The sequence below is a fragment of the Mizuhopecten yessoensis genome, unplaced genomic scaffold, assembly GCF_002113885.1.
Source record: "Mizuhopecten yessoensis strain PY_sf001 unplaced genomic scaffold, ASM211388v2 scaffold3575, whole genome shotgun sequence".
Lineage (NCBI taxonomy): Eukaryota > Metazoa > Mollusca > Bivalvia > Pectinida > Pectinidae > Mizuhopecten > Mizuhopecten yessoensis.
In genome coordinates, this window is record NW_018405113.1 from 169211 (window position 1) to 241299 (window position 72089).

At 35.9% G+C, this 72089-nt stretch overlaps 4 protein-coding genes across 8 annotated transcripts in view; 2 read left to right on the top strand and 2 right to left on the bottom strand.

The window, feature by feature from the left end:
• Positions 1-10266: 10266 nt before the first annotated feature.
• Positions 10267-11642, bottom strand: LOC110447662 (oligodendrocyte transcription factor 2-like). Its single transcript, XM_021493510.1, has one exon. The coding sequence runs from the start codon at positions 11613-11615 to the stop codon at positions 10902-10904; it is 714 nt and encodes a 237-aa protein (XP_021349185.1). The 5' UTR covers positions 11616-11642; the 3' UTR covers positions 10267-10901.
• A 7998-nt stretch (positions 11643-19640) lies between these two features.
• Positions 19641-44332, top strand: LOC110447700 (cytoplasmic tRNA 2-thiolation protein 1-like). The gene is made up of 15 exons (XM_021493548.1): positions 19641-19728; positions 31664-31787; positions 32180-32298; positions 33198-33254; positions 35124-35181; positions 35708-35785; positions 36013-36054; positions 36278-36327; positions 37194-37258; positions 40057-40122; positions 40991-41049; positions 41320-41379; positions 42790-42877; positions 43534-43570; positions 44147-44332. Exons 1-15 carry the CDS (start codon positions 19672-19674, stop codon positions 44294-44296), a joined length of 1110 nt encoding a protein of 369 aa, XP_021349223.1. The 5' UTR covers positions 19641-19671; the 3' UTR covers positions 44297-44332.
• A 1815-nt stretch (positions 44333-46147) lies between these two features.
• Positions 46148-56994, bottom strand: LOC110447701. Of its 3 annotated transcripts, none has more exons than XM_021493551.1 (7): positions 56909-56994; positions 54328-54468; positions 53527-53640; positions 52480-52628; positions 51452-51537; positions 50469-50591; positions 46148-49767 (listed from the first exon to the last, which is right to left on the bottom strand). In XM_021493551.1, the coding sequence occupies exons 2-7, from the start codon at positions 54385-54387 to the stop codon at positions 48587-48589; spliced, it is 1713 nt and encodes a 570-aa protein (XP_021349226.1). In that variant the 5' UTR covers positions 54388-54468; positions 56909-56994; the 3' UTR covers positions 46148-48586. The 3 variants fall into 3 exon arrangements, with proteins under 3 accessions (XP_021349226.1, XP_021349225.1, XP_021349227.1); XM_021493550.1 differs by having other exon boundaries at positions 56821-56969; XM_021493552.1 differs by having other exon boundaries at positions 56893-56954.
• A 3616-nt stretch (positions 56995-60610) lies between these two features.
• LOC110447702 overlaps positions 60611-72089 on the top strand; it is an 11521-nt gene continuing 42 nt past the window's right edge. Inside the window, exons 1-11 of one of the 3 annotated variants that reach the window (XM_021493553.1) lie at positions 60611-60873; positions 63341-63463; positions 64330-64478; positions 64685-66567; positions 66904-67003; positions 67298-68239; positions 68590-68727; positions 69506-69577; positions 69799-69878; positions 70609-70632; positions 71988-72089. The exon at positions 71988-72089 is cut by the window's right edge and continues 42 nt beyond it. In XM_021493553.1, the coding sequence (XP_021349228.1) occupies positions 60824-60873; positions 63341-63463; positions 64330-64478; positions 64685-66567; positions 66904-67003; positions 67298-68239; positions 68590-68727; positions 69506-69577; positions 69799-69878; positions 70609-70632; positions 71988-72089 (3663 nt within the window). In that variant the 5' untranslated portion in view covers positions 60611-60823. Of the gene's footprint in view, positions 60874-63340; positions 63464-64329; positions 64479-64684; positions 66568-66903; positions 67004-67297; positions 68240-68589; positions 68728-69505; positions 69578-69798; positions 69879-70526; positions 70561-70608; positions 70633-71987 lie in introns of all 3 variants that reach the window. The other 2 variants (XM_021493555.1, XM_021493554.1) reach the window with 2 other exon arrangements.

Below are 72089 nucleotides of genomic sequence, written 5' to 3' on the forward strand. Positions count from 1 at the left end.
AACCTCTAACCTCACCTCTTGACCCCGTCATATCCTCACAGTTCTTCCTCGATTCGTTATTTATGGTCAGTTTGTCAGATACCAATGATTATCTCTTAAACTGTGGCCAGTATATGGTCCGGTTCCTCAGCCACTATCATAGAGCGAGTGGCTCTGGTCAGCTGTAATAATTTGATAACAATTACCATGATCGTCATACCACTTCTAGGCCATAAATAGAAAGTGGTTGGTATTCATCCACTTGCAGTTAAGGAAGATAACAGGCCTAATTGGGGACAGAATATGACACGCATCATGGACTCTTCCACACTCATGTTGTTATCTCCTCTCTAATTACTCACTAGAGAAGTTGTCTTTTTTCCAGAAGATGAATCCGTGATTAATTCATGATGAATTCTTCAAATCGACAATCTCTTGAACCTCCCCATAAACATCTTCTGTCACACCTGTGAGCCCAGCCCTAATATCAAGTGGCTTTCACACCAGTTACAAACGCGTGTGACATCTAGATCGTCAAGGATTATTTATTTTTTTACTTCTAATACAACATAACGAATTTTATTATTATTATTAAAACATTTTTTTTAAACAAAACAGTAAAACAGTAACACAATATTTAAATTGAAGCAAGGTTGTACATATATATTTTTGTGGTCAGATATGTATTTTGCTATTTTGAAATTGAACTTTCATGAAAACGTCTGTTCGCGTTTGGACTTCAAATGCCTGACTATTTTTGAGGATTTGAGTTCATGAAATGAGTGCCATAAATTTTAATTTGAAATGTTTTCCCCCGTGAATTATATGTCGTAGAAATAGCTCTAAAAATTGTATGAGGTAAGAAAATAAAATAAAAGCTCTGCATAAGTAATTTTACCTTATTTAACACACGACACTGCGTAACAGTATCGAGAAGATGTAATCAAAATACAGAATACTCTGAGTTTTAAATAATCAAGTGTAAAGAGGCGGAAAAAACGTTCACGAAAAATGTCTGACTCGCAACAAATAAATGACATAGATGGTATTTAAGACAAATATATGGAATTAGTTGGAGTTGATTGATATGTGAAATGGAAACATGTTCTTGCTTTATTAAATGATATTTTTGACCATCGTGATAGTCTCTATAGACAAAACCTGATTCACAGAATAGATTAATTAAGCTACGAGAAATAAGCGTGATTCAGACCGCACTGTGTTTTGTTCTCACAGTCTGCAAAACATATTCATAATTACTTTAAAAAAGGAGTTTTTTAACGGTATATCAATGTGTAATATTCATATAAAAATGGCAACATAGTAAAAGTGTATAGCATTTGAAGAATGTTCTGTGTGGTTTAAGTGTCCCGATCATTAGATAATAGTGGTCTGTACTACCGGGGTGGATCAGTTTACCATTACCACAATCTACAGTAGATTATATCCCTTTCTTCCCCGATACCCCGAAGGCCCCCCACCTGGTCCTTGCCGTTCCTTGTTAGACTTGCGTTCTTCTCAAGTACACTCTCATCAATATACATGAAAGATAACCCATCTTCCGTTAGTTTGACAACTTCATCTTCCAACACTCTAATAAAGATTGAGTTTGTGTGTGAGATAAACGCTCCAGAAGGTTACAATACCGATATGACCTTGCCCATTAACCCCGCCATACTTCAAATATGACTGCTACCATCCCTAACAAACATGTACCTTTGTAGTTGGGCGTGATTGTCCACAAGATCATATGAAGTAAGGAATGCTCAACCAGCGTTTACACCCGGGGTGGCGCATTTTATGGCTTAGTATAATGAAACATTTAATTTAACCTACCTCAATCGCATTAGTTTTCCGTATTTCAGCTGGTATCTTTCTGGTGCGAGGGATATTCCTGTCGTCTGTAAATGTAACAAAAGATCATAGGTTTGAAAAAAAATAAAAAAAATAATAATTTACATTCTTTTAGTCTATTTCAAATTATTTTTCTCACTTATATACTTTTAGACTTTATGAGTTTGCTGAATTACACGGAAAGTATGAATGAATTATGTAAGTCAGTATTTTACTTGTATGATACATTGTACGGTTAAGTGTCTTAGAGTAACTTCATAAAGTACGTAAGTTGTTATATGCATGATGTATATGATTGCTTTTATATAACTTTCATAAACTGCCATTCGTTTGTCCGTATATGTTTTGGGAAATAAGCACTGGATTTATATCGTTTGTTCTTGACATTGAGTTAGTTCTTTTAGAATCAAGACATCTTTGAAACTTTCATGTTCAATTCTATGCGTTCAACGACTAATGAAATCATGTAACGTATAAGTAATAAGTGCGTTTTTCTGCACTCATTACTAGTGATGTCTAATAATGGGAACTGTCTAAAATAAAAACGCGTTATTGTTGAAATGTCACTTGATTAGAATTGAGACGATGAATTAATCGATAAAGATACCAAGGAATATCGCCTACATAAATTTGTTTGGTTGATAATAAAAGTCAAACTACGTAAATTATTACTGCAACATTGGCCATTTCGTACAGTTAGAACTTTTCTGTGGTATTAGAGTAAAAAGAATGACATCCAATTTCAAAAGTGTTCCGAAACATTTGTAGATATATAAGCAACTACTCCAGAACCTAGTTTGACTATCACTATTCCATGGACAGATCTGTTCATGGAATGAACTTGATATTAGGGCTGGGCTCACAGGTGTGACAGAAGATGTTTATGGGGAGGTTCAAGAGATTGTCGATTTGAAGAATTCATCATGAATTAATCACGGATTCATCTTCTGGAAAAAAGACAGATCTGTTCTGTTTATCAAGTCCCACTATGATATTTAGTATCTTCCATGATCAGTTAAAGACTTGGTAGTAGTGTCTTAAATAGTTAGTGAAGCATATAATGACATAATATATAATAATAAATGATGTAACCCTTCCGGGACACTTGGTCTTACCTTCGGTTCTTATGAGGCAATATGGTGTCGTATTTTATATTAAAGTACCATCCGTTACTGATGTTTTGTTAACGTATAGACTGCCTGTTCAAATCTTGTCCTTGCGCTTTTTCTCGATGAATAATATGCCAGAGGATACTAATAGTAAGTCTTTGATTTTAAAGAAAACATCATTTACCTGAAAGAGACATATCAAGCGAGATATGCCGGATGGAATTGGATCACATTGAACATTAATTTGATTGACTAAGCTTAAATATACCCCTTTATAAAACGTCTGTGCTGGACAGGAAATACGAAAATATTAAAGGAAATATAATACTATTACTCACTTCCGTCGTAACACAGCCTCGGCGATCTCTGTCCGCCTCTCCACAATAATGACATATCATGTTCACTGGGCTACGTATGTGTTATCACATTACATAGTCAACAAAATCCGAAGATAAAGAGATTGAACAGAAACTCTATTACAATATAAAATAAAACGTCTTTACATAGGAGTTAGTGAATTATAATATCGTGTTCTATCAATACTGTTTTTATAATGACGAGGTACTGTGTTTATGTGACAGGTATTAGTCACCTTGACCATTGTCTGCTTTTTAAACGATTGATGTTTATCCCAAGGCTATAAGGCACGAGACAAGTATTGTGGAGCGTATTCAAGCAAAACTGGTGATATATTTGTAAGCTTTACTACATATCGGTATCAAAATGCTAAAAATGTACAGAGTAATTTACGTTGTTACATAGATAAACTAGATCCAAACTTTTTTCTCAAGTGATGATTCTTCCATCCAGAAGAATACTTATTCGAAATACTCCTTTATTTTAAAATGAAAATAAACGGGGGAAAAAAATCTAACGTAATACTGGTCTAAAATAAACATTGAATACAGAATGGTTTTCATCTTTTAATTTGAATAAGTGTCCAGTCTGAGATTTTCGATTTACATTATAAGTCTGATTACAGGTTTATCAATATTGTGGACCTACTTAAGCTTTCCACGAATCTCCGTCTCGTGTACGTTTGACTTTGTTAAAGGTACAATACTTTGACCGCAACCACGTGAGATAATAACACATATGACCTTCCTTCCCAAACCATTGACCAAATATCATTTACCAAGTGTCAAATATTTCCACTGGTTTTGCAAGGAAAGCACTTTAATGTCATACTTACCATGGTCAGTCAGCAATGGATGTATGTATATTTGTCTACATGAAAAATCTAGTCGGTTCATTGTATTGAATCATCTGACGATTGTTTGGTGTGATACAACCATTATGTACAGCTTCAGCAGTAAAAAGTGTTAAAATATCGACTATGACGTAACAATTATATGACAGCATATGGTGACATTTTTGTTGTTTTCTACTTAACTTTGTGACAATGTGTTATTGTAAAAAAATTGCAAACATCGCATAACAATCATCAATGAGACAAAGGTTGTTAGAGGAAAGAGGTTGAAATCATGATTTTTGGATTATTTGAACCGTGCAAAAAAGCTTTAAATACCCCATATGTCTTCGTCCTTTTAAGTAGTTCTTTTTAATACATAGAACAACACAAAAATAATAACAATCATGTATAAAACTTAAAAAACCTGAAATAAAAGACAAATCAAATTTGACTTTTCCAAACATTTGAAATAGGATTTCAATTCATACTTCGCTCACCTTTGGTAGGAAATACAAAATGTAAATAGTTACAATGACAAGTTTCAAAATATAAAACTTTACATAGAACCTTAATATTAATAAAGGCGTTTTAACATCAGGTTTGTCTTGATTTGTAAGGTTTTAACGCTTATCAATTATTGATTTATTTGATTGACAGCTTTTCTCTGTATGTTTCGTCTGTCTCCTTCTTTCTGTCGTCTGTCTATCTCCCTCGCTAATTGTACGCTGAAAGTACTACTAGAGTAATATCTTTGTTTCTTAGAGTACAATCAAGTAGTATCCTCACACCGTGTAAAATGTCGAACCAGATGATGGAGAGACAAGGGGATGATTTTAGTCTGTTCACGCCTCCATGATGGATCTGATGTTGTCATGAAGACTTAACACTAAGGCCCAACTGTCCACTGTCTCTGTAATTTTCCCGTTTCCTCACATCTATCCATCTTGGCCCCGGCTCCTCCCCGTCTTTGGTCTTTGAAATTTAAGTTCTCACAGACATTTCCCAACGGAGCCAAGGTAGATTATATATTCTCTTACTGTGAGTCCGCAAGGGTAGGGGCATGCGCAGTGGAACCTCGTCATCTGTCCCTAGAATGACGAGTGTCCCTCCCATCTATATCCCCACAACAGATCTAATATGTCCCCCTCTTTGTGCAAAGACATGGGGCGGTAAACGTGGTCGATTAAAGCACGCTACTTATCTTTCGCTGTAGACTAGTCTGCAACACTCAATACTGCTAATTTACAAATCCCTACATGACCAGCGGTTATCGATGCAAAAATATAAAGGAATTGTCAAAGAAAATTGTCAAATTTTCGGCTACCCTCAAGCTCTGTAAAGCTCTTGAAACGAGGTCTATTGTGATTAAAGTATCGCGAACATCCCATTGTTGGAGCGACACTCAAAGCCCCTGCTCCGGTGGCACTGAAACGCGTTATTGTATCAGCTAGTGTGATATTGAAAACGTTCCAATGAAGGTAATAAAAAGATGTTTGGTAAGGGTTCTTCATCATGTCGCCTTGGGCATAGAGCATGATTCCCCTCCCCGCTGGTCCAAATGCATTGCCGCTGTTGTTGAGTAAACCTCTTGAATTCTGAAAGCTATTCCAAGCCCGCAACCGTACCCTTCACATCTGGATCGGGACTAACACCAAACCTGTATTGTTTTCAACCTTCTTATCCATTAATAATACCAGCAAATTAAACAAACACCCAGAACTCTCGTTTGCCTTAAAGCCCTTTTGTACCATTTGGGGTTATTTCATTAGTTTCCATAATTAGCCCCACAGAAACAAACCGCACACATTTCATTTCAATTAGACCTTGTGTAATTCAGTTCTTTTCGCCAAGTGAATTGCATCTAATTGTTCCCTCTGTGACAAAAAGTAGTTAAGATTGCGGTTTCCAAATTTGTTCTTGGTTTTCAATTTAGTTTTTTGGGGTTGCTAAATACGTCAGAAATATTTGAAAGTTGAATTAGTCCTTTTTAGTCTTTAACTTTCGATATATTCAGTGTATTCTCAACATTAACTTTAAGTGAAAGTGTTATCAATGTTGAAAAATATGGTCATTGTATTTTCTTAAATTCTTTTGTTCAAATGTATTTTTAAACATATTGCTTTGTATCATTTGAAAGGCATGAATTAATTAAAAAGATGCGTCTTGCTCTCCAATAAATTACATAACCAGAGTATTATAGGAGTATGGGTTTCAGTACAAACATACCAAATGCGTCTGAGGTCGTTGATGACTGGTGCATTCTGTTAGATTTAGATTTAGATTAAGATTTAACATAATGACGACTGCCCCAAATTATACAGGAGCGCTTACCCTTCTGGGGCACCCGGTTTCATCCCTGGTTTTTGTTAGGTTTCGTGGAGCATTCTATATTTTAGTGTCCCCCTTTTCCAGTTATTATCTCTCGTTTAGCTTAGATATTTGATATCTGAATTTGCCGTCTGTACGTTTTTCAGTCTTTATGAATGACTAGAATATGAACGTAATGAATAAATGCATATTCATCTCTTGCATATTATTTGATCAGTAAAGACTTACTGTAATGTAATATAATTGATGTAGAATTAAACATTATCTGTAAAAAAATGTTTCTAGTTTTGTCCTGATATATATTCATTTGATGACTTTTTGTATTGGTACATGATGATGGTTATATTTTGACCTGGTTAAATTGAGTTACACTTCGGTGTAAATCCTGTTGTTCTTTATTTCAGTCTTCATCACTAAGTATATACTTATTTGATTATGATACTTTATACTGCATTTATTAAATCTTAGTTTTAGGACATATTCGGAACGTTGGTTTATTAAGTACGTTTCCACTATTAATTACATACTATTAAATGTCTGTCATATGAAGTACATTCAATAGTATCATGTTTGTATGTATATTGTATACACTTGTCGAAATCAAACCTTGTTCACTCAGAAACTTCTAAATAGTGTTTCTAGTCCTCATGTAATGAATTTTATAATAATAATTATTGGGTGAAGTATACCTTAATAGCTATTTAGTGAGGTTTAACATTGATAAGTTTTAATCACGTTTACATTAATACCTTTAATGAAGTTTTCACGGACTACTATTTAGTTAAGTTTACATCGATAACTATTTAAGAAGTTTACGTTGATAACTATTTAGTTAAATTTACATCGATAACTATTTAGTTAAGTTTACGTTGATAACTATTTAGTTAAATTTACATCGATAACTATTTAAGAAGTTTACGTTGATAAGTTTTAGTGGAGTTTACATTGATCACCATTGAGTGAAGTTTACATTGATAACTACTTAATGAACTTTACCTTGACAATTAAATTAGTGAAGGTTACATTGATGGCTATTTAATGAAGTTTACACGGACAACTATTTAGTTAAGTTTACATCGACAAATATTCAAGAAGTTTACGTTGATAAATATTTACTGAAGTTTACATCGATAACTATTTAATGAACTTTACCTTGACAATTAAATTAGTGAAGTTTACATTGATAACAACTTAATGAACTTTACCTTGACAATTAAATTAGTGAAGTTTACATTGATGGCTATTTCATGAAGCTTACGTTGATAACTATTTAATGAAGTTTACACGGACAACTATTTAGTTAAGTTTACATCGACAACTATTTAAGAAGGTTACGTTAATAACTATTTAGTTAAATTTACATTGACAACTATTTAAGAAGTTTACGTTGATAATTAAATTAGTGAAGTTTACATTAATAAGTTTTAATGACGTTTACATTAATATCTTTAATTAGTTTACATTGATCACCATTTAGTGAAGTTTACATTGATAACTACTTGATGAACTTTACCTTTACAATTAAATTATTGAAGTTTACATTGATGACTATTTCATGAAGCTTACGTTGATAACTAGTTAAGGAAGTTTACAAGGACAACTATTTAGTTAAGTTTACATCGACAAAAATTCAAGAAGTTTACGTTGATAAATATTTAGTGAAGTTTACATCTATTCAGTGAATTTACAATTATAATTATTTAATGAAGTTTACATTGGTATCTATTTAGTAAAGTATAAATTGATAAATATTTTGTAAAATTTACATTGATAACTATTTAGTGAATTAACTTTGATAACTATTTAATGAAATTTACCATGCTAGCTTTTAAGTTAAGTTAACTTTTATACTATTTAGAGAAATTTACATTAGTATTTATTTAGTGAATTGTACATTGATAAATATTTACTATCGTTAACATCGATAACTAGTCAGTGCATCGTGGTTTTAGCCAGTATATGCAAAGACGATCTGTTTAAGACTTTGTAATCAATCTTTATCAGGTTTTATAATGTAAAAATCTATCAAACCTAAGCGTGAATATTCCCATTTCCGTCTGACCAGTTCAAAAGTATGGTTTCCGGGAGTAATGAATTAATAAATATATTCATTCCGTTGAATATCCTGAAAATACTTATCAGTATCAACTATGTCCTTTATTTAATCAACTATGATGAAATATATAGACTTTTCAGGCAGAAAATGTGTAACTTCTTTTATATAACCTTTCTTTAAAGTGAACAGCAACAACAAAAACTATCAGTCATAGATCTGCGATACTCATGAATACTCTATTTGTAAAAACACAGACTATGCAGATTCGTTAATGTAACAGCCTTTTCATGGTAAACAATATATTTAAAAAGCGATAATCAAACTAAAGGAAAACTGAAATGCGTAAAGATTTCTATTAAATTGTATAAAGATTTGTATTAAAATGCGTTTATTCTGACATTTCTGGAAGAACGTTAAGTGGAAGTTCTGTTTATGGAAGAACTGAATTGAACTTGGACCAAATCCAAAGAACATCCGGAAAGCTGTATGGTGAACGACTGTAACGATCAGTCTAGTGATTATTTTTTCCACTCGGGTGATTCAGTATACTTGAAACTGACGACAAGTCAGCACACCTTCAATAAGTGCATAAATACGACGAATATTATTTGAAGGCAGCAGGACGAGTAAGTGATGATAAATTATATCACTATCGTTTTACACTTCTGTTTTTGTTTTCATTTTATGTATGAAAACATAAAACTGATTTTTAAACATCGCAAGGAATAATTTTGAAATTGTTTTAAAATTGTTAGTATGTACTCTATGAAAATTCGTAAACAAGTGAAAATGTACATTAACATTTAAATAAGACAAAATGAGTTTCATAATGATTTTGTCTATATCAATGATATTGTAATCAATTATATTTTCTGCAAATGGTTGCCCTTTACACGAAGCAGCGTGTTTATGTGTATTTAAAAGGCTTCATTATATAAATTAATTTTCATACCTAATATTTAAACAAACTGCTTCAGTAAAAGAAACTGCTATAATAAAAGTCTTTCTCGAAATGTGAAATTTCGTTGTTAATATAAAAAATTAACAACGAAATTTCGCAGCTCAACACAAATATAACATGTTAAATTTGTTATAAAAATTATGATTAAACCAACTGAAATTTCCAGTAAAATGTTGCTTAGAATTTGAGACAAAATATCAAGATTACATTTCAACTTGTATTGAAATAGGTAACATATCCAAGCCATTTAAGAGGTAATGTTATCATTCCGTTATATTAGTGTTTGGTGTGAAACGATTTATTTTTGTATTTTTTGCCATTTAAGCACTTACGCGTTGTAGAGTAATTACCGTGCAAATCGTATTGATGAAACAAAAAGTTAAGATGAACTCGGTAGGCTACGTGTTCCGTCTCACGCAGTCTTCTATCTTGGTAATATTTTAAAGTATAAAAGCATTTTTTCATAAAAGTTTACCAATTCACAAAATGGATGTTAACAGTTCACGAGCGATACATAAATCGTTTCATGATATATGATAAATGTTTCATTGCACATTGGGTGTAAATATAGAAAAAAACTTTTGGTCGATTTGATTTAATATAGTAGCTCATTTTAGACACGGTAAATTTGTTAATATAAAATATTAAAAAACACATATGACGTCAATAATAATAATAAATATTATTAAACAATGCTAAATATCTTAAAACTACATTGCATTTAATTACACTTCGGATGAAGCATTCCTGTAATAATACACATAAAACAATAAATTGGATTTGTTTATCATGAAGTTTATTTAACATATATCACTTCACCAATAGATTATTGCGTACGTGATCATAAGGTTTCACAAAAATAATTTTATAACAGTAGACAAATATATACAAGGTTGAAACGTTCACGTCAAATAGTTCATTCATAAAAAATATACTGAAAAAGATAATACACGTTTGATATTTAACACATTCTTTGGTTATGAACACAAATCTCCACTTGATTCGGATACGGTATTTAAATTGAATGGAAACTGAGGAATTGTTTGTTCGAGGTGTCTCGTTCTTGTAACTTTTTAAAAGTTAGTCATACACCTGTGTCAATGGAATGGGCGTGTTGTCTAAACCACAAAGGTATCAAGCCGGTCGTCGTACACACGTCTAACTGCGACATATACACTAATAGGAATGGTCACTAAGGGGCCTGATGTAGGACCTCTGTATCACGCAAGGCACTTGTCTGTTACGAAGTAGTAGGCACCCATTCCTATAACTGTCCTTGAGACACAGATTACAAGTATCCGTCCTTTATCCATTGCTGCAGTTCAATAGCCATCAATATCGTTTTATCACTGGAAGATATAGTCTTTTGTTGTCATACAAGTGTCACTGATGTTTCCGGTCTTTCCGTGTTACACTGTTGTATCATTTCCTATACATCGTTGAATTAGCCATAGAACTGGGGTATTTAGCTGCTAAAGTCGAGTAAGACACTCGCATCGAGTCTATCATACAATGGCTGCACGCGCACGGCACGGGCCAACGATTGGAAAACATATGCCTGTCGTGAGGTAGGACGGATGGCATAGATACGGCAGCCTCCTTGGATGTTGTCGGTTCAATGTCGTGCGGATGAACGGACGACATGCCAGGCGGAGACAACGACGGCAGAGCGTGCAGGGATGGCACGCTCGAGGGGTGTGGCGCGTGGGAAGAATGCACGTGAGCTGGTGGTGCTCGAGCTCGCTGACTTCCAGGATGAACTTGGTAGATGTCGCTGACTAACTTTTTCATCTCGTCCAAAGAGCTGTTCAACATTAAAATGTAATTTTTGGCCAATAACAAAGTTGCGATTTTCGAAAGCTTCCGTACTGATGGACCATTTGCATATGGCATCACCTCTCGAAGTCCATCTAATGCAGAATTGAGATCATGCATACGGCGTCTTTCTCGAGAGTTGATCTTTAGTCTTAATTCCTGCAATTCAGTTTCGTTCATACATTTTGCCTGTAGAAGTTTTCGTTTGTTGTTAAGATCTCTAAAGTACTCCTCCTCTGATGCTGTAGACATGGCATAATTCTGTTCTCTCGATACTTCATCGTCTGAAGATAGACCTGGACTTCGGGCGTGATATTCCATTTCTAGTTGTGGCGACACATCCGTACGTTTCTCCATCGGTCTTACACTCGCTACAGTGCTTAGTACTTGAGGTTTCAATATGTGTATGGGCACCCGACCAATTTGTCCACTACTTTGTACGACGTGTCTTTAAGAACTGTTTCTTTTTCATGGGAACCAATCACCCGTTTTAGAAGGATGCAAGAAAGAGTGTAAGGCCTTGTCTGAGTCTGGTTGTGGGCGGGACCTCGTGGTCCGTCGTTACGGCTAATGGCCAGCCCACGTCTCCTCAGCAAGGCGCCCCGCCGTTCCCTCCTTGTTTGCATATTTTTCAAAATAAACGATTTCTATTGCATGTAAAGTAAGGCATTGTGTGTGATAATCTGTACGGGGTATTGTCGCATGTTGTTCTTTATTGTAATGACCCAAAACAGCAAGCACAATTGGGTACACTGTGTCATCCAGAATAGTGTTCACGTGTAAACCATTTTATCCATGCTTATACAGATATCTTGCATCGTAAAAATATAATTTATCACACATTTTATCAAAATTAACAACCTAAAAGTGATGTCTCAATATAAAAAAAGGCTTAAAATCTAATTTCACATCATAGGCAAGTTTGGATGAGAAAACTATAATGAAACCTAAAATCTGTGTCGAATCTTAAATACATGGTGTTTATGGAAAGATATACACAACGTCATAAAAATACGGAAAATTGTGTTTCTGTATAAACATTGCTATCATAATAGTGACGTTACAATCGTAACTGCTGAAACGTGTACAGATGGTAGTGTGTAAAACAAGAAGTAAAACATAGTTCTTACTCATTTTGTGCTCAAAAACTTGTAAAAGAAAAAAAATCGAAGACAAGTTAGTCTATGATGCCATAAACGTTTTGATATCATATATTTTCAATGATATTAATTATATTTGGTATATGTGCACTCATCCTGCTGACTTTTCGCATTAGCCAAAGAGAGATAGTATTTTTTTATTTTTTTTTTGCTCTCTTTTTTTTGGGGGGGGGGGGGGGGGGGATACGTCAAGATAACGGAAATAAGAATTCTCGTATTAACAAAATCGATGAAATATTTTAGCAAAATGTTCTTTGTCTACTTTTCACATGATGATAAAATAATTTGACTGACACGAGATCACATATGTTATTCCGGACATTTCTCCAAACCTAGTATAAAAACATGAAAATGAACTGTTAGATTTGTCGAGGCCGTAGGAGCTAGGTATGCCGTCACTTTGGTGAGAACTACAGTTGAGGCTGACACCTGTCTCTTGCGCCTCCAAGTCACAGGCTGTATAATAGGTATTAGCAGGTATAAAACAGTGGGACACTGGTCGTGGGGCCTCGGTCCACGCCATTCCATGTTGTAATATAATACTGAACACCCTGTGAAGGCAATCAACGTTTAATTACATTTCTATGCACCCGAACATTTTCTTTTTAAATTCGTATAATTTCAGAAAGGGACACATACTAATATTTTATGCCATGAATGTTTTTGATTTCTTGAACAATAGTGTGGTCAAGTGTATGTTTGTCCACTGTCTCCGAAGCCCGTCTCCTGGCGACAGACCCTCCCTGACCACGCCCACCTCAAGGCGGGAAAATGGCGGAGGCAGGCAAATCAATTACACGTGAACAGAAATCAGGCCTGGCCGTATTTGTGTGGAGCGGAGGGGGAGGGACGCTCGCGTGATAAAGTTCTCTTCTGTCATCAACATCAGCATTAAATGCAAATGTTGATATTATTTATTTCATCAGAAATGATTCTGGGTCCCAGAGCACATAAGTCAGGAATTAGATGGTTTTATAGACCAGATCGAGTGATTTCCAGCACATACATCTGATATCTGATGCTCAGGTTGTCCCAGAAAATTAATTCAAATTATAGCTTTAGAAAAGTTAATTTTCTGTGGTGAAAGAACAATTTTTTTAAGTTCAAAATTTCCCACATAGATTATTTTTAGTTGGACATTTATTTTGATAGAAAACAAAACATTTCACTTAGGTTTGGTAAGAGTAAATGTATGCCTTTTTTTAACCTGATGGAATTAAAACCCAAAAACTCAAAATTAGTATCAATTAAACAACAAAACATATTGAAACATTGATCACTTTTGCATTGCATGTATTTTAAGAAAATAGTGCGCACTAACACCAATGTCAGATGAAAAGAAACAAAATATTAGAAAGAAAAAAAAAATCTATATTTTTCTTTGTTTTATAAATTATATATCCGATGCATTATTAATGCATTTTCCGAATTGCACTTATTCTCAAAACTGGTTTAAAATTAAGAATACGGACTATTCATAGCTATATCGAAATCTTATGCGGATTTAATAAAAAAAAAAATGAAAAAAAAAAGAGAAAATCTTAATCTGAACGAAAGACACTCGTGTTTCACCTTTAACATTTAGTAATAAATACAGGATCTCAAAAATGAATTACAATGTTCCATACAACTGTTTTGTCCTTCTAGGACACATTGGTAAAACAGAAGCTTCTCAATAAAAAAAATCCCAGAACCTTCTCAATAAAAAAAAAGAAAAATATTAAATTATTATTGAACCCGCATAAAATTTCGACATAGCTACGAAAAGTCCATAGTCTTAATTTTAAATCAGTTTTGAGAATAAGTGCAATTCGGAAAATTCATTAATGCTGGATCGGATATATAATTTATAAAACACACGAATATCATAAAAGTATCAAATATTTGTTAAATGTTAATGAAAGAACAACAAAGTCAAATTCAATTTGGGTAAAACTGACGTCTGAAGATGTTTTTTTCGAGAAAAGAATCAGGGTCTGATACCGTGAGTTACCAAGAGGAATAACAAACTATTTCATGCTTGTTTATATCGAATGCGGCCTTTCTTACATAAATGTAAACAATGAGTACGTGAAATCCCTTCTTTATATGAATTTCAAAATGTAACGGTTTACTGGTTGATTTCAAATTAACAATGAGTAAAGTGTCAATATGTTGAACCGCGTCACTACATAACAGAGAAAACAGTGATAATACATAGATATATCTACTCACCTTCCCCAGTGTGTGTTTGTAGTCCCCTTTTTCTACAGTTATTGTTGTCATTTCGCATAATCTGTATGCAAACATATAAATACATCAATATTCTTCGATAAGGAAATTTGGTGGTGGAATTACAAGATATTCATTTTCCACTTTGGAGTAATATGATATTATATTACGTCTACAATAGATAATTGTTCGTAATATTTCGTGTTTATATGCAAAGGAATCCATTAAATACTTTATTATTCATAATAAACGAAAATTTTAATAAAATTCCAATCATCATTTTTACTTTTATTTTCAGTGCATTTGTCATAATGATCAATTATAATTTATTAAGTACCATTATTAATTTTCTTGTTTTGTTTGAATATAACAAGATATTTGTTTTACAGATATAGTACTTGGGTTGCCGATATTAATGTATATTACTGTAAGTATGCAAAAAAGAAGAGTTTCATAACGGTGAACTATTTCCTGAAAAGCTTATGCATAAACTACAGCTATACAAATCACTTGTGTTTACTCACGACATAAGCCAGGTACGGCCGAGATATACCATCGCCGGGAAGACGTCCAAGCGGGAACACAGACTTGGGAGCTGGAAAAAAACATGAAACTGGCTTCCAGAAACCAACATTCACATAGGTATGTATTACTGCAGCACGCCAACATAAAACAAACCCAATCACTCGTATTGTTTTGTTCAGCTCAGTTTCTTTATTTCCGAGAACCATCCGACTCATAGGTTAAATGTCAAACAATTGCATAATGTAATACATGTTCAAGAGATTATTATACAAATTTAAATTGATAAAGTGGAGAGTGAGCTTACAAAGTACACAAGTAGTTTACCATATCAGACATTGATTTCCTTACGTTTTCTTGTAACACAATATAAATACTTTCCTAGGTTACATATTTCTTTTACATGATTAGTACTCAATGATTTCGTTAACTTAAAAACATTAGGACTTCTGTGATAGAATCTCTTGATATATTTACATCTCGGGTATTGATATAATGGACATTTTAGGATGAAGTGAAATTCATCTTCTATATCACCAGAAACACAGCGAGTACATGATCTATTCTGTCGAACAAAATTGTTCCGTCTACCCACTTCATATTTAAATTATGAGACGACAATCTAAATCATGTAATAAGGCGTTTGTACTTAGGTTCTATAGATTAACATAAGTAAAATTGAAGTCAAAAATTATTAACAAGGTGCTGGTATAAATAACCTTTAGATGACCTTGATACATTTGCTATCATCTGCTGTCTACAATTATCTAAAAGTCTTTGTTCTATAGTCTTAAAAGCAACATTTACAAGTAAATTGTTCAAACAACGCCCTGCAGGTAGGGCGTAAGAATTGTACCTGCTGCCCCCAATGGCATGATCGTAAGAGGCGACTAAATTTGGGACCTTATCTCTTCTCTCCTTTCTAAATAACTTTCTTCTTCCTAATGTCTCCCTTGACAATGCCTCACTTTTGGCCATTTGTTGAGCGTTCGCCCCTGTGAGGAAGGCTTTGGGTTCTGTCCTTTGGCCGAGACATACCAGTCTTTAAAAATGGTAGTTTCTACTCCTGCTTAACGCTCAGCAAATTAGGAGTGGGACGACTGGTTCGCCCATTGTCAGTATAATGTGACCGGGTGGGGCGTCCTGCTGGGTGTCTTCGGCAGTATGTTTCAGTGAGGTAGCACTATAAAGTCGGCATCAGTTCCGCGCTATCACAAGGAGACAAACACGAACATATCGCAGCCTCCTAAAACACACACACATACACTACACGCATGCATCTTGCACACAGGGGAGGCCGTCCTTAAATGACCTTAGCTGTTAATAGGACGTTAAAAAAAATCAAACAAACAAGTTTTCAAACATATATTCCAAACCAAGACTATAGACAACTCATGCTTAATATTAACTATCCAGTCATCATTTACATTAACACATTCATCATAACATGATTTTAACATACAATTGTCACTCTGTTTCGCCTTATGTCAGTATCTAAAAAATCCTTAATTTTCCTTGTACTATTTGAGGGAGTCTACCTAGCTCACTACAAACCAAATCATTGGAAGTGTTTTTCCGAACTCCTAACAACTTCATACAAAAATGGAGAAGTACTTTTTCTACAACGGGTGATTTGTGAAAACCCCATATCTCGGAAGCATAACACAAAATACTATTCACGTTCTAGTCAAAAACAGAGCACTGGGTTTCAATATCTGAGCAATGATTATGTAATGTTGACATTAAGGGAAACAGAGCTTTCGTGTTTTAAGAAATGTACCATTGTAGTTGAAAAGCATGCCTAGATATTTGAATTCGTCTACTATCTCTAACTGTTGATCGTTATCATACCACACTTCGTTATTTTTAAGTCTCCCGCCAGTTCTAAAGACAACTATTCTAGATTTGTCAAAATTAACTTCTACGCTCCATTTCTTTGTTTAATCATTTGAACAATTCACCATTAACTGCAAACCTTCATGTGTTTTGGACATCAAAACGCTATCGTCGGCGTACATAAGTAGAAACTATTAATCAGTTGCAGTTCAAGGCTTGGACAATTATTGTTTATAAAGTTAATTTCAAAATCATTTACGTACAAAGAAAAGAAAATCGGAGACAGAGCTTCTCCCTGTAAAAGACCGGAATTATTACAGAAATGCTCACTAAAAAACTCCATTAAACTTAACACATGACTTAACATTACGATATAAAGAAGTCAATATTTGTAGAAATTTACCTCGGATTCCAATATTAATAAGTTTGTGTTTACTCACGACATAAGCCAGCACGGCCGAGATATACCATCGCCGGAATGACGTCATAGAGCTGGGGGGAAAACCGGAAACTGGCTTCCAGAAACCAGCATTCCCATAGGTATGTATTACAGCACGCCAACATAAGACAAACCCAATCACTCATGTTTTTTGGAAAACCCTCTTTCCCCTTTATTTCATAACATTTTCTTCAGGTTGGTAAGTATAGATTATATATTTTTTACCAAGAAGGTAGGAAATTTACCAGATCAGAAAGGAAGCAGTCGGAGTCCCAGATGAATAATCGGCAATTATTGCATGGCACAGACCATGCCACACAGAAAATCATGTGATTGACTGGGATAACTCCAAAGTTTTGGACAGATAGAGCAATCTGTTCAAGCGGCAGATAAAGGAAGCCATCTGGATACGCCGCAGTGGGCCAGTTCTAAATCGAGACGAGGGGGCTCAAAGGCTGTCGCACATCTACGACCAAGTATTAAACAAAGTGTAGATGAATCGAGTCATTTCGGTACATATATAACAACTATTGTACATACGCGTACAGCGTAGCCGAATCGACATCAATTTTGTGGACAACTCGTACACATTTTACACCTTTGTGTGCATACGCTTCACTGGTCATTTGTCTGATGAAAGTGACAGTGTACATATCGTACTAGTCATCGAAACGTCACATAGAAAATTTTATTGGTTGTGTAAAAAGAACTTTTCATAATCCTCTTTCCCCTTTTTTATGAATTATCATATATCATATGATTACTCCATTAGTTTATATCATTAAATTACATAATGTATAAAGACGGATTAAATGTAGTGAATAATAATGTTCCTACAAAAATAAAAGATATTAGATGACATACATATATATATTATCACATACAAAGATGTCATATATTTACGTTCTTGTATCATCAACTATCGGGTGCTTTTATATTGTTTAATACAAGTGTTTATCCTACTCATGTATAATAGAATGTAAAAATTGTAGAGATTTCTTTATAATGACTTTCCCCAAATATGGTGCGTAATAATATATATATACAACATTTGATATAGCGCCCAATCTAGCTAACATAAGCTACTCTAAATAGAGAATTATACATGCCTTTTTCCATATCACACCCAGTATCAACCCGAGCCTGCAATATCAGCCCAAAGACCGAAGGCCCGAGGGCTGATATTGGTCGAGGGTTTTTGGTCGACGCTATATCAAATGTTTTTTATTCTGTTTATTACATATGATTTATTTTTATTTTTGAAATATTGAAAAACGAATTTTTCCCAAAAGGGGTGTGATATGGGTTTTGCGGGCTGATACGGGTTTTGGGGTGTGATACGGCGGGGCTGATACGGGTTTTGCGGTGTGATACGGCGAGGGCTGATATGGGTTAGAGCCATTGGGTCGTATCGCACATACAAAAACCCCGTATTTATTAGTAAGTATGTAATAAAGCGCTTTACATTACATAGATATACAAGTAATACAATAATCATTTACATTAATTCAATACAATTTTATGAGGAATTCGCAGGAGCTAACTACTAGGCTAACTATAAGGCGCTAACTATCAGGCGCCATGCCACCTGGCTAATATCTCACAATAACTTTTGTTTCGTTTTTGCATCAGCAACACTTGCCTGCCTACAATGTATCATCATACATATAAAACATTGCATGACATAAAAGGAACAACGAATAGAATTTTCAAAAAAACGCCATTTTAATGAATTTCATGTATGTCAATTTCATTAATTATAGCACAGAAACAGGACATCAGACGATCAGAGACGTATATTACATTATATTATACGTCTCTGAGACGTTGATATACCTAGAAGAGGCTTTTGTTAAGAACTTACCCACGTTGGATTACTGCAAATTCCTTTAGATTTTCAGTAATTTATACGTGCTGTTAAATCACACTTCCTTTTGCAATTTATACAAATCTAACGTGTTCAATATTTATAGTGAGAATGATTTAAAAAATGTTCTATGATTCAGTTTATTTCCGAAACATGATGTGGTATGTCTTGGATCAACCGTTCCAACCACATAAATGAAAGCATTTGCCGTCCAACCTACAGGAACTACACAACATTTGATTGGTCGATACGTTCGTGTGTGACCAATCACATTGTTGCTTCTAACTGTAGCTGTGTAAAAACAATATTACATGTGCTTCCGGTTAAGAAAGTGTTAACAGCATGCCTGTTAAATGTGCTATTTGTGATGGTTCGGCGATATTGAAGAGGCCGAAAACGGTAAGTGACTGCTAAATAAAGTCAATTTAACGACCAATTTCATACAATTAATTTATGACACATGTATAGATGGAAAGAATTATTAATTCAGTCTGACAGTAATCATGACATATTTCATAACACAAGTCTGGCATTGCGTTATGTACTCTACATACGTTTTCTGTAACATCACACACACACGCTGCGTTACACGCAATTTTATGTCATATGTACGCGTACGTTAACTTAAATCACTTTCTCGAAATAGTTCTACATACGGCAAAACATGTCTTCTTCAAATCCCATATGAGCATACATGTCACAAGTTCGTTACAAATATCTAGAATACACATATGCTATACTAGTATGGGTCATAGGTGTGACCCAGATCAGTAAAGCATATGTGTATTTTAGACATTTGTAACGAACCCCAGTGCACACGTGCTGGATATATTAACAGTGACTTATTATATGATGTATATTTGCTAAATATATTCCTAATAGTGTAACAGGAGAAAGAGAAAGGCAACGGCCAGACCAGGGTTTGAACCAATTCCAAGGACCCTCCAAATTTTTGACCGACACTATACCTATTTAGCTACCTTGTCACCAACGGTCGATCCATTCCAGTTCCGCTACATTCCTCCCTCCTTTTTCGAAGTCTCCACCCCCTCGGTTCGAACCCTGTTTACAACCCAGGTTCAGATATCCCCTTGCTTGCATTCTCCCAGTGCTGGAAACAAGGTTTGACAAGCTTGCTAATTTTCTAACAGGAGAAAGAGAAATGCAACTGTCAGACCGGGTTTCGAACCCGGGACCCTCCAAACTCTAGAGGGCCGCTCTACCATTTGAGCTACCTGGTCGGCGACGATCAATTCAAGTCCAGTTCTGCTACATTCCTCTCTGGTGTTTGAAGTCTTCGCCCACAAAGACGCAACTGGTTATAACCCAGGTTCAGATATCCCCCTGCTAAGAATTCACCCATGGCCAGTGCTTGAATCAAGGTTTGGCATGCTTGTCAATTTTGTAACAGTAGAAAGGGAAATGCAATGGCTAGACCGGGGTTCGAACCCAGGACCCTCCGAACTTCAGACAGGCACTGTACCAATTGAGCTACCTGGTCGCAGAACGACCGACCCAGTCCAGTTCAGCTTCAAATAGTATATATACACATCATATTAGTATGTCCATACACACACTAACACTACACGCATGCATCTTGCACACAGGGGAGGCCGTCCTTAAATGACCTTAGCTGTTAATAGGACGTTAAACAAAATCAAACAAACAAACAAACAAAATGTCCAGCACCTATGATTGTACAGGTTTAGGTAAGATTAGACTGGGTGATGATAACAAAGATACAGCATCGTGCCACAAGTAGCCTGGATTTCCTTTATACATATGTATATGGGTATTTCATGCATACATGATACAAGAATCTTTCTTTAGTGTTGAATATGGTGAAAAAGAACATAAGCTCTTAGAAGCCTGTGTTACAACAAGCAATTGATGCATCTCTAACCTTTTTCATTTAATTTTCCTACGCAACTTAAATGAAATTAGACACCCTGAAAGATATTTACTTGATTATTTATCTTACAATATTTTGATGCATTGTCATTCAGGAAATAGTTTACATGTGTTTTTCAAAAATTTGTGATTGGTTTTATTTTCTCCCCTAATAGAGCAGATACTTACATTAGTTACATGTTACACTACTATAAATGGGTTTCTCGCCTTTTACCAAGGTGGCCGGGGTTTGATTCCCCGATCAGACGTGAAATGGTATGGGATCATCTGCCAGACCATGACCATCTAGGGTTTTCTCCGGGTACTCTGGTTTCCTCCCAAATTTAGACTCTATATATACTAGCTAGCGCACTAACATCCAGGCCAACACGAGTTGTATTAATATTTTAATGGGCTTCTGGTGTGTATAAGTAATAGATAGCGATTGTAAAAAAAATACATTTCATCACTTGAAAATTATATTGATGGAATTCAATTATAGGTACAAAGATAATGCTACAGCTGTGATATTGACAGATGTCGACGGTGTAAATGTTTAGAGTAATCCAATCACAATTTCAAGACCAAACAAATGCTATAATGTAGATGTCCGTGATAGCAATCGTAACAATAGCAAATTGCATAAATATATGTATGTATATTGACATGCTTTTGTTTTACTGTATGTCTGCTGGGTAGTAGTAACACACGTATAGTCAAACTTAAAGCAGGAGGCCCATTAAAAAAAATGTTTTTTTTCATCAGGTGTCTCTTAGATTAACAGTATTACTGCTGTTATTCACTTTACATTTTAATAGCTGCATTATATACATGTACAATACATAGTGAACTTCATGGTTGTTATAAATAATTCAATTAGCTATAGCACAAACAGTATAGTATATATACATGTACTGTAAAATCATAATTTTTGGTGGGACATTCAATTTCGTTTATTTCGTGGATAACAAAAATCTACGAAATTAAATCTCCACGAAAAAATAAATATGGTATGACATAGATAGGAGAAAATCAAAAAACAGTGAAATATAATGTCCTTGAAACAGGCTAGTATACGAAAACCACGAAATTTTAACCCCATGAAAATAAATGATTCTACAGTATATTTAAATGTAAATATGAATACATGTTGGTGTACTTAGTGTATCTCTGGTAATGCATTCTAAAAAAATACAAAATTAGGAAAACAAGCAATTACACACCTCAAACATTTTGACAAATCACATGCTGTCTCAAATAGTAATATCCTGTTTTGAAGTAGTAACAGATGTACAGAAGGCAGAGCAGAGATTCACATACAAAAGAGGATGTGTAATTAGAGTAGTCACTTGAAAGTCACTCATTACCTGTTTCTGGCCACAGGGCTTTAGTGAGTGATCCTGCTGAGCTTTGTACAAGGAGAACTTTAAGATCAGATGTGTGGACAATGGCTGCTGTGACTCTGTAACTGCCAGGTCAACACATGGACAGGCCACATCTCTAACCTTTTAGTCAACAAATAACATATGTGTCATGATGGACAACAAAATATATAGTCATGGTAGACGATTATTAATGGTATAGATAGGTACACATCTAGCAGAAATATCCATTTTGGCAGTAGAATATACAGTAACTTACTGCGTTGTACAATGTTAATCATAATGCTCATACTGTGTATTGGAAGGTATATGGTATAGATGTGTGTGATAAACCATATGTCTATATAGAATGAATCACAAATGTCAAAGTACATATGCTTTTTTATTAGGGCCACAAAGTCACCATTTATGTTGACAGCAACTCACCAAATTGTAAAATAATGCACAGCAACTGTGTCACGACATTCCCCACATACACCCTGACCTCCATATGAGGGAAGCTTACTAATAATTGGAATATGCTGTAGATGGAATCATGGTGCTGTAGATTTTAGCTCACCTGGTCCTTCGTACCAAGGTGAGCTTATGCCATACCGCAGAGTCCGTTGTCCGTCATCCGTCAACTTTACACTACTAGTCATGAACCACTGAGCGGATTTTAACAAAATTTGGTGTGGAGCATCCTTGGGTGAAGAAGAACCAATTTTGTATAAATGGTGGGTCTGGGCCACCAGGGGCCTGAGGGGTGGGGCCAAATAGGGGAAATAAAGCAAATTATTCTTTAAAATCCTTGTTCTTCTGTAGGAATGAAAGGATTTGGTCCATATTTGGTCAGAAGCATCCTTGGGGGAAGGAGAACAAAGTTTGTGTAAATGGTGGGTCTGGCCCCCCTGGGGGCTGAAGGGCAGGGCCCAATAGGGGAAATATAGCCAATTCTTTAAAATCCTTCTTCTTCTGTAGTAATGAAAGGATTTGTTCCATATTTGGTCAAAAGCATCCTTGGGGGAAGGAGAACAAAGTTTGTGTAAATGGTGGGTCTGGCCCCCCCGGGGGCTTAGGGGCGGGGCCCAATAGGGGAAATATAGCAAATTATTCTTTAAAATCCTTGTTCTTCTGTAGGAATGAAAGGATTTGGTCCATATTTGGTCAGAAGCATCATTGGAAGAAGGGGAACAAAGTTTGTATAAATCGTGGGTCTGGCCCCCCTGGGGGCTGAGGGGCGGGGCCCAATAGGGGAAATATAGGTAAAACCTTTGAAATCCTTCTTCTACCGTAGGGATTAAAGGATTTCATCCTAATTTGGTCTGGAGCATCCTTGGGTAGTCGGGAACCAATTTTGTATAAACCATGGGATTGGCTCACCAGGGGCCTGAGGGGCAGGGCCCAATAGGGGAAATATAGCAAATTATTTAAAATCCTTCTTCTTATGTATGAATGAAAGGATTTGGTCTGAAGCATTCTTGGGTGAAGGGGAACCAATTTTTGTATACACCGAGGATCTGGCCCCCCAGGTGCCTGAGCCATGGGGCCCAATAGGGGAAACATAGCAAATTATTCTTTAAAATCCTTCTTCTTCTGTAGGAATGAAAGGATTTGGTCCATATTTGGTGTGGAGCATCATTGGGTAGTGGGGAACCAATTTTGTATAATTGGTGGGTGTGGCCCCCACTGGGACCTGAGGGGTGGGGCCCAATAGGGGAAATAGACGTAAATCTTCAAAATCCTTCTTCTTCGGTAGGAATGGCAGGATTTTGTCCATATTTGGTCTGAAGCATTCTTGGGTGAAAGGGAACCAATTTTGTATAAACAGTGTGTCTGACCCCGCTGTAGGCAGAGAGGTAAAACCTTTAAAATCCTTCTCCGTCCATCAGGATTAAGGGATTTTATCCTTATTTCGTTTGGAGCATCCTTGGGTGACGGTGACTCAATTTTGTATAATTGGTGGGTATGACCCCCATAGGGGCATAGGGGTGGGGCTCTGTTTGAAGTTTGTTCTCTAAATCTCAAGTACTGGATGGACCTTTCTGAAATTTCATATGTACTAACAGCACCTACCATGGAGTGCTGTATCTTTACTTATACCAATTACTTTAATTATATTCAGGTGAGCGATACAGGCCCTCTGGGCCTCTTGTTCATATAATGAATATACAGTAACCTCCCCTTGATTCTGTGTAACCCTTTCATAACCGTATACCATAATGGACTCATCCCAATAAATACATGGTCGAGTCCATTAAAGTGACCTAGGGTTGAAAGGGTTAACATGCTAACTCATTTTGTTAGGGTGACCATATTGTGATCAGAATCTGGGTCTGGCCTAGGCCTGTTACATTTGTATCCAACGCTCAACAAGTTGGCGGGGGATACAGAAATGGAGTCCATCTGTGTGTCCGTCCATGCACCTGGTACAGAAAAAATTCTCTCATCTATGTCTTTGCCTACTACAAAGTGCAATGTTGATTATACTTACATCAATTGTGTATCTATGGTTGCTCTACTGAATGCGTAGTGCGGATGCTGATTTTGACTTATATTTCCTGCATATTTAGGCATACGAAGGACCATGGTGAGCTTAAGCCATACCGCAGCGTCCGTCGTCCGTCAACTTTTCCTTCAAACGCTACTAGTCCTGAACGGCCAAGTAGATTTTGACTAAATTTTGCCTGGAGCATCCTTGGGCCAAGGGGACTCAATTTTGAATAAAGGGAGGGTGTGGCCCCCCTGGGGGCAGAGGGGCGTGGCCCAATAGGGGAAATATTTAAAAAAACCTTTAAAATCCTTCTTCTACCGTAGGGATTAAGGGATTTCATCCTAATTTGGTCTGGAGCATCCTTGGGCAAAAGGGACTCAATTTTGTATAAATAGTAAGTGTGGCTGCCCTGGGGGCTGATGAGCGGGGCCCAATAGGGGAAACATAGCAAATTCTTCAAAATCCTTCTTCTTCTGTAAGAGTGACAGGATTTTGTCCAAATTTGGTATGAAGCATCCTTGGGTGAGTGAAGGAGAAGCAATTTTGTATAAACGGTGGATCTGACCCCCCTGGGTGCAGAGAGGCAGGGCCCAATGAAGGGATATAGAGGAATAGCTTTAATTTCCTTCTTCTTCTGTTAGGATGAAGGTATTTTGACCAAATTTGAAAAGTAGCATCATATTTGAAAGGGAAATCAATTTGTATGAATGGTGTGTTTGGACCCCCTGGGGCCTGAGGGGCAGGGCCCAATAGATGAAACTTGGCAACTTCTTCAAAATCCTTCTTCTTCTGTAGGAATGACAGGATTTTGTTATATTTGGGATGAAGCACCCTTGAAAGAAGGGGAACCAATTTTGTATATACGGTGGATCTGACCCCCTTTTGGCAGAGAGGCAGGGCCAAAGAGGAAAAATAGCTTTTAAATCCTTTTTCTTCTGTAGGAATGACAGGATTATGTCCATATTTGGTCTAAATCATCCTTGGGTGAAGGGGACCTAATTTTGTATCAGTGATGGATCTGACCCCCCTGTGGACAGAGGGGCAGGGCCCAATAGGGGAAACATAGCAATTTCTTCGAAATCCTCCTTTTATTCTATTAGGAATGACAATATTTTGTCCAATTGCATATAAATATAACCCCTGACTAACCATGTAATACAGGTGAGCGATACAGGCCCTCTGGGCCTCTTGTTTTTTATGACTTTTGCACTGCGAGCGGGGGATATCGATACCAGCGTCTTCTTCTTTCATCTTTATTATGAAAGTTCAACAAAACATGGGTTTATTTTCAAAAAAGATGGATTACAACCATTGTCATAACTGGAAACAAGTTTCGAATTCATAGGGACATTTTTGGCAGTGGTACAGGATTCCTCAATACAACATCCTTGGGCATGGGTGGCTGGTACCATTGATGTTACACCCAGCTCCCTCCTGGGTGGTGGAGAAAGACCGGCCTTCCTGCTACACACAACATTAGGCATAGTATTGTATTCCACGGAAAGGCTGGTCTTAGTCTTGAAATTTTAACATCCTTGGTTAATGTATGAAAGTTTTGTTACAATTATGTTATGAAATGTTCAACAAGTGAATTGATGATAATCTTAATTTCCATTCAATTTTTTGAGAAAATCACTTAGTTTAAGGGGACATCCCCTGATATTACACAGAGATGATTTTGTATGAAAAATTTCATCTTTCAACAGTAGCAAGCTAACTAGAGAGTGGGACCTGACGACAAAATGTTGTAAGCAGCTTGCGACGTTTCACAAGTGATGTTTCTCGTATGTAATTAGTGTTCACTAGACACTGATTTTATGCACCTAATTTAATTCTTTTGTACCTATCATTTACACGGACATTGTAAAGTGTCAAAACCGAGTCGAGCACCTGCCTATTAGCACTACTTGATAGTCTTCGGGCTGTTCAGTCTTAATTAAGCTCACCAGCTCCGATTTCACCTGGGGGCTCACCAACATGTTATTCAACCCGGAGCAATCATAGACTCCGGTAAATGGACAAACAAGATGGAGCCACAGGTCTTGCTGGTCTTTGATGTATCATGACAAGACGTGAAGGAGGTACTTCACTGTTCGCTCCACACAGAGGTGGTTGGTCGCGGCTCCCCACTGTGTAAATTGTCACCCAGTCTTTAACGTCTACCCAATACAGATCAAATATTGAGCTGACCTGCAGTAAGCTGGACCCCCAACTCCGTTTCAACAGACTTGTATCATGGTTTTTTAACCCGACACTCTCCTGGTTGGCGGGGGTAACTGCCAATCACACCTGAGCTGATGATTATTAGATATCGGACCCCCAGACAAGATCTATCATCACCTAAACGACCCTGATCGAAATACAGTTACTTTGTCACTATCCGATTCAGCTTTGATGTACTGTTTCGTGCGCTGAGCTTTTTATTTCATTTCAAATTGATGCTCTGTTCTTACTCATGTAAAATGCATTAAGGGACATTTTTATGAAAAAGTTGCAAGCAGAGATTATGCTAATCATCTGTACATCTGTGTTTTGATTACACAATGTTTTGATTACACAAAAGTTGTAGGGAGGTGAATCTTAAAAAGAAATTTTTGAAGTTGAAATCTTAACCTTGAAAACTTCACATTTAGAAATGGTTGTTTAGAATTAAAAAAAAAGAGGAATCATCAATCTGTTTCATTCTTCAGTCTGGTGTGATACAGCTCATTGTGTTTGATTTCAGTATTAAGTAGGTTATACTGCTGTAAAATACAAAGCACATGTAGGTACTGGTATCTGATGATTTGATAAGTAGAGTACTACTTTTGTAGTGATCAAACTAACATGTTTTATTCCTGTATATTTTTTTGCCTGATTTAGACTTTACTGTTAATGGCAAAGTCTGGTATGAACCCTGGACCCCTGATCACAATACAATTACACTATCCAACAGAGCTGATCAGCAGTAATTATATAAGTTCTCTAGCCCAGTCCCCGGCCACTGTATTTATAAACATGTGGCTGGTTTTAATTGTACATAGAATTATTGTCGCCTTCTAGCTTGGAGCTAGAGGGAATTTCTCTCTTTATATCGGTAGTAGAGCGTCCGACTAGGAACCTGGAGATTGAGGGTTCGATCCCCACAGACTATTCCCTTTCCTGTTACAGATGGTGGCCGTATGTGGCCCTCCCTGTGGTGACTGGGAGTTTAGAACCTGGTTTGTGGTGTTAGATCTAGGGCAAACACAATTAAAAAGGGGGGAGTAGTTTGGCAGGTTTTAGTGATAGAGCGTCCGACTAGGAACCTGAATATAGAGGGTTCAATCCCCAGTGGAAGCACATTATTCTCTTTCCTGTTACATACAAAACGAAATTAAAGGAGAGGTTACTGTATATATATGGACATTCTCCAGTGTTTTAAATTTTCCTACAGTGGGAGATCCCTCTCCTTAAGAAATACAGTGTAGCAGTGTAGCAAACTGAAAGGTTATTTTACAATATGACTTTTAAATATTTCTTTGCAGAATATTTTTATTTTGGTACTTATTTGTGAGAAAGGAAAAGTGTGTATATGAAATACTAGGGTCTAAGTTAATGATATATACATGTATGTGTTAAATATTGCTAGGTACACTGGTTAAAGGACTATCAAATAAATGACATTGAGCCACATTCCAAGACACAGGGACAAATACGGGAAACTCTTTATAAACAATTTCTTCTAATGAACTATGAGATCTACGGCCATGATGCATTTAAGTACCTTCTTCCAAAATATCAGATCAGATATGTTATTGTTTTCTAACAAACCATTAAGTCTTGAGTCTTGATATTTAGTCTGTATTTGCAGCTTGCTGGGATGATTTAATAATTGTTTAATTGTTTAATTTAATAAATGTTTTAATGAGCAAGAAAACTGGGAGGTAAATAAAGGGTTTTGTTGAAGGTGTTGGCAGAGCTAGTAAACAGATTGCTAAGATAAAGAGAAAAGATAGGGAGGCGAAGATTGATCATTCTGATAGGGCTTTATAGTGACATGTGGCTTCCTGTGGTCAGTGTGGGTCCGAGTGGTCACTCAATGACCAGTGGTAAAGAGGGTGACCTATGATCTTTCCAAGTCAAGTCCAGAGATGTATAACAGTCTTTGACCTGCAAGTTTTTCTAAACAGATATTAAACTTGATATGTTTCCATCTGTGATAATATGTTGGTCTGTGAATCACAAATTATCTAATTGACACGGAATGGCTGCCACTTGATGAGATTAGGACTATAATAGGATGCGAGTGGTCAACCTGTCGGTCACTGTCACGCTGGACAATGCTCTCACACCTTGGCAGGGTAATGAAGCAAAAAATGGAAGGAAAATTGGTGACAATTGATAATAAGGCTGGTGTGTGTACAGTGTATGTATCCCGCCGTTCTCTACCCCATCCACTGACCATTCAGCTTGACCAACTGACCAGTCGTCAGACCTGCGCATTGTCCTCACTGGCCGTAATGGACTGTTTACCATAACATTAAAAAGGGGGAGAGTTTTACTGGAGATAACTTTTACATCATTGTGTTGGTTTCAAATACAGGTAGCCATTTTGTGTGTTAATAGCGATTTCGTTGACATGTTAAATCATTCTCGTTTAAGTCATTTTGTTGAATAAACCCATGCGGTGAGCATTTCTGTAAATGTCCTTTTGGACATCAGTGATCAATGGCTTCAGCTTCTCAAAGTCCCCTGCCACTCCCATCACTTTGCACCACAGTACAATTTACAGTAATGCTAATGCTCCTTTCTGTAATTGGGTACCAAAACAACATTTACCTGTCAGTTATATAGGAATGATTCTGTAAGTGTCGTCTTTGCCTGGATATATATACGACAACTCCTGGGTTCTCTGTTTGTTATTGGTTTATTACTTGTAAAAAAACCACTGTGACATGAAAGACATCATATTATTGTATACATAATGAAACATTTGTATAATCATACGATAAGATAAAACATGTCAAACACCTACCTGGTCGTAGCCAGTTACATAATTTACGATAACTGAATATGTATTTTACAACTGTGATATTCAGTCTATATATTATATAGAAATTACAGTTTTTATCTAATTATACAGCATAATTACAAATATTTAAAATTCACTTCTTCAATATTAAGAGGGTTTTCACGAAACAAAGTCTGCCGAGTCCTCAGTCTGACTTGTTAAGTAAACACTACAAAAAGGAAACAATATACACATATATTAAAAACTTGCTTCTTAGGAATCACTTGTCTACTTAATTGACCATGCCCGATATCTAAATTTGCAAAGACTTCAAAATATTAATTTTACTTTACAAGAATTATGTTAATTAAATATATTATTCAATAGATACACTAGATGAATACACTGAAGTACGAATAGATATGCTCGCTCTGGCTGCTCTGTTCAAAGTGACCAGTGCGCCAGGTAAACTACCCAACATTCAACGCTAATAACTGGACAAACAGGTTTACAACATATTACATCACATCCGCCCAGTACTTCACTCGCATTTACGCATGCTATTTCCGTGAGCGCGCGCTAAAAGTTTCGCCGCAATGCATTACGTACAAAATTACACAGAAGGCTGATTTCCGTTACATACAAACGCGTATAGCTAAATACCACAAATATGTTAAAAACAATATTGACAAATAATGACACTACTACAATTCATTTTTGTGGAAGGGAGGTAACTAATTAGAAACGTTATTTTTTTATTTCTGTAAAATTTTCTGAAACAATTTGAAAAGAATTTATGAACTGGCACCTTATCTATAGAAAGTTTAACTTATATTAAGTTTTCAGTCATGAAATTATGTCAAATTTATATTTGTATGTACATGTGTGTACTACATGTATATTGTTTCATATTCTTTAGTCTTAGATTTTGACTTTGCTGTCAAAATATAAAACATGACACACATTTTGACTAATAAAGGTTTTCATTTCTAATTTCTAATTGAAGTATACGGATTGGACGAGATAATAAATTGTTCTATCTTTACATGAAATGCTTTGCAGTTAACTCAGAGTGCACTTTGGTTATTCGGTCCCAATATCGTTAGATCCATTTATTATCTAGTCCAATCCTTAATGAATGACGATGGTATGCTTGATCTTAATAAATACAGCGAAGTATGCTTAACCTAAACAAAACAAGGGGAAATGTTTGATTTCTGAAATTTGTAAGGATAACTATGCATTAATATTTCATGTGATTGCAGCTTACCTTATGTGATTTTTATTGTCAGAGTTTGAGTTAGGAGGGATATTTTACTCTTTCCAGTTTGAGTAAGGTTTATTTTGCTCATCCCATTTTGAGTTACTCATCCAAGTTTAAGTTAGGAGGTTTATTTTACTCATCCCAGTTTGAGTTACTCATCCCAGTTTGAGTTAGGAGGTTTATTTTACTCATCCCAGTTTGAGTTAGGAAGTTATTTTTTTTTCATCCCAGTTTAAGTTAGGAAGGTTATTTTACTCATCCCAGTTTGAGTTAGGAGTGAAATTTCGATTATCCAAGTTAAACTGAAATCTATTGTATTGAATTATCAAATCATGCCTGTTGGAATGTTTCAGGGTGATGCGCTGTGTAAGAACTGTTTCTACTATGCCTTTGAGGAGGAGGTTCACAAGACCATCATCGATGCCAGATTGTTCACTCATGGGGAGACGGTTGCGATAGGGGCCTCAGGGGGCAAAGGTAACGTAACAAATGTTTACAGGAAGAGAAACCTAAAAGAACATAATCTTCTATGAGTTTAAAAAGAAATATTAATATAGTCAAGCATTTTTGGAAAGAATGAAGGAAGAATTATGGATGTCAAATTAAATGGTTGAGGATATAGAATGGTAACAAAGGCTGTAGGTGTTTGAGAGCACACATTAACAATTATCACAATAAAGAGTTAGTGTCTTTGCTAGCTTCAAGCTCCAGAATATAGGTGACAATGTTAGGAAATAAATTATTACTGTCTATGGCTTTTAAGATCTTTTTTGAGGGCAAATAGAACTTAAGGGAATCCTTACTAGTCTCTCATCTATAATGACGTTATATGCTTTATTTATAAACCCTTCATGTTACACTTGAACAAGATTCCACTGTGCTGGCATATGTGATGAAAGAGCTGAATGACCGGTATAACTACGGCCTTGACCTTGTCTTGCTGTCGGTGGACGAGGGGATCACAGGTTACAGAGATGACTCCTTAGAGGTATGTACTTCCCTAAGGGTTTAAAGTGACCAGAGGGCATGTAACAACCAAAGGGTTCACAAATTTCAAGCAAGAGCTTCTGCTGTCAATGGGTATATGATGAAATGTAATTCGACATTGGTACACGCATACCAAGGAATATATGATTCCAGTAACTGAAAAGGTACACAATTCAACAGGAGATCAAACTTCAGAAGTATGCAAAATTCCAGGGATTAATAACTTCTTTGACACAAATTGCAGGGTTTGCACAATTCTCAAATGGAACATGACTCCAAATGAGAAAAATAATCTACTAAAACAATCAAATTTTTTTGATGCTCAATATATTGTCATTCATTTCCATGGAATTCACTAACTTAGATTTACTTTACAGTATATTGAATTTTTACATAGTACTTGTGATTATTTTTCAGTTTAAAGGTCAAGGTCACCATGACTATATAAGGAAGATTTCTTTCTGCACATTAAACCAAATTCCCTTCTGACAGATTCAGTCTTTTTTGCCTAAAGCATTTGCTTGGTCAAAGTTACTGTTGCTATAAATAGAAGATCAGTATCCTTAAAGGGAATAAGCTACCATTGGTCATTCAGTCTCAAAACTTTTCAGGGCTTCTTTGCTTGGGATTGCATTTCAGTTTAATGATTGAAAGGTTGCAATCAAAGGATTAATCTATCTCAAAACTTCACACAGGACTTCCTTGTCGCAAATACTCTGTTTCATGGAAATTGTACTACATATGTATTATTTTATGTGAAAGATGTTTACAATGTATTCAGGGATACCTTATTGTGTTTATATCCTCCTAGAGTTGGTCTCATGTCTTTAGTCCTATAGTTATACGATGTATATACAGACTTATCTTCCTTATACAGATGGCTGTATTTCTGTATTGCAGACAGTGAAGAGAAACCAGATGCAGTATGACCTTCCCCTGAAGATTGTATCTTATGAGGTAGGTAACACCTTCCCTTGTAATTATGTAAACAGTATGACCTCTCCCTGTATTGTATCTTATGAGGTAGGTAACACCCTCCTTTGTAATTGTGTAAACAGTATGATCTTTCCCTGAAGATTGTATCCTATGGGGTAGGTAACACCTTCCTTTGTAATTGTGTAAACAGTATGACCTTCCCCTGGAGATTGTATCTTATGAGGTAGGTAACACCTTCCTTTGTAATTGTGTAAACAGTATGACCTTCCCCTGAAGATTGTATCTTATGAGGTAGGTAACAGATTCCTTTGTAATTGTGTAAACAGTGTGACCTTCCCCTGAATATTGTATCTTATAAGGTAGGTAACACTTTCCTTTGTAATTGTGTAAACAGTATGATCTTTCCCTGAAGATTGTATCCTATGAGGTAGGTAATACCTTCCTTTGTAACTCTGTAAGCAGTATGACCTTTCCCTGAACATGTTATTTTATGAGGTAGGTAACACCTTCCTTTGTAATTGTGTAAACAGTATGACCTTCCCCTGGAGATTGTATCTTATGAGGTAGGTTATACCTTTCTTTGTAATTGTGTAAACAGTATGACCTTCCCCTGAAGATTGTATCTTATGAGGTAGGTAACACCTTCCTTTGTAATTGTGTAAACAGTATGACCTCTCCCTGTATTGCATCTTATGAGGTAGGTAACACCTTCCTTTGTAATTGTGTAAACAGTACGATCTTCCCCTGAAGATTGTATCTTATGAGGAAGGTAACACCTTCCTTTGTAATTGTGTAAACAGTGTGACTTTCCCCTGAAGATTGTATCTTATGAGGAAGGTAACACCTTCCTTTGTAATTGTGTAAACAGTGTGACCTTCCCTTGAAGATTGTATCTTATGAGGGAGGTAACAGATTCCTTTGTAATTGTGCAAACAGTGTGACTTTCCCCTGAAGATTGTATCTTATGAGGAAGGTAACACCTTCCTTTGTAATTGTGTAAACAGTGTGACCTTCCCTTGAAGATTGTATCTTATGAGGTAGGTAACAGATTCCTTTTTAATTGTGTAAACAGTGTGATCTTCCCCTGGATATTGTATCCTATGAGGTAGGTAATACCTTCCTTTGTAATTCTGTAAGCAGTATGACCTTTCCCTGAACATGTTATTTTATGAGGTAGGTAACACCTTCCTTTGTAATTGTGTAAACAGTATGACCTTCCCCTGGAGATTGTATCTTATGAGGTAGGTAACACCTTTCTTTGTAATTGTGTAAACAGTATGACCTTCCCCTGGAGATTGTATCTTATGAGGTAGGTAATACCTTTCTTTGTTATGATTGTGTAGACAAAATGATCCTCTTATATTGTCAGATTATACTCTACAATTTTTTAATTCCGACTATTTCATCCTGGTCTGTTAAATGTATATCATTATCAGTTCTACTGACTGCATTGATTCTTAAATTTAACAAAAGAGTAGACAAGGAAACTATTAAATACTGTTCATTATCTAATGAGATATTTTGCACACACTAACTCTTGCAAACTGACATCTGAACTTAATAAAAATACAAAGATATTTGAATTTTACTAAACATTATGAATAAAAACAGACTTAATTTAATCTACACACAAAGGCAGGCAGTAATGAAGGAAATGGATAAGCAAGTAAATTTGTGTTAAAAAAAGTACTACATTTAACTCTTTCACCACTGTAAACCAAAATGGACTCATCCAAATCAATGCATGGTAGAGTCTACTAAAGTTACATAGGGGTGAAAGGGTTAACTTAATCTGGTTTGTTTCACATTTCCTAATGAAACACACTTCTAAATCATGTACCAGTTACATTAATGTTTAACAGATTTTAATTATTTTGAATTTCCACACAGGAGCTATATGGCTGGACAATGGATGCCATTGTACAACAGATAGGACTGAAAAACAACTGTGAGTATCATAATAGAGGAATTACGTATGAAGATTTTTGCTTTTTTATGTAAGAGTTACCTCCCTTATTTTATTAAATTAGAATAGTACCTGTATAATTCAATTACCCAAGTGTTGTCAGTGGATGCATTACTGTGCATGAAACTATGGATCTCTTTTCGACTTATGTACATACTATTTCTGTCAGGTAGCATGCCTCCTTAACTTGAGAAATGTTACATTTACATGTTACAGTAAAACCCTTCTTCTATCTGGTAGTTTTTTTCAATATCGATGCAAGTACTGCTTTGTTACCTGAACATGCTCTTAGTTTAGTTAGCCTGCTGCTACAGCACTCTAACTTCAGAGCAAGGTTGCTTTGTTTGCCATTCCATTTATGGTCAAAGACGTAGAAGGTCAAGATTGTTTTATGTATAAGATTTTATCAAAAGTGCAATACCTTGAATATTTTCACTACACTTAAAACTTTAGGGTTTCACCAGTTACTTAATGTGGAAAGGGGTCACATGCCTTGTTGATTTTACAGGTACATTTTGTGGAGTGTTTCGGAGGCAGGCACTGGACAGGGGAGCCATGATGCTGAAGGTGAACAAGATTGTCACAGGTAAATTATCCTTATCATAGCCAACTTTTAAACTCAGTTTACATTTAACACTTTCATCCCTATGTAACTTTGGTAGACTCTACCATGCATTGATATGGATGAGTCCATTATGGTCTACAGTGGTGAAAGGGTTAAGGCTACATTTATACAGAAAAAATCTGTAATGCAGTTTATCTCAGCTCTTGAGCTATTTTGTTTAATGTCATAGTATTCTGATTTTCTTGTAGGACACAATGCAGATGATATTGCAGAAACGGTTGTCATGAATGGTAAGACAGTGATACTGCCAGTAGCCATATGCCATCATTCAGTTGGATTTGCTCTCATTACTAAAATACAGTTAATCCTTTAATATTTAAATTTTTGACATTATGATAACAATGTGAAAGAAAGATAAATGATATACATATGTTTTAGAAATGAAATAATATGTTTAGTCCTAAGATATCCATGTTAATTGTGTATTGCTGTATGAGTGACTGCCTGTTTCAGTATTGAGGGGAGATATAGGTCGACTCAGGAGGTGTACTGCCATCACCACGGTAAGGATTGTCAGCTTTAACCCTTTCAACACTGTAAACCATAATGGGCTCATCCATATCAATGCATATTAGAGTCTACTAAAGTTACATAGTGACAAGGGTTAACATTGAAACATTCTTCAATGTCACATTTCCTTTCAAACGTTTTAATGTTAGATTTGCTGTAATTAATCCAGTTTCATGTCCAGAGGGATTCTTCACAAATTCATACCGGTAATTATTTTTAAAAAAATCAATTAATATTTGGAATCGATTGAGAATGCTTTAAAAGTTGAGCAATTTTGTGGTTCTGGGGCCTGGGCCCGTATTCATGAAACCGTTCTTGTGCTCAAGCATGGGTTCTGTTAACTCACTTAAATCATGTCAAACGATGCAAACAGTTTTCGGCTTTAAGTTTCTTCAATGCTTTTTCAAATCATTAACAGAATACGTTTTTCTTATTAATTTATAGCTGGAACAAGAAATTGGGGTTGAGCACAAAATCCATGCTTGAACATGAGAACGGTTTTATGAATACGGGCCCAGGATAGCATACTATTTATGATAATGTCCATAACTTGCTCTGACAATGAATCTTGCGATGAGGACACTTACTGGAATAGGAGTATAGCATTGATCATAAAAAGACTCATCAGTCTTGTAAAATATCCATAGCAGAAAGGAAAACTTTCCTAATCCTTAGACCCAGGACAGGTCCAAATCATAGCAGAGACATTTAGAAAAATAAAGTACCATGTATAATTTTTAGTTTGCCTCTTGTGTCTATTAAATGATACCTTACATTTGATCAGCAGGAGTGGATTAAATACTTATAGCTAGCTAAAGGATGTAAAAATTATTTATGATTTGTATTTCTATTTTGCCAGGGTGCTGAGGGCTCTCTACCCAGGTGTAAGCCTTTCAAGTACACATATGAAAAGGAAATAGTCATGTAAGTTATTGTATGTATCACAGCTAGAGGTATTGTATGTGTTACTGTATGTATCACAGTTAGAGTTATTGTATGTGTTACTGTATGTATCACATTTAGAGGTATTGTATGTGTTACTGTATGCAGCACAGTTAGAGATATTGTACGTGTTACTGTATGTATCACAGTTAGAGGCATTGTATGTGTTACTGTATGTATCACAGGTAGAGATATTGTATGTGTTACTGTATGAATCACAGTTAGAGGAATTGTATGTGTTACTGTATGTATCACAGTTAAGAGGTATTGTATGTGTTACTGTATGTACCCCAGTTAATAGATATTGTATGTGTTACTGTATGTATCATAGTTAGAGATATTGTATGTGTTACTGTATGAATCACAGTTAGAGATATTGTATGTGTTTCTGTATGTATCACAGTTAGGGGTATTGTATGTGTTCCTGTATGTATCACAGTTAGAGGTATTGCACGTGTTACTGTATGTATCACAGTTAGAGCTATTGTATGTGTTAATGTATGTATCACAGTTAGAGATGTTGTATGTGTTACTGTATGTATCACAGTTAAGAGGTATTGTATGTGTTACTGTATGTACCCCAGTTAATAGATATTGTATGTGTTACTGTATGTATTACAGTTAGAGATATTGTATGTGTTACTGTGGGTATCACGGTTAGAGATATTGTATGTGTTACTGTGGGTATCACGGTTAGAGATATTGTATGTGTTACTGTGTGTATCATAGTTAGAGATATTGTATGTGTTACTGTGGGTATCACGGTTAGAGATATTGTATGTGTTACTGTGTGTATCATAGTTAGAGATATTGTATGTGTTACTGTGGGTATCACGGTTAGAGATATTGTATGTGTTACTGTGGGTATCACGGTTAGAGATATTGTATGTGTTACTGTGGGTATCACGGTTAGAGATATTGTATGTGTTACTGTGTGTATCATAGTTAGAGATATTGTATGTGTTACTGTGGGTATCACGGTTAGAGATATTGTATGTGTTACTGTATGGATCACAGTTAGAGATATTGTATGTGTTGCTGTATGTATCACAGTTAGAGATATTGAATGTGTTACTGTATGTATCACAGTTAGATATATTGTATGTGTTACTGTATGTATCACTGTTAGAGGTATTGTATGTGTTACTGTATGCAGCACAGTTAGAGATATTGTACGTGTTACTGTATGTATCACAGTTAGAGATGTTGTATGTGTTACTGTGTGTATCACAGTTAGAGCTATTGTATGTGTTAATGTATGTATCACAGTTAGAGATATTGTGTGTGTTACTGTATGTATCACAGTAAGAGATATTGTATGTGTTAATGTATGTATCACAGTTAGAGATATTGTATGTGTTACTGTATGTATCACAGTAAGAGATATTGTATGTTTGAAGTAGAAATCTCATTTTGGTGCACCAGTTGTATCATTTAAAATTATTTATCCTTCTACAAAACCGCTCTGATTACCAACCTGGTGTTCTCAAAGCGTCTTTCTCGTAACTCTGACCAATTTCTTGCAATGTGATAATAAATTAAACACTTGATTTAATAATCACTAAATGGTACTCAGCTGTAAGACTATGCCACATAACCAGTAATCGAGTTTGAGCTCAGAACCAATCTTAAACATGAAAATTGTTTTGTTAATTTTGTCCCTGGTTCAACAGTTTCTAAAAGACAAAATGTTTAACTTCAATATTTTAGTCTTGTTTAGCTGCAAAACATACAAGAAGAATAAAAAAAGTAATTTGATTGTGATTGTAAAAATTGAAATAGTAAATATGAACAAGAAGCCCAATGGGCCTGCATCGCTCACCTGGTATAAATCTCACACTTGTAACCTTAAAAGTGATCTAAAATAAAGCTACAGGCAAAATATCAGTATTTATGATTAAAATTCATTCAAAAGACCCTGTTTTTTTTTTTTTAAACATTTCACCCTTGTGATTGAAAGTCGAACAAAGTCAATATGTTGAACAGATTTTATAGCCTTGCAAAGTATCAACATCCTGGGACCCTTGGTTATTCAGAAGAGGTCGTTTAAAGATTTTAAACAAATTTGACCCCTGTGACCTTGAATATAAGTCAAAATCATTCCCTTTAACAAAGATAGTAGTCCTTGATCCCATCATGCTACTGACTAAATATCAATATCCTGAGCCTTTTGGTTATTCAGAACAAGTTGTTTCAAGGTCATACATTTAAACAAACTTGGTAGCCCTTGATCCTAGTGTGCTACGGACTAAATATCATCACCTTGGGCATTTTGGTTATTCAGAAGAAGTTGGTTAAAGTTTTTAACATATTTGACCCCTGTGACCTTGACTATGGGTGAAGGTCATTCATTTGAACAAACTTTGTAGCCCTTCATCTCAGCATGCTACTGGCCAAATATCATCACCCTGGACATTTTGGTTATTAAGAAGTTGTTTAAAGGTTTTTTAAGACAATTGACCCTTTGACCTTGAATATAATTGAAGGTCATTCATTTGAACAAACTTTGTAGCCCTTCGTCCCAGTTTGCTTCTGGCCAAATATCATCACCCTAGGCCTTTCGGTTATTAAGAAGAAGTCGTTTAAAGTAAAATATTGACGCCAGACGGACGCCGTGCAACGGCATAAGCTCACTAAAAATGATATTTGATAAATGTTTTCAAACTTTCTATACTTGTGCTAATTACCAGTACTGTATAACAAATAAAACTTATGCATAAAAAATAACAGGTTAATAGAAATTAAGAAGTTTTAACTTTCTTAAATTATTGGTTTTACAGGTATGCTTACTTTAAAAAGTTGGACTATTTCTCAACGGAATGTATTTATTCTCCAAATGCATACAGGTATGTACATGTACTATACTGATAAATATATATCATTCAGGTAGTCATAAGTCTGTACAGCCAAAGGAAAATATTTTCTGTTGCTGATAGAACAAATTCAGAGTAGGTACATAAACACAAATGTAGTAATAACATGTGAAGGATGAAATTTACGCCGGGTGGATATAGATTATACCAGTGAAGGGCATATATCATCCTCACTTTGGCTCTCTGCACCCCTGAATTATGTCATAGCAAAATTGAAGGCACAAAGATAGCTGTTTGATTGGTCTCAGGTAAACAAAACTGACCAATTGCTAGGCTGATACTTGTCCTTTGAAGATTACAAAGGAGAGACACCCGACTTAAATTTTTACCGTTACGTGACCGCAAGATTCTTTTGATGTATATCAAAGGATCAAACAAGTTTTCTTGCCTCATCAACAAGGTGGTGCACACAAGGATGGTCATATATTTGATTGGGCTGGGTTTCTCAGCATACAGTGTATATATAAATATTATCTTGACTTTTACGGTATATTGAAAAAGGGACAAAAAACTTGTAGGTTAGGTTCCTTAATTTAATTTCAGTTATTTACCACCTAACTAAATAGTGACAGGACAATAAATCAGTTTTCTGATAATAAACAATTTTGGTGTGGGGAAAAAAAAAGGTCATGTCCAAACATCAGTGTATGATAAACTTGAGAGCTATATTTGTGTTGTTGCCTTTTAGTAAGAGTAGGTTCCACTGTCAGCTGTCCTTTAACTTACCTTCTACAACTAATCACTTGCGTGTGTATGTTTTAGTAAGAGCAGGTTCCACTGTCAGCTGTCCTTTAACTTACCTTCTATAACTAACCACTTGTGTGTGTATGTCTACTTTCAGAGGATTTGCTCGTGCTTATATCAAAGATGTAGAGAAGATCAGGCCAAGTGCTATAATAGGTAAGAAAGGTATCAAGACCTACCTGTTCTTTTGTTCTGTACGAGATTCACATCTAAACCACATCAAGAGATGAGTAACAGTAGAATGGCTTTTTACAAGCCAATCAGCTGTGATACACTTGCACCAAAATTGTAGTGGTTTTATTTTCATGTTACATTTTTCAGTTTTTTGGTGACCATGTAAACATTTATTTATTTTTAAATGTATAAGAAAATAAACTGCCACAATAATTTCTCTACAGAGATCTGTAAATCCTGATATTCTTTCAGATATTATTCACTCTGGAGAAAGCCTGTCTGTGAAGACTACAGTGAAGATGCCAGTACAAGGTAGATAACTCAGTTGTTGACATGTATGCCCTAAAGTTTGATATAGCAGTCATTCATTTGATATGTTGTCGGTAAATGTTTTTTGTAGATGCAAGGACAACAGGCTATAATACTAACGTACATGTACCTGATCTGAAGAAGTAAGGGGATCTGGGCCCACTTGTATAAAACATCTCAACTCTAAGATTTCCCATAGACAATACATTGCTTGAGATTTTCCTAAACTTTGAGATGTTTTATACAAGTGAGCCCTTATGCCATAGCATGGTGTCTGTTTGTCAACAATTTCTTAAAATGACTTCTTCGTCTGAACCAATACAAATTTGTACAAATGGCAGGGTGGGACAAAAAAAAGAGATGATTTAGCCATATTGTTTAAAACCAATTCCCTTCTGGAACAGTGTGATGATATCAACCATATTAGGTTAAGATTTCCAATCTATACAGACCTCAGCCTAATTTTCTTTTTCTTTGGAACCTTGGAATCAAGCACTGTTTAATGGAAGAGTGTAGCTCTTCTATGACTGGGCTTTCAAGGGAGGATGGGTAATAAGGGCATTTAAGTATTTAAAATCCTACTCCTCCTGAACAGTTTATCATCTTTCAACCAGATTTGTAATGAAGCAAGCTGGACTAGGGAATCAAGTGTTCTATGAAGAAATTGTGTTGCCAAAATTGAGGAATGACTTCAATACATTTACTAGCACAGTATTACATTAATGAGAATGTTTTGCGATGCTTGCTTAAATATAATGGTGAGAGATACATGCCTGCTTGATTTATAAATATATATCTACTTAAAAAAAATATAAATTTCATTGTTAACATTCATTTGCATTTAGCAATGTAATTTCTAAATGCAATTTGTCTCGCTGCCACGAATTTCAGAACCAAAACTAAGGCGTTGCTTTCCCGGCGGCCGTGTCAACATTAAGTTTTTGCGTTTAAGGTAGTTTCGCTGATAGTGCTACACCAACCAAACTTGAACATATATGCATCTAAGGTAGTATATCTCAACCCATGCATCAAATGCTGGATGCGGCCTACCTTTCATGGTCCATTGACTTTGTCAGCATCTCCATCAACATCAAGTTGCGTTTAAGTTAGTTTCTCTGAAACTATAAGTGCTAGACCAACCAAACTTGACATTTGCATTGATAGTCAAAGCGGGGCACAGGCGAGACATATCAATCCGAATGGCTTGTTGTATTCAAAAGGAGAAATTGGACAAACACTTTCAAGACCCAAAATTTTAGTAATGTGTAAAGTTTGTCCTGCCCTTCTGTACTGGAAGAACAACCCCAGAACTATAACAGTGTACATTATTTGTATGCATGATCTGTTCACAAAACTTAAAACTCATGTTTCTCTTGTGTACACCTATCTTATTCAGATTTTGAATTTGTGCAGGAAACTGTGAGCGGTGTGGCTACATCTCCAGTAACGCTATCTGTAAGGCATGTGTGTTGTTGGAGGGACTCAACAGAGGCCTGCCCAGGTAACAAATGAGTGACTTTCGTTTTGTTATGAAATATTACCATTGAATTTTCTTCAAGGTCCTTATAATGTTGATTTACTTGACAGCAAAAGTTACTTTACCAAGAAAATTGCTCATTGAACAGCAGTCTGCTGTAGTGTATTGTATTAGTGTAGGATATGTTCACCAGGTGAAGTCTATTGCTTGAATGTACACGGTGGCCATTGAGGTGCTCACTGAAGAATTATGGGTTTTCTTCTGTATCTTTTGCTCATGGAACATCTGATTGATGAAAATTGAGTGTCCCATGGCAACACTTCAGATGCTTTTTAATTCTATTTCTCAAGATGGTGTTTCCATTGTCACTCTCCGTTAGGACACACACAATATTGAAAGTAGCATCAATTACTATGGCATTATTTGCATGTATTATAAAAGAATATTGGAAAATATTTTCTTACCTCTTACTGTCTTTTACAAAATGAAACTTTTACTCTGAATTTACTTTCATGATTGCAATGAAACCATGTACTACAGCAACAGTTTGAATTAATAATATTTTGTAACACTGGAAAAAATATACCCTCCATGTTCTGCAGTATGTAAAAGTATGATTACATGTCATTTTGATAATTTTTTGTTTCATTTCTAACTAATATTATGATATTTTTTTGCAGGCTTGGAATAGGAAAAACCCACAAAGAAAGGAGAAAGGTTTGTAGAACTATTGTTTAAGAAAAGAACAATTTTAAGCATTTTAGATTTGTGACAGGACTTTCATTTGATTGGTGTTCCTATCTTGTGTAGTGGCTCATCAGTGTGGGTATTTTCAAGGATATCCACTTCTAACAAACCTCTGTTGGAGGTCAATATCTAGACTTTATTCACATCATTCTATACAATTTGGATGACCTGTATTTGACTTTGCTGACAGTAGTAGTTAAAAAAGTTTTCTTCAAGAAATTAAGATTAGCAGAGATTAAATGAGGTGTAAAAGATGTGCACTGATTAGGTTGCCTTACAAGCATCAGCTGTAGGGAATTTCCCTTTAGCTCAGTGGTAGAGCATCGGGCTGGAGAGCCAAGGGTAGCGGGTTCGAGCCCCAGCGACGGCACTATCTTTATCACTATTCCTCGTCCTATTACAGAGGTAACTTCACAGTGAGATATAAATTAAGAACTGTATTGTCAAGGTATGGTCTGGTGAAGTTGTGGTCTGACAGTGGTATGTAGCGTCATTCAGTTTATCTGATTTATATTGATACAATTATTTGCTTTATCGTCATTGTAGATAGAGGAACTAAGTAAGGAAGGAAATGTGAATCCTCCCCAGTCAGGAGCTGCAGAGAGACAGCCTACATCTATACAGACCCCAGTGTTAGCAATGGAGTCTCTCAGCCTTGACAGGAGGAAACCAGACGTGTCTAAACTCGACTTCTGATTTAATACTCTACCCGACAATAAATTATTAACAGTTTGAAGTCTCATGTTTGTTTCCCTCTACAATTGAGTAAGTTTTAGGCATGTATTTGGTCAGAAAGTTCTCCAGAACTGTGTGCAAAGATTCCTGAAAGTGATAATATCATTATGGAAAAAGAAAGGGTGGCTAATTAAAAGAGAAGACGACTTGGGTCTTCAGTATTCTTTAAGTAATAACAGACAAATGAAACAATGTATAACTACTTTAATAATAGTTTTCACTACGATATGTAAGTATTACATGTATATAAATGTTATCGTGTAATACTTGACAACACTAAAAGCATTGGCAGTTGGACATAGACATAATGCTATTGATAGGTTTTGTCCATTCCATTACACTCATGGACATGTTCTTCTGTGACCACACTTAATTAATTTTCAGCAGAATTTTCATAAAACAAGCCTCAGTTTACTACTCATAGTGTGTTTATGGAAAAACTTGAGTGAGACTGAATCATATTAAGTCAAATGAATTTTTATTTTTCCATTTGCCATTTGAACAACATATGTACCAAAAAATTTGCCAAAACATTTTTTTTGCCTGTTTCTTTTGTTGGTGCGCTATGCATATTTTCACTAGTCACAGAGAAGAACATTTTTTAAAATGTTTTTATTATATCTTTTTTGCATTCTTCTTGTGTGATAGGGCAAAATTACTAAAAATGTGGTTAGACATGAGAAATTCTGTTGAATTCTCACATAAAATTAAGTCCATGAGATAAGTGGATTAATAGACAATACCGGTAGTTCACAATTGTGTAAAAAATAAAATAATAGCAACTTTCAAAATTGTTTTCTTCAAAATCTATGAACATTTCCAATACAAGTTAATTAAAACAGACCTAGATTCTGATCTCCAGCTTCTACTTCATCTTTTAACATCTAGTAACATATATTTACGAGATTCAATACTTGGTTTTGTATTGCAAATCTTCTGTTCAAAATTAGAATTTTGATAGCAACACATTTCTGGAACCAAAGGAATATTTATAATACCCTATCAATTACCTTTCCAAACAATAATGTGATAAACACTGAAAGATGCATCATATTAAAAAATCCCTAACTGCATATAGCCACTTAATTAAACCTACATTTTTTTTAAATGTTGTACAGGCAAGGTGAGCTATATATATTTTAAGGTAGAGTGTCCAAGCACTCTTCTGTATCTCCAATGAAGAAGAGCTCCAAATTTTTCTACAGTGTTCTGACTTGAAGTTGCTTGCCCATTTTCTATAGCAAACAGAAATATGTCATATAATTATATACAATTTCCCTTTTCCCAAAAATGTCTTGGCTCCACTATAAGGATTTGATTTTCTGACCTCTTGTCAATATACAAGGAGCTTATAACCACAGTGCCCACACTGGTCATGCTTTTCGTTAATTCATGTTACATTAATGGGATAACTTCAAAATATTTTAACTCCACCAAGAACCGCAACCTATTATGTCTTTACAAGAATAAGGAAGGATAACAAAATATAACAGGAAAATTATTTTTCTCATTTTTTTGTTTACAGTAGAAAAATCTTTGATCACTCTATCTTAGCAAGAGTACCGCAAATTATTTTCAAGGAAATACAACAACATCTCATGATTATTTAGCCTACTAAGTTTCAAAGAAATCCATCAAAAAATGTAGGAGGTGATCTCTGGACAAAAAAATCAATACTGAAATGAACAAAGGGCAATAACTTTTGGCAAAAATTGACGAATCAAAATTCTTTTAAGGGAGACACAACTTCATATCATGCTTATAATGTATACCAAGTTTCAAAGAGATCGGTTGAAAAATGTAGGAGGAGATTGCCTGACAAACAAAAGTTTACGCCCGCCAGCCTGACAACCCCATACCATAATACTTTCATCAAATTTGACGGGCGTAAAAAATGGAAATGTAGTCGATCCATGTTAATTAGCTATCATAATGGGAATGATCTTTTCATACTAATATATACAGACACTACATGCAACAATCACATTAAAACTAAATTCATTGAAAACAACAAAAAGAAGGGAAATGCAACTCTTTTTCATTGCCCCATACAGGTGGTCATATCAAAATAGACAGCATGCAGCCAACATGTATTTTGGTAAAAAACGAACTTGTTCTATAGTAATAGTGACAGGGAGTTTTGTTTTGCCTAGTATTAAAACCGAATACAGGCTGTTTCCCCTAAGAAAAAATGCAGTGATTTCCCAAATAAAGAAAAAATGAGAATTATCTGTCTAATTATAATTTCAGTAAAAAAAATGCTAGATTTTCCCATATCACGTAAGAACAGGTTAATGTAAAATTTCAGTAGAAAAAACACAGGAGCTTTAACTAGCACATTCAATGTAGATTTTAAAGGAATAAGCAGTTACCAAGAATATCATTCAAACACAAAACCATGATGATGTCCAAAAGTCAAACTTCAACACGGTCAGCAAATTCACATGACCTAGTATTGTCATAACTGTATAGTAATGTACACTCTAGCTCAAGTTTATTATCTTATAAATATATATTTCTGTGGGAGTTTCATAATTTATTTCAATGTAAACTGTACTTTTCAATAGTTTTGCTAGCCCGAGTTTCCTCCGGTCCTGACACCAAACTTAAGACATTTTGACATCCACTGTATATGTCAAAATGACTTGGTCTGGTGTCGGGCCAGAGGAAACTTGGGCTGTAGATTTGCTTGTGAAAATCAACCAGATAGTCATGTGTATCAGTATTCTGGACATAACTAGTAAAATGTTCATAAAACATACATATATCCCCACTCTTGCTTTGACAAAAAAAATGAAAGTAAATGAAAAGTTTAACCAAAGAAGTATAGCAAACCAGTAGTTGGAGCAGAACATTTCATGGTCATCAAGAAGTATCTGCATATCAAGTTTGATAATCATAGGACTAGTAAAAATAAAGAAACAGAGCTAGATACGAAGTCCAACCAACCTTGATAATGTGGAAAATATAGGTCATGGTGACCTACATGTAACATGGGGTAGTACTCATAGAGTGTAGTTATGTTTAACTCATTTACCCCTGAAGACACATTTGAACCTTTCCAAATCAAAGGTTGGAAGAGTTCATTATGAAGTTTCAGGGGTGAATGGGTTAAAGTTCAGATTACTATGGGACTTATAGTATCGGAGGTATGGAACTAAATGCAAACTCTAACCATGATGTTGAACTTATAAACAGACTAAAAGATGAAAATGGCCTTTCACTGATGCGATGGTGGAAGACAGAGATGGCAGGGTTACATTTCTTGAGGAACTTTATTTTTCACTTTAAAGGAAACGTGTATTAAGTACAAAGAACTGTTAGAGAAACATTTGAAGAACATTTTAAAATAAGGGTGCGAAAAACAGTTAAAAACAGTTAAAAATCACTGTTTCTGCTGTGCAAAAATGCTGGAGGCCTTGGGAAGCTCCACACCGAATACCATCTCAGTAGAAATGTATTGAAAGTTATAGTGAACACTTTCACTCCAACGCAACATGGAGATTTTGGCATTAATGTGCACAGATCACACTAACGACCGAACTCATTCTGAAACATGATAATATGTATGAACATACCTAATTTCATTAAAATTGGACCATTTTTAGGGCATTTATTGTATGGAAACAAATACACCAATCGCAAGTGTGTAACATCATGAAGTATGCGTAAATATCCAAGGATAGCATCAAACTCCTCTTAAAAACTAAAACATGACAAGACGATTTCTTTGAGAAGCAATGTATAAAAAAAACCACCAATTTTTTTTGCAAAAATTCCAATAATCCAAACAGGTGAAAAATGTACATAAAAGTTGAATTTTTTCCCTGTTTTGATTGCATCAAATGAATGTTAATTGTATAAGTACCTCAATGCCAAATCTCAGCATCCTGGTACAAATGATCGAACACTGTTTTTGAAAATAAAATTCATGTTGATATGAGTAGAAATCAGTAATATCTATATAAAGGGACCGAACCTTTGGTTGAATATGGCAGTGTGTCTATAAAGTTTACATACAATGTACATAGTAGAAAAACCAGCCTTTTTGGAGTCTGGGACCATGACATCTTGCTGGATATTACTGGATGTCCTTTAAGTCAAGTCTACTTTTTAGATAGAACAACCTTTACAAATGCAGTAACTCTAATACATGGTCCCACTAAAAAATAAATAAAGAAGAATTTCTGCACACATGCACAATATCATTAAGAAATAGGTTTGCTGGTAGCACATGTATGACAATCACTTTTAACAGTCGTCAATGATGATGATTGGCTCTGCCTCTTTAGCTTCCTGAACAAATGATTCCACAACACAATCCATTTCAGGACTGTCACAATCCTGCACAATGACTGAATGTTCGTATACACAGTTGTCTCCCCCACACACCGGCCCAGTGCAGATAGTCCTTATGATTGGCGCCAACTTCTGTGACAAGCCAGACGCTGTTACAGATGACTCTACTGAGGATGACGACTGTAACATTGATACATCAGAATTTCCCACTTCCATTTTCACAACGCATCTTCCATATGGCTCGTCTTCCTCGGCATTGTCAATTTCGATTTTGGGCGTGATCAAGTCAAGGGAATCGTTCTCAGTGGGCACATCAGTGTCAGCCTGCACTCTGTATAGACACATAGGAACTGGGCCAAAGTTATTGCGGAAAGGTTGAGTTGGGATACGGACTGGCTGTGGGGTCCCTTGAGACCACTCATCTCCTGCAATTATGTCTCTCTTGCCTACCTCAGAAGACTGTTGTTGCTTGTTCAGAATATCTTTAATGACATCAGAAGCATGTTGTTTTGCCCCTTTACTGAGGCTGAACTTGAGAGGTGAGCTTGTCGGCGAAGATAAAATGGGTTGACTGGATGATGACTCAGATGCTGCTGGTGAAACAGATTTACTGGGGCGGGATTTTGATTTACGCTTCGTAGAAACTGTCACTGTCTCGGAATCAGTATCGGATGCCTGATAAAACTTGCGCTTGGGGGGTCTGCCTCGTTTCCTTAAAGTTGTTATCACAGTTTTGTCTTTTAGGCTTTTCTTCACTTGTTTACTATTTGCATTATTAGCCTGGGTGCAAATTTGTGCGACAGTCATGTTGTTTATATTAGCAAAGATCTCCTCCCCCGTAGGAGGTCTAACTTTGCGACCTATAGGCACTGCATCTTTCTGGGGTGATTTAACAGTATTTTTTGCATCACTCTTGCTGTCAGTTTTTGCTTGATTCCTCATGGAAACGGGTTTACTATTCGTGGAAACGCTTTTACTATTCGTGGAAACAGGTTTAGTATTCGTGGAAACAGGTTTACTATCAGAGTTTGTTTGTATCTTACTGGAGCTCAACTTGTCTTCTGTCTTTGACTGTGTCCTGGTGACAGGCTTTGGAAGGTCTTCAGTCACCTCTTGTTCACACAACTGGTATCCTAGAAACAGAATAACGTTACTCTAAAAAATTACCATTTTTCCATCGATCGCCTTATGCTGAAAGTTTGTGCTGCTCACAATTAAATCTCCTCCAAAATTTTCATATATATATATTGTGTGTTGAAGCTAGTGAAAATTTTCATATATATATATATTTCATGTTGAGGCTAGTGAAAATTTTCAACATTTTCTATGAATATAGACGGTTCTAGTAAAAAAAATCAAATCTGACTGCAGGTAAATATTTGAAATATGAAATTGAACATGCACGACTGTCCAAAATCTTTATGGGATTATCATTGATATCTTATTGAACAGACACTTGACATGACATTGTCATTATTGAACATGACAGATACACTGAACCCTTGTGTAAACTAAACACCACTGTTGTTGACACATCAGTGTTTCTATCTTTGCTTCATGTCTAGTGTGTCTAATTAACTCGTTCACCCCTGAAGCCACATTTGAACTCTTCCAATTCAAAGGTTGGAATAGTTCATTCTTAAATTTCAGGGGTGAATGAGTTAATGTAACAACACAATTCTATGATGTTAAGTTTATCTGAACTCTGACACCACAAAGGCTGTCATGATCATAACAAGAGTCGTTACACACAATGTATGTAAAAATATGACCTCGTTGTGTGTATTCCCTGTATAATGCAGCAAACCTGTGTTTTGGTACGTGAAACACTCACCAGTTCTTCCCTTCTTCTTTGTCTCTAGGGTTTTGACCCAGTCCAATAATTCACCAGCATCCTTCTGACTCAAGCACATATTGGAAACGAGCTTCAGCATCTCCTCCTTAGCAGTCTTCAGATCTGATTAAAAGAGACCAATTATTTAACTTTATAACCCTACTAATCCCCTCCATCACACTAATACCTAGTTTGAATAAGGCTGCGATGACCTTGACTTTTGACCACAAATTCAATAAAGATCATTTTCATTCTTAGTTAACGAATACAGCTGCCAAAGGGGCAAAAGATACAGACCAAAAACCAATGTGCCCACAAATTGATGGATGAAAGAATCTGTGATTCAGTTTACTCTCCTTAACTTTGTGCGCGGTGTAATATTGAATACATCTGTTCAAATCTGCATCAGTGGTTAATTTATCTGTTTTACTGTTTCACCAAGAGCTACCTAAAGCAATCCTATCAACCTTACACTTCAGTTGGAACAAAGCGTTACTAAATGCCAGGAAATTTTCGCTGAAGTTTAATTTTCGCCTTTTTCAAAGAGGGCAAATTTATAATAACAGCAAATATTTGTACACAATTGTCCCTACAGAGTAAAAACATGTGAAGGGTGAAATTTACACTGGGGGTGGTCAGGTGGTGCAGTGGATAGTGCACTTGCCTTTTACCAAGGCGACTGGGTTTTGATTTCCCGATCGAACGTGAAAAGGTATGGGGTCACCTGCCCGACCACATGGGTTTTCTCCGGGTACTCCGGTTTCCTCAACACACACAAAGACACCCCCCCCCACTGTGTGCTAACATTCGGGCTAACAAGAGTGATTTATTTAAGCTGAATAACTTGTTTCATAATTGTTGTGAAATAAATAAAGTTTATATACACTGGGCTAATATATATTACCAGTGAAGGGAGAATATTTGACTGGGCGAAAGTTTACCGGTTTTCAGTATTTCTATTGAGTTTCTCTTGTCAGATTTACCTCTAATAAGAGGTGTTGTCGTTGGTGGTGCTGGTTTCGCCTCCACAGAAGTTGAAGTCTGTGTCAAACCTTTTACTTTATCCAGCCTGAAAAGAGATGAGGAATATTTCTGCATGCCATCTTGTCAATTCATTAATTTGCACAGATTACATTTCACTAATCATTTGACAACACACAATCTTTGATGTGAAGGAAGAGAGATTTCACCAAAGAATTACCAGTTCAATATTAAAAATAACAAAATTGGAGATATTTTCACTTATGACTTCATTCATTCACAAACTTTCCTGTATATATTTTACATATATTCTTTGTATCTTGTTTATTACCATGGTACATTTACATATCTATCCACAAAGAAACAAATTGTATGATACTATCTAGCTAGAATAATTAATTAATTTTCCCCGTTCTTTCCATCATTTGGAAGTACAGAAATGACCGGTACTGATTGTTCTTGGATTCTGGCTGAGCGAATCCACAACATTGTTACAAATAATGTTCCACTGAGCTAATTTTTCTTTTTTTATTAAGTAGTATTTTTGGTGCAGATTTATGCATATAACTTCAGACAAATATTTGTGTAATACTAGAATTTGAAAGAGTGCAACAAATTCCCATGAATTTATGCAATAATTCATGTATAAAACAAATCCCTTGTGACAAACAAATGATGGGCAGAAACTGCATGACACTATACATGTACATACAGTGATACCACTAATCCCAACATTTTGTTAAAAATGATTACATACAAAATAGAATATATTTTTTCAAATACCAATATTTTAAATATGTGATTGAAATTTTATATTTACTTAGCTCTATCAGCATACTTAATTTCAATCCCATGATAAGTCCAATTTGTAAAACTAAATAACTTTAACAATAATTTTCTCATAGAAATATTTAAGTGTCATGCACTGTATCATTTATATTTCCATGTATTATTTATATCTAAGCATTATGATAAAGTGTGAATAGTTAAAGTGTTAGCGGGGTCAGTGCTGTAAGTGTTTATAAATTACCTGGCCTGGAGGTGATCCATAATGACCGGTAGTTTGGACACCACTCTGGCCACACTGCTGTAGTCACACTTAGTTAGGTAGAACAACATGGGGTAGAAGTCTGACTTCACCCCTCTGATCTCTTTTACTGCATCATAGTTGATGTACAACTGTAGTGGAAGAACATATACTGTAAACTCAATTTCTTTATTTCTATACTGTAAACTCAATTTCTTTATTTCTAAACATTTTCTTCAGGTTGGTAGGTATGGATTATGAGAAGTTCTTTTTACACAACCAATAAAATTTTCTAAAAAAAAAAATTAGTTGTGTAAATAGAACTTCTCATAATCAATTTCTTTATTGTGAGTTTTTCTGCAAATATTTTGAGTACTGTAAAATCATAAATTTTCGTGGGACATTAAATTTTGTTTATTTCGTGGATAACAAAAATTCACGAAATTAAATCCACACGAAAACATGAATTTGGTATGATATAGATCAGAAATCAGCAAAATATAATGCCTTGAAACAGGCTAGTATATATATGAAAACCATAAAATTTTATCCACAAGAAAATAAATGATTCTACAGTAAACCCACTTTTTGGGAGGATACATCATAATCATTAGAAAATGAAAACTTTATTTGGGAATTGTTCAATTCATATGTTGCATTACTTAAAACAAATCAATCACAACACCAACTTCTTAAATTTTGATGATATGTTTTTAAAAGTAGAATACTTTTATTACTACATTTATATATAATTCAATATCAACATAATGAATTTGATACTATGTGTGCATAAGCCTGGATCAATAAAACACTTAGTATAAACATGGTTACCTATATATTTTAAAGAAGACATTCCATCATAAGCTCATCAACTATTTAAAAAAACTTTGCTCTGTAATTCAACATAATCACCTCTTAGAATTTGTAATGTTAATATATCTATGACCACCTATGCTACAGATGTCAAATATTATAGCTGAATTTTTAATGTGTTAAGTATCTTAGTTGAATAGCAAAATGTTTGATATGTTATTATATAATAGCATTTACCTCCAATGTGGCGTCAAGGGGCCAATGGGTACCAGGGTAGACCTGGGGCTGCACGTCTGCAGAATCAGAGTCTGAATTGTCCTTATCATTTTGACAAGACTTAGATGAAGTTGCCTGAAATTTATACAAATATACCAGAAAATTCAAAATGAACATAAACATATGATAATGTTGAATCTTCCAAGACTTTGGATAAAATACAGAGGGAAATTCAATATAATGTACAATGTTTATATGTTGTGAAATAATCTGAAATATAATTCCATATGAACTGTGGTGTAGTACCTGGTACTGTGTATGAAGTCAGGCATACCACAGAATAGCCATTCTCATTATATTTATATTGTGTCTACTTCAAAAAGAGAGTTTTATATATAGAAAAGAAATAAAAGCACATAATACGGCTCATGAAAATGAAGTAATCATATATATATAACACATGCCGGTTACATGTACATATAAACATGACAGTCATGAATATATTATTAATTACTTCATAAGAAAATTAGCAATTATTATTATGTATTCCAGTAGACACAGAAGGGATATTTCTACCTCAGAAGGCTGGGTTACAGGATATTTCTACCTCAGAAGGCTGGGTTACATGATATTTCTACCTCAGATGGCTGGGTTACAGGATATCTACCTCAGAAGGCTGGGTTACAGGATATTTCTACCTAAGAGGGCTGGGTTATAGGATATGTCCTTCTCAGAGGGCTGGGTTACAGGATATTTCTACCTCAGAAGGCTGGGTTACAGGACATTTCTACCTCAGAAGGCTGGGTTACAGTATATACGTACCTGCTTATCTTTTTTCTTGCTCGAGTCACTGGAAGTGTCTGATAATCTTGTTCTTCCCATCTTGAGGATGCGGTCACTGTAGCATTTCTGATATCAACTCATCTGTTTAACATTCGTGTCATTTACTCATTCTGAAAGGAACTGAACAGAAGAAGCAAAATGAATTACTGAAAATCACCAAACAACATTGTCAACATGTTCCTTACCATGACACATTGCCTTGTCGTGACTTATGATACAGTTATCTACAAGTTTCACCAGATATGTTTAGAAATCATGGTCAAGGATTAGAATAATTCAACATCTAACCCCTTGCCGTGAAAAGGATATTAACTCATTCACCCCTGAAATTTGATAATGAACTGTTCCAACCTATGAATTGGAAGAGTTCAAATGTGTCTTTAGGGGTGAATGTGTTAAATAGCCAATCAGAAATTAGGATGTTTCATGATCATGAAATAACTTTTCAACATGGACCTATAAGTTCTATGGTGTAGGCAAGAACATTCTTAGGCGTAGTGATGTATCTTTTTGTCTATAACCTTATCTACCTGTTGACTCTGATATGGTGGATCTAATGCAGATACATCATGTTTCATTATACATTGAAATTTGTCAAAAAAGCAGTTTACTGCATTTTTCAACTATTCCATATACATGAAGAATGTACATGTACCTTGCTTCGGGGAGCAAACATATGGGAGTCACATATACCATCCTGAGGCTCACACATCAGAGCCATGGTTTCTTTCGACATATGCACCCAACAGATTACACCAGACAGGGGCAAATGCATCAACTACACTAATTAGAACTTAGAAGCCAGTTGGAGTACTCTTGTTCTGTACATGTCTACATCAATTAAGACCACTAAGGAGTAAGAACTACTACAGAGATCGGACCACACACTATCCCACACTCCACAGGAATCAACCTTCAGCCTCCATAGCTGCAAGTTTACTTTTGCCTTATTCTTCACATCTCTAGATCGGGAATTTTAACTCGTCCTCAGCAAGAGCTATCCTTTAATTTATAATAACATGAATTTTAAATACAGTGAAACCCCACTTAGGTACTCAAACTCGCATAATTACAATAATACCCCCTGTTCCTCAAATAGCTTGATTGGTCCAGACACTGTTCCTTTATATTCTTTGTAAGTTAATTAACCTTGGATTACTTGCCATTGCTCGAATACCCCATGTTCCTCGAGCTCTGATTTATCCCCGACCACATAAGACCTTACTATCCATTCATCGAACAGGTAGTTCATCTGTGTATCACACCTACAGTATGCAATCAACATGCCTCAAGACAAAGACTGCGGTCTATGTATGTTCATACAGGTCTTTGACATCAATGTTTTAGCAGAAGTGTTTATTCACTGGTGTTTACGTACAAAACTTTTTTCGGCTTATGGCAATATAAAGTGGAATTTACATAGTGGATTCTTATAACCATATTTAAAGATTTTCAAACTTGAATATATATATGTTGTGATTGTTAATTTCGTTATCAATCAACATTATTATAACAGGGATTCAACATTTCCTTCATTTTAAGATGATCGAAGAGTTTCTCTCGTGATATTTTGTAAAAATAACAAAGCCGAATAAAGTATGGCAGACAATGTTTAAACAACAAGTACGTTACATACATGTATATAGCATTTTTTTTATTTTACTCCTTTTCTTAATATCGAGAGCTATATGCTTTCATTTTTGAGCAATTTTATATCTTATTAAATGTTGTCATCTTTATTGAACTTCTTATTTTACGTGAATCAACTAATATCCACAATATTTGCAGTGATAGTGCGATCTGTCGTCCCACCTGATCAAAACATGACGATGTTGGCCGAACCTCAGATTCATTGAGTAACATATGCATGTATATATATATTCCTTGAACTATTGATCTGGATCTCACAAGTTCGACTTAGCAGGGTTTTACTATATATCTGTCCACATATCCAACCTCTTCTTACACTCAGGCCATCTCTAGATCTGTTGTATAAACCTGTGCAAGTGTGTTGCCAAAGAAATGAAGTAGAACAGCTTGTAGTCCTACGATGAGTACTCAAACATCTGCACTGCAGGGTATTGCACTTATTTGTTCTCAATCTTGCCGAGGACCAAGACTCCTCAATCTCTCTCTCTCTACCAACCAACTTCAATCCACTGTAATATTCAATATATTTTAGTGTAAAAGATTTGCATCGATTAGATTGCCTTAGGCCTACAACGTCTGCTATTGGGAATAGTCTATGTGATTATACACATTTGCACCATAGGAGCTATTTTTCGTCTTAAGTTTTAAATTATATTGATATAAAGTCAAATTCCTGTGATTATATTTTTATTTGTAACGAACCCCTGTGCAAAAATAAAAGCCCTCGATTTGTAAACAGAGTTATCGAGCTACGGGCTCATAATTGCAAATGCTATACAAAGAAAGCATTTTTTAATGAAGCACTAATGAAGTAAGACTTACTATTTCAGAAGAAATTCATCCATCATTATAAAATAGTAGTACACCTTTGCTTTGAGATGGATCGGTACTCACAATATCCCCAGTTTACCTTAAAGAAAAGCTTCCCTCCATCTTAAATACATCGGAACCTTTCGTATTTACATTACAATTAGAACGATCACCCACGAGAAATCCGGTGGTAGGATACTTCTAAATCACGGACCAACGCATGGAATCCGGATCTAGGTGGCCAAGGTTCGTTAGTGGCGTTCACCACTGGACTTAAAATATTTTATTTTAATCATCGCTGTTCACAGTCAAATGTTAACCGTGCATAAAGCAATTTTAAACCGAAAATGGCTTCATTGTGAACACACTAACTTAATTAGTACTACTTGTGGCACTGGTCAGTATTTCTCGAAACGATTCACACGTTGGCGTTGGACATACGTTCGATTATGTCGTTATTGATCTTATTAATCATCTTTACCATAAGATATGATTTGCTTGAAGTTTTGATCACGTCTCTCGACCTCATTTCTTGACAAATGAACACATGTTCACGAAAACTTTACGTACATGTTTAGAAGTCAGTCAAGGTAGAAAAACTTATGAAAATATTTCAACATTAAGTATTAAGTACATAGCTAAATCGAGTGTTTAAGGGAAGATTCAATTGCACAGCATCGGAAATTCAGGTCATCGCCTATATCACTTAAAAAATGCTAATTCCCCGTCAATTATGTTCGTTTCCCGCCAAATTTTAAACAAGCCTCAGAACTTGACATTCAAGATTAATCTCCAATTTTGCAAACGTTCCTCTGGTATCCCTTGGTCCTTTCTCTTGTAGATTATAAATATGAACATTATGGTTACTTGAACGGTTATCTACGATTTGTTGTATTAATTGTAAAACGGCTACAGCCGCATGTTCCATTCACAGGGACCTGAGAATATAATTTAACACGTTTTAGGGATGCACATATTGATTTAGGTCCAAATATAGCTGAAACAAATTTTCTGGTCCCTGTGTAGCCCGAGTTTCCTCTGACCCTGACACCAGACTGAGACATTTTGACAGATAGAGGTCCCAAACCAGACATATATCTGTCAAAATGTCTCAGTCCGGTGTCAGGACCAGGGGAAACTCAGGCTAGTCCCTGTGATTCCACTTACCGTTGGTAGGATAATCTTGTACTGTTCTCAAATTTAGATTGTGAAAGGACTTCGGCGCTTGTAACTGTTCCGCGGCAATATACCCAAACGAGTTATTGCTTTCTGTGAATTATAGAGCCACTTTTCTTACACTGTGCTTGTCCTTGTACATTGTAACTACAAAGTAGGTTACAAGGCAATATAGTAAAACACAGTGAAATACATACATAGACATGTACATGTAGAAAAGTCGCATAGTGATTGCTTATATTTCTAATATACATTAACATCAGAGACGTATAATACATGTATTATACGTCTCAGTTAACATGAACAAAATTAACATAGCTTCAAATAGAACATTTGTTTAAACATTTTTAGCTGCAAAGTCCATACCTTAGTTACACTGTCAGCAAGCCCACTCTCCTCGGTTCTAGAGACTGTTTAATGAATAAGCAAGAGTCCAGTATAAACTGCGAGTTGTTTGTAGATAATATTGAGGTCAAATAATTGGTACCTAAGGTAACATCATTGTGATTAGGAATGTATTTTTGGAAATATTTTATATATATATCCTCCAGTGTTCAGTTAGATCTTCGTTTGGGAATGCATTTATAAGTTGAAATGGCATTAGGTAACCGTTAATTCATAATCCATGAAATAATGCTTAATCTGCCCATGTGTAATCTACTCTCTCTGTCATGCTTTATTTGATTGATATTATTTTGTTTGACCTCTTGTTACACACTTTGTGTGTCAGAGTGTAATAAAAAAATCTTGAATCTTGAATCGTGAGATGGAACTATAACTAGACAATCGTGCGTGATGTCGTGGGGAGGGAACTTAAGAGGATTTCCTCCTAATAACTGATCAATGGGAAATGTTATGTAAACAAACAACACATGCCGCAAATGTGCAATCAACGTGATTTCCATATAAGGATGTAGTTAATTACAGACCGGACCAGAACACCACCCGAGCATGCCCCGCTTTCAAAACATGAAGATATTGTTTTTAATAATAAATAAATATAAAGAATATCAGTCATATTTGTTTGTTACTGACTAGTCTGATATTGTAAGAGATTAATGTGTCACTTTGTCGCCTCTGAAACAAGATGTTGATTTTCTCTTCCATTAGAGGTGCGGTCTGGCTATGATATGTTTGGTCAGAGTCATGGTTTTATATGTCTTTGGTTTGGTATTGCCGATTGGTGTATTTCGATATAATAAGTCAACTTTATTTTAACAAAATTAACCGGCCAAAAAAAAATTTCTTTGGTATTTTGAAAAGTTATACGTTAACATTTTTTTGCTTAAAATATGATAAACATTTAACAAATATTTATCTAAATGCATTTCTTCCTTCTGTTTTAAACAATTGGAATTCTCTTCCATTACATATTAGAAATAACCCTTCCATTTCCCATTTAAAAGCCTTTCTGAAATCTCAGAGTAATTCATGTCCACCTTCAAAACTACTTTCAGGGTTCACGTCTGGGTCAAATCTACCACGCAAGACTGCGTATGTCATGTAGCTCCCTAAAAGAACACTTGTTTACGAAAAACATCATACCATCCCCGAATTGTTTCTGCGGTGCCATTGAGAACTCAACACATTATTTGCTAAAATGTAATAAATAAACAGCACTTAGATAGCTTCATATAGTGAGTTTGCCGTATCAACTAATCTTTTAATCTTTTGTGATGACTTTCTAACCCATCAAGAAAACACTTCAATTTTTCTAGCCGTCCAAAATTATATACTCAAAGCTAAAAGATTTCAAATAAACGAATAGTAGGGTCTACTAACAATTTCTTTTTGACATATATATATATATGTATGTATGTTGTGTTGCATTCGTTTTACTTCTATGTTTTAAAATGTATTTGGATTTATATGCTTATTCAGTGATTTTGCCGTTGCATTTCTTTATACCATAGTATGTCACTAACTGACCATGATTATGATAGTTTGATAAAGTGATGTGTTACCTTGAAAGAGCAGGACGTGCCAGGGACGAGGCGGGAAAGTGTTTTATGGACTTAAATTTGATAAGTGTGATGGCTAGTATGTGAACTGCAACGTTTTTAATAATCATGGCGGTGCTTTGTGACATTCTAATTTTTGACAATAGTTGATTTAGTGGTGATTTATTCTATGTAACTTGTATATACATTTTAACATTTATCGAGTGTCCATTTACAGCATTGCTGAAATTTTCATCAACTATTGCATAGTTATATTTTACAGATTCGTGTCCCACATACTCATTGCAATAGAGCAATATGATATTACCATCTGATGATCATATGTATATTGATATGTTATTCATTCCTGGTTTCCACTGCGTACCAATCCATTACCCCCTTCCCTATTCCCGTAATTATTCTATTGAACATATTACTTCATTCTTGTAGCTAAGTGTTGAAAAGTTGATTATCAAACAGGAAGCAAATTTACATTTTAAGTGTCACGACGCTTGTTTTTGTTTCCTTTTCTGTTCTATAAAACAATTCGTGGGTGAATTTTGTCAACCTTGAACCGCAGAGATAAGTGACGGACTTCACAATGAAAGTTTATTTCCGAATCATAGTTTAGACTCTTTTCACTTCCGTCGTTGACATGTGCGCAAGTGGATGCCAAACTTGTTCATACCTGCGCATGTTGTTACCAAAACAATATGGCGGCAATAGTGGTATCTAGCACCGGAGTTATGCTATTATCTTTGTGATTGTTCCGGATTTCTTTCGATGGGGACCATATCTGAGCTTAAATCAAATCCAGGGAAACTCACCATAGTTTGGATATGTTTCGTGTAATAATTAAAATGTAACAACCAAGGGATAACAAAGAATAATAATAAATAATGGACGACGTCGACGATGCGAAAGCAGGGATGCTTCCAGGAGCTTACTCGTATCCTTTTCTGGATAGAAACAGGTCATGTAAGAAAACGTTGTTCCTCTTAAAAGCTATAAATCGTGCCTCTGCCAAGGAATTAACAATGTTTAGATTTAACATTACATTCTAATGTAATAAATAGTCATTTACTCATTTTATTAACTGATACAGGACTACCGTCCTCGGAGGCAAGAATGTTACAATACAGTATATGTAGGCCTACTGCATAGCTACTGTACAGTAGTAGACAGGTGTCATACATAAAAGCGTCTTCAACCGGCAACAAATGTCACCAGACGAAATCTTTAAAAATACAGAATAAAGTAAGCGACACAGAAGATATGTCGTTCATGTGAATATACCAAATTGTAATTTGATATTTGATAAAATTGACAGAGGATGAATTCAATTTTTAAGTACAGGAAATAATGGGAAGCAATGTGCACCAAACCTTATGAATAGTCTGGGAGAACATTCAGCTTTTTATATGGTTTAAGTTCTGTCTCTCTACACAAAAAAACCCACTAAAAAAGAGTTTTGCAGACTAAATGAAGATATGTGTAATTAAGAGTGAAATGTGGTAAAATTATTTTGTCTATTTCCATTTAGGAAGGTAACAGGTTGTTTCGCCCTAAATTCTGTTCATACTAACTTCGTTAAGGGTTGTTTTGCCCTAAATCCTGTTCGCCCTAAGTTGTTTCGCCCTATTTAAAAAAAAAAATTATACGTTAATATAATAATTAATATTTAAATATGTCAACTTATTGATAACTTTCTGCATTGGTGTTAGGTAAAATTCATGTAGTATGTGATAGCGGAGTCAGCTTTTCACAGCTGCCGTTTGTCACACTCGCTTAAAAACAAGACCAAACACTTTTTTTATGAAATTGATTTTAATGATATAGAAAACTAAGAAGACTTAATTAATTTGTGACTTAAAACTACTAAAATTGAAAGAAAATACCAAACAATGTTTCGCCCTAATGTTTTTCTTTTAGCGCGAAACAACCTAGGGCGAAAGGGATTTAGGGCGAAACAACCTAGGGCGAAAGGGATTTGGGGCGAAACAACCTAGGGCGAAAGGGATTTGGGGCGAAACAACCTAGGGCGAAAGGGATTTGGGGCGAAACAACCCGGAACCATTTAGGAACACCAATGCATTAAAAATTGTTTGTTTGCAGTAGCCTGACTGACTCACAAAAATGAAATTTACTGAAATTTCTTTTATAATTATCTAAAATAACTATCTCTGATAGCAATGTTCATGCTTCAAAATTCCTTAAAACTGTTTTTATGTTCCTCGCCTGGGCTTACAGTTACACATAGGACTAGGTACACACCTGTATGTCGCACATATGGGATATGCTGTGAATCTTCATACTTTAAATAGTAAAATTTTACCTCATGATAACTTGTCATTTTTTCAAGTATCAGCAATCCAAATTTTGAAGCCTTATGTTGTATTTTAATTTATGGTGATAATCATACTATTAACATGTTTTTGCTGAAACATTTATAACTTTGCTATCCCCATCCTGACTGTACATGTGTTTGTCGACTATGTTAGCAATTGACTTACATTTGTAAACAACCAACCATTTTATATCTTGGTAGTTTTCACCATATATTTCAGTATTAGGATACCCACAGTTTCAGTCTTGTCCCCCATGTAAGACCCGGCCTCCATCCCCCAGTCCTCAATCCATCTGTGGCAGGGTTCAATTGTACATAGGATTAAGGTCGCCTTCTAGCTTTGAGCTAGAGGGAATCCCCTTTAGCTCAGTGGTAGAGCGTCCGACTAGGAACCTGGAGATCGAGGGTTCGATCCCCGATGGAAGCACACTATTCTCTTTCCTGTTACAAATGGTGTCCGTGGCCCTCTCTGTAGTGACAGGGAGTTAGAATCTGGGTTGTGCTGTTCGAGAGCGAACACATTTAAAAAGGAGGGAGTATTGTTGCAGGGTTCAATTGTACATAGGATTAAGGTCGCCTTCTAGCTTTGAGCTAGCGGGAATTTCCCTTTAGCTCAGTGGTATAGCGTCCGACTAGGAACCTGGAGATCAAGGGTTCGATCCCCGGAGGAAGCACACTATTCTCTTTCCTGTTACACATCCATAAATTAAACAAGTTACAACATTAATGTCCTTTTTGATGCATCATTATATATAATTACTTATAAAGTAAAGAAAATGGATAAAATCACAACATACTCGAGCGTCACCAATACGTGGGTTTTAATGTTGTGATTATATCCATTTTCTTTATATGTGCCTATATATTCTGTTATCGCCCTGGATACCTTTTGGTATCTGTACTCGAAGCAAAGCGCCCCACTGAACAACCCACAAACCTACACCTGACGTTGGCCCTATTATATACATATATACTTATACAGTAGTGTTATTAAATGTAAAATTATAGACTTGTAAAATATGAATACAGTGCAATGTACAGTGCATGCTCCTTAACAAGTTATTTACAGAAAACAGTATCGAGGTCTGCAGTCGCAGCGCATGGATCATCTAAAACAACTAGAGTATGACAGCAAGGCAGACTCCCTGGCCAGGTCTAAAAAGCTCACCTATGAAACAAATAAACGCAGGAGGTAAGTGTTCTAGAAAATGTTTTAGATGTTGCACCCTGTATTTGTATTAGAAGTCTTAAAAATATAATCAATCCCAGTCAGATATACAATGGTCATAAAATAATTAACCTATACCAGCAGTGTGTACATTATTGAACAAGCATTCCATGTATTGATTAATTTCAAGGGCAGGCCGCATGTGTTGTTTATATTAGATTCCAGGCTCCAGTATACATGTACATGAGTCTGCCTCAAGCCTAGCTTAAGTTTGTACTGTGATGTAGAATATATACAATGTACATATAAAGATATATAATCAGGATTACTGACTATGCCATAATTGTAATACTGTGACAAAGGATTTAAGGACAATATGAGTATTAATGGATAAGAGCTTGGGTAAACCTATATTTGCAGTAAAATTTTGTCAACACTTGTACTGATCACCTCTTCTGCCATCACAGTCAAATGTGTGATGAGAATGAGATATTGCATTCCTTCCCGTCACTAGTGTCAGTACAATGTAATTATCAGTGTTGAGATATACCACCCTTTCTGTTAACATAGTAACACCTTTCTTTCAGAGACATCCTGCCAAATTTGTAAACCTGTCTTTCATAGACAAAAAGTTTCACTAAAAAATCTATATTTAATTAAGAGTGCTCTAAATTAACAGTATGTATGAAATATCAAAGTTTTACTTTCTACACAAAGAATGTACGTATAACATTAAAATTGTTTGTGTATAAAGTAAAACTTTGATATTACATATTTCCAAACTGATGAATTTTATTAAAGTGTGTTTGAAGACTGATTTTATAGCTAGACATTGTTCATTCTTAGTCAATGGACTGTAATTTTAATTATTATCTATACTTTGGTAATAGGGCACTGGCAGCCAAACGCAGAGCTGAAGCAGATCGTGAGGAAAAGAGGAGGAAATTAATTTTAAATAAGAGACGTGAGCAACAGAGAGAGGCAACAGAGCGCTATCAACGTTCACATGTTTCTTCACGACCAAACAGTCATACTGGAGGTATATATGTTTCATGTTTTTAATTAGCCCAAATGAAAGTATAGATCTCTATTTTAGAATATATATGGAAAGAGATATTCCATGGTGTTGAGTATAGATATGTTTAAATCCTTCAAATGTCTGATGATTCAAATTTTAGGATTTGAACAACAGCATCATTTCCAGGCATTTATGTGTTATGGAATTTATTGTCGTTTCTTACACAGGTAATACTTCACCAAACCGTACACTTGAGGATACCCTGCGTCTGGTACGAGGATCCTTGTCTAGACAAAACAGTACAGGATCTATGAGTTCTGTGTCACGACAGAGCAGTGCAGGGTCTATGGGTTCAAGTGGCCGTTCAAATAACAAAGACCCTCTTCACCGTCCTTACTTTAACAAGTATGCTAGTGCACATCATCCTCCCTCCCCAGGGGACGTGAATAAGACATACAGGCCAGTCAAGGACGCAGAAAAACGTGATAAACTCCATGATAAAAGTTTACGCAACCTTTCAAATAGCCGAAGTCTGTTTGAACAGCAGCTTGAACATCACCAGCAATTACTGGTGCAGGATCAGCAACAGTCGTTGTACGAGTTCAACAATGCCATCATGCAGGAGATTGCATCAGACAGGACAGTTCAGGGGGAGGAGGAGGTGGACATGGGAGGTATGGTCCACAGTGAAAGTCTGGACAGTGTGGACAGCCTTGAGGGCTCGGACAGCACCCCCAGAGGTAAGGGGAGGGGTGTGGACGACGAACCAGCAAACACAAGTGAAATGATCTATGATGCAAATCAGAACTTGAAAGATGTGAAAAACTTGCAGCGCAATAACAGTGATTATAATGGTCAACATTATACAAACAACCAATTAAATGCACGCAATGATCTTATTTCAAATGACCAACGGACATTCTATTTAGAAACAAATGCTAGAATTGAATCCTTCAATGTTGATCATGTTCCTTATCCTCCCTCAAGTCCTAGGGGTGCTCCTAAGACGGAAACACGTCCGAAAGCTCATATGCGTGCCTGGGCTACCCCGTCCCCTATGGACCAGGCAAGTGCGCGCAGTAATTCTGTGTATTCCGACGCTTCTGGTATGGCCACCAAAAACAATCCATTTTCTGTGCGAAACACCATGACATCAGTGACAACCACTACAGCCTATGGGAAAGGCATGACACCGGGGGTGCACAGTTATGTCCAAAGCAATGCTTGGACAGACGAGGCTGAAAGCCTTCAACAACAATACATGTCAAACCCTCAAAGGACTAACAACTCAAACCAGTCATATGCTAGTGCTGGGATGTATTCTCAGGCCAGTGTACCGTCTCCTTCAGATCAAAATGTAACTATTGCAAACCAACCACGACCAATGAATGCTGCGTATGATAGTTCAGGTGCAAAACCGGTGCTACAAAATGGTGTAAGTTGTAATACAGTTCTGCCTCAGTCTCAACCTCAGCCTGTGAATAGTAAACCAACTACAACACAATTACAACATGAGTCCGGAAAAAATTTGGATTTCTTGGAGACCGTGACAAACGGAATGTTGGAGATTCACAGTGACGCCCCAGTGTCTGCTCCCCAAACTGGTAGTCGTTTACCTCGTCCCATCAGCTCTACCAGAACAAACGCAGTGCCACCTAGTGTTACACTCCCGAAACCAACACCCCCTGTATTAGTGAGTACACAACAGAATGGTGTACAACCTGCCTCAAAGCCACCAGTGTGCACCGTCAATACTACCACAACGTCCAGCTTCGGCTATGTACACGGCAAAGTGGCTGTGCTGCCTGATCACCCAGCTGTACAGCTACGTCACGTGACGTATCAGACTTTCCGGGCAGAGGAACCTCCATCTGTTGTCGGCATACAGAGGAAGGCCAAGGATGATAGTGACTTGATGAGGTCCTCAAAACAAAAGAATAATATGGAGGTTTGTGAGGGAGAGGGTGTGCAAGGCATTCTGAAGCGACGACCTCCTTCTGGAGGGATACTCAAGAAAGCTGGTTCCACTGGCAGTATGGACAAGAAGTTTGATGTGAGGGACAGTCTGGAAGTGACGAGGGCTCATCTACAGCAGGACAGAAATATACAGGTTTGTAGCTCACATCATTATGCTCATGTTTATTTGATTGTTGAGGTGTTTTTTTTTACTTTTTTGTGACCCAATTCAATGCAAAATTATACTATATTTCTTGTTCATGTACATTTAAAAATACAAACTGGAGGAGGTGAATTTTAAGATGAAATTAATAAAAAATAGATTTTTCAATTACCAGGTATATTATCTGGAAAACTCGGATTATTAATTGATTTTCAGTCAATAGGTACTTGTCTGATTGTCTTATCAATGGCATCCTTGGTGTTAGCATCATAATTGTTTGAGTAATCAGAGTATTCACCTGCTATATTTCAATATGACTCATTACAGTTGCCCAAAAAGAAAAGCGTAAGGTTTGCTGACCATGATTTGTATGAAGATGATGATGAAGCGGAGCATACAGAGAACGATTATCTCTCCAGAAAACCAGGTTTGTCATCCAATGGATGAATTTTACTTATCAAAACCAACAGCCTTATCATTTGACAGTGATGAATCTTTTAACAAGGTTCATTTGTAAAGTTGAAGCTTAAGTTGTCCTACATTTTTTTCTTAGCTATGGTAGGATTAATGTTAACATTTGAATTGAGTCGGGGGGGAGGTTCTTCCTCTTTCCTGATGTCTTGGAAAAGGGTCTTATTTATGTATTGCTTAAGCTTCTTGCCAGGTATTTTGTATGCATATGCATGTTTAAGTCGATAAACCCTCTATATTTTGTAACCAGGTTACACCCAGCGTCCTGTATCAGCCAAGGCAGTCATGCAGACTACCTCGGCAGAACCCACAGGAAAACCACCACGTGTGGCCAGTGCTGGCATCCACCGTACATGGATTGGGCCGCAGAAACACAAGTCAACGATACGACCACAGGCAGCTGCTCATATCATAACCCAAAACAGAACACCAGCGATGGGGCTCAACGGCACGACAGACAAATCTGTTACTGTGACCAACAACAATTTCATGAGTAAAGTTCCAGTACAGAATGGAAAGGCCGCCAATGGCTCCCCTGGTGGGTCAGAGGTTATGGTATATAATCTGTCCAGACTAAACAATGCTGCAGCTTCCAACAAAAGTTCTGTGGCTTCAAACAAAAATGAAACAAATTCTCACCATCAACAGCCATCTGTCAGTCATTTTCCTCCGTCTCAAGGGGTTGGTGCTGGTGGCAAAGTATACGATACGCCTGTGTACGATGAAAATGGGATGCGTGTTGACCGAACACCAACAGACGACGAGATTAACTTTCTCTGGGACAAAGTACGGACTTGTCTGAATCGTAGTGGATCAACTGCTGTTGTTGAACCAGAGAAAGCTATCCAGTCAAACGAACAACATTCATCCCAGCCTCGACAGGCTGCCACTATGTCCAGTACTTATATTGATGGGGCAGCCTTAGGACAGATATACAACACCCGGGTGGCTCCCCCACAGGCCCACACACAGCCATACACTAACCCAGCCTCCCACCAGAGGAAACCAGCCAGTGCAAGTGATCAGGCATACGCCCGCAGGTATGGACTTCTGCAGCAGAGGCGGCAACACAACCCCAACAACTTGAGTAAGGCCCCAGCCTCTGCACCCAGTAGGGAGTTCATCACTTACCACGGCCCTGTCATGAGCAATACAGAACCTCAACAAGGAACAACTCCTTTACCTCCTGATGGTAAGAAAAAACAAGTAATTTGGGGTCCTTTATACTAAATTTTATTTTTTTCATGATATTCAGGCGATATTTAAACTTTGCCCTGGAAAACATACATGTGATCATAGATGAGTCATGAACTGCGATGTTAGTTGATCCATTTTCAGGATCAGAAGGTCAATGTCACAAGTTAAGGTCAAATTCCAAATCACGTTTTGCCTGTCAAGGACAAAATTTCATAGATTTGACCTTTAGTTTAGTACAGTGATGTTAACTGTTTTGTACCTTGTGAGAATGTGATACCAGTACTGATGTGTTTCATGTTGTAGACAGTGAGAGCTTGGTGTTTTCAGATTCACTTTGTTTTGTAGCCAGTGAAAGCATGGCAGCGTTCATGGTGGCGGAGCAGTTAACCCAGCAGTCCATGTCTGATAGCCAGATCAATGTGGCGATGGAGGAGGCCCAGAAGAGACAGCAGACCAACAACAACGCCAGACCAAACCAAAAAGGTGATCATCTTCAGCCAAGATTTCTGCCAAAAAGAATTTTGAGTTTTAGAATCGTCTTATTTTTGGTTTTGAAACAATGTTCTATCATATAGAGGTTCCCCAACGAGTGTTGGTTGGTTATCATGTTTATCTAAGTTAGTTAATTTTCAAATTGTATAAAGACACAAGGTTTACTGAGTGTCTTTTACAATTTGAAAATTAACTAACGAGAGTTAGATAAATATGATAACCTACCATCACGAGTTTGGGGTCCTTTTTCTCCCATAACGTTCATATTTTATAAGGAAAGCATGACATCACAATGGAAGATGACGTTGCAAAGCCTTGTTACGTGACATCATAAGTAAAATATTGACCAATGAAATCACGCCAGTGTGTTACCCATTAGTGGATAACCAAAAATGTTTACCAACTCCTAGTAGGTTTATCGTATCGGGAGTGAGCGAGGAAGGTTGTGGGAGAAAATAATGTTGTAACAGGCAAAGAAAAATGCAGCAGCCAGACAGTGTTCAAATCCTGAACTGGTCGTGCATTATTTCTCTCCTGTTACAGTGGTGCCTGCAACAAACCTGATCATGTTTTTGAGTGTGTTACCTAACAAAGGGAAGCACCAAATGGTTGTTGTGTTGTTATAATATGAAGACATTTTTACTTGCTTAATATTAAAATAAACTTAAAGAAAATGAAAATGACCTATAATTGACTAGCTTTGCACTTATATGTACCTATGTGTAAATGGAGAGTAACTCTACATAAGACTTTTGTTTTATATTTTCAGTGCCTTCAGCTTTGTCTATAGAAGAAAAAAGATTGCTAGAGTCTTTGGACCGGCTTAATGAGAAGTTAAAAAGTGAGTTTTCTAATCTTAATTTTTATGAAATTTGAAAATAAAAAAGATGGAATCAGTCAAAAGTGAATCAGTCATTTGCCTGGTAAAAACATGTATACCAAAAAGTAAACATGACAAGCTAACCTGTCATGGAGATGATATTGTAATTTGCATCAATTTAAAGTTAAAGTATTTAACGAATTAATATTTTAATAAGCTAATTGTGTAATTTTATATTTCAGTTTCGGAGTTCCCCGGTTCATTACCCCCTCAGCCTGCCATGTCACAGGCTCCTCCTCCTCCACCTCACCACTTTTCCTATGTAAGTAACTCTGTAGTGACATGCTGAACTCTATAAATAATTCTGCATTATATATACCATACTCACATTTACATTTATCAAGTGGTAGGTTCGGATTCTAGTCTTGTGTGTGTTTGTGGTAATGACAAGTTACTCAGGTTGAGATAATGGGATTACAAAAAATAGTACAGGTACAAAAATTTGTAAAAGGATTTTATTTTGATGATTCATATTTCAGATATAATGTTAGACACTGGAGAACGGGGAAGAAAATCTTGTGTTATTACCCTGCTACTACCAATAAATATCTTCTAACTTTGGGGGTAGACTGTAGCTCATATATATTGGAGTTTTTTAACTTCCAATTATTTTACAATGTAAAAACCATACCATTTAAATTCATAATGTAAAACTTTCTTTGTTTATTAATATTTACATTTGCCATAATAGCATTGATTGTTCATGTAATTACAAGTTTTGTTAATGGCTAACCAACAGAAAAATTTGGAACATTATTCTGTGAGAGATAATACCAGGGAATATTTCTGGTCGTACTGTAATGTAAAATCACGTTCAAAAAATTACCCAGTACTTCCAGTGATTTAATTACATAGTAAAATATGGGTCGAGTCTGTTTTTATTTATTGAAGTATTTGATGAATTTTGTAGGCTAATTTAAGGACTACGTTAAAAGGAGATTGAGGTAACGTCTCTTACTGGTATCGTGATATTGATGTTGTAATATTTACAGACTGATTGCATATGGTCACCTCGTGTAAGCATCTACATCGATTTCACCTGATTTCTCTCTCCTGATTCTATGTTCTAATACCTAAACTGGTGATGATATTAATTGTTCACTCATCTGTTTCCCTTCACTGAACCTTCCTCCATGTTGCATGCTGTCAGTTTACTTTTGAGGGTGGAGCCTAAAGTATCATCTTGCACTTGGATCCAAATTTAAAACCTCACATTACTTAACATATCGGTCACCATATAATGGAAATATCGTGCATTGGGATATTTGTGCTCTAGCCATGTTAGACACACTGGTGTTGTTTAACTTACCTTATCACGAATATTCAATCAGACCTCCGCCAACTCTGATAATGAATATTCAAATCAGACATCCACTTCCCTGATCATGAATATTCAAATTTCCCTTCACCTTGTAATCATGAATATTTAAATCAGACTTCCTCCATTTACTTAAAATCCTTAAAACATTGTTTTTAATTCAGCCAATTATGTCATGTAAATGATATTTTTTTATAATGATCCAAGTTGTGTATGATTAACAAATTAAGCCTTTTAATCAACCTTATCTCAGTTATAAAGTTGTGACGGCTGTTGCTATGGGCACCTTGGAGTAAAAGAAACTGGAGAGTCAGTCACTTAAAAGTTATTGGATTGTGATCATACCGCATACTTGCCAACTTTTGTTTAAACTTCCATGGGGGAGATTCTGCATGCTCAAATTTAAACCTAAATAAAATTTGTATTACACCCCATAGAGACAAAATAACCCTTCAAACTGACACATTTTGAGTTGTTGTTTCAGATGAAATCATTAGATCTTAGAATATGGGCACAGTTAAGCAAATTCATTCTTAGAAAACACTAAAATTAAGGGTCCAATATCGGGGGGGTCTCTCTCCTAAATAGGGATGGTTGGCAAGATCAATCAATAAAAAAAATCAAATCAATTAGTTAGATATATGTTTAATGTTTAAAAAAAGATAGATGTGTTGGTTTTCCTAGAGGAGTATTGTACATATGTGTCTGAATGCTCACACACTCTGTTTTCATTCCTCTTGCATGGAATTAGTGTTTGGCCATGGGCACTTACAAAACATACTGCAACAATGACATAAATCAGAAAAAAACATGACATTGTAGCATATGATGATATTTTTAATTGTGAAATAATATATTTGAAATATAACTGAGACTCTGCCAACTTTTTTATTCATCAATTACAAAACTGTGAATTTTGACGTTAGATACATGTAAGAGTCCTTCTGTGTGCATTTACAAGTCCTTTGGAACCTGAATTTGTTGTTAAAGTATAAAAAAAATTGTCTGGAATACCTTATTTATATTTTTTGTTCTATCCATTTCTTGTTGCAGACAAATGGATTCAAAGGCTCCAAACCCATACTATCACAACAGAGAGGGAATACACGTGGCGGGTCAGCAGCCGTTCTGCGTCCAACAAATATACGTTTCTAA

Coding starts and splice junctions, on each gene's coding strand:
- LOC110447662 (XM_021493510.1), bottom strand. CDS start 11,615: ATGGAATATCACGCCCGAAGTCCAGGTCTATCTTCAGACGATGAAGTA.
- LOC110447700 (XM_021493548.1), top strand. CDS start 19,672: ATGCCTGTTAAATGTGCTATTTGTGATGGTTCGGCGATATTGAAGAGG. Junction 33,255..35,123: donor TGAAGATTGTATCTTATGAG/GTAGGTAACACC, acceptor ATTTCCACACAG/GAGCTATATGGCTGGACAAT. Junction 36,055..36,277: donor AGAAACGGTTGTCATGAATG/GTAAGACAGTGA, acceptor TGCCTGTTTCAG/TATTGAGGGGAGATATAGGT.
- LOC110447701 (XM_021493551.1), bottom strand. CDS start 54,387: ATGGGAAGAACAAGATTATCAGACACTTCCAGTGACTCGAGCAAGAAA. Junction 53,641..54,327: donor GCAAGAAAAAAGATAAGCAG/GTACGTATATAC, acceptor TATAAATTTCAG/GCAACTTCATCTAAGTCTTG. Junction 51,538..52,479: donor ATGGATCACCTCCAGGCCAG/GTAATTTATAAA, acceptor ATCTCTTTTCAG/GCTGGATAAAGTAAAAGGTT.